We start from the raw sequence: 72,089 nt of genomic DNA, 5'->3' as shown, positions 1-72,089 counted from the left end.
TGCACAAGACAGCCAGATCGGTTTGGTGGTTGGAGTTCCCATTTGAATTTTCCTCTGCTTGATTTGACTGCATCCAGGAGCAATTTGGCCCAAGAACTGCTTCTTTTTTGTACCGGTAAGTTATCCCATATCACAGAATAGCTCCACATTTAGAACAGTGTTCATGTGTGAATCCAAATGCCTTGTTGTCATCAGATGACATGACAGTCTACCTAAACTTTATTCCTTCCATTGGTTAATTGTCCTGTATGCGGTGTATTAAATCTGTGTTAATTTCTCATGACAGGTGTAAAGTAGCAACTGCTGTTTTGTGCTGCTTAACCCTTTATCTGTGCATGCTCAGCAGCCCTTTTATAGGGAATGTAACCAACCCTTCCGTGCCAAAGACTTCTCTGTTTCCCCAGTGCCCACTCCCAATACCATTACCGTTAACTTTTAGTTATGTACTTACCATAACTTTAGATGTATGGGATCCATCTCACCTACATTCTCTACAGATGGGTTCGGAGCCGATCCTCGGCTCTGACTCGGCTGCTATAAAATAGAACGCAATCTCTTATTGGCTGAGTTACCTCGTATCCCAGGATGCACCACTACTGCTTCCCCAGATCTTGTTTGTCCGCACACATGCACACACACATAGACTGTAGTTACAACATTGCCAGGTGTTTCAAGAGAGGAAGAAGTTGAATTTGGATCGCCCGGTCTCTTCTGGCCTACAAGGCAGGGGGAAGGAGGGTGGGTTATTAGGAATGTAGGCGAGATGGATCCCATACATCTAAAGTTATGGTAAGTACATGACTAAAAGATGTAATGTGATCCTATCTCGCCTACATTCTCTACAGATGGGACAGCGTCCATAGCACCTAATTCCTGGGTGGTTCACTGGAAAACGCTCCTGAGAACTGTGGAACCGAAGGAAGCTCGACCCCTAGATGCCACATCCAATTTGTAGTGAGAAATAAAGGTGTGTAGAGAAGACCACGTAGCAGCCGCACAAATGTCACTAATAGAGAGCTTGGAATGAAAGGCTGCCGAAGTGGCCATAGCCCTGGTAGAATGAGCTTTCACTGGAACTAAAAGCTCCTTATTTAAAATGAGATAAATAGGACTGATACAGTCTCTGATCCACTTGGCAATAGTGACTTTCGTGACGGCTTTGCCCAATTTACTATCCGAAAAGGACACAAACAGTTGATCTGATTTTCGTGCTTGGTGTGTCCTATCCAAATAGAAACGTAATTGTCTGTGCACGTCTAAGCTATGAAAGGCATACTCCGCTTTGTTTGAATACTTAGGGAAAAAAAACGGTAATTCCAGTGATTGTTGCAAACAAAAGTTAGAACAAACCTTTGGTATAAAGGATGGGTTTGGTCTAAGAGATACTCTATCCTTGTGAAATACCAGGTATGGTGGTTTGACACATAGGGCTTGAAGTTCTGAAACTCGCCTGGCTGATGTAATAGCAACTAGAAGAGCAGTCTTCCAAGAAAGAAATTTTAAGTCACAGGTTGCTGCCGGCTCAAAGGGAGATGAGGTTAATGCACCTAACACCACGTTAAGGTCCCACGGTGGTGCAGGATGAGATATAGGGGGCCGTAGAAGCCAAGCTCCTTTAATAAAAACTTTGCACAACTTGTTGCTCATTAAAGGTGGTTCTACGCTCTCGTGAAAATTGGAAATAGCAGCCAATTGAACTTTGATGGTAGACACCGAACAACCTTGGTTGAACAGGGAAGCTAAAAACTTCAGAACCTCTGACACCGAGGCTGTCATAGGGTCTAATCCTCAGAGTTGGGCCCAAATAGCAAACCTCTTCCATTTATTGCTATACATCTTTTTAGTAGAAGTCTTGTGGGCCGAGGACAAATATGCATGACTTCAGGGTCGAAAGAATGGCTCCTAACTATGATCGGAAGAGGAGTAGCCAAGCTGCTAACTTCAATGAATAGAGGGACTGATGGAGCTGTCCTGACTGATGCGTCAAGAGGTCCGGAACTTAGTCCAGGAACCAGGGACCCTCCAATGCATATTTATGAAGAAAAGGGAACCAGACTTGACGAGGCCAGTATGGGGCGATTAGAATAATTTTGCTTTCCAAACAAATCACCTTCTGAATCACCTTGGGGAGAAGGGGAACCGGTGGAAAAGCGTACAGCAGACCGGGGGGGGCCAAGCTTGGACTAGAGCATCCTTGGGGATCTCCCCCGGAACTGGGGTGAGAGAGAAGAACTGCTGGCATTTCGCGTTGAGGGGAGTTGTGAAAAGATCGCAAGAAGGAGCTCCCCATCTCGTGAAAATCTGTGTTATCACTCTGTCGTTCAAAGACCACTCGTGAGGGGAGAGAATAGTTCTGCTCAGTCTGTCGGCTGTCACGTTGGATCTCCCTGGGATGTGTGTTGCCACTAGGAAATGTTTGGTAGCAATCACCCAATCCCATACCTTCATGGCCTCTCTGCAAAGGGGGTAAGACCTGGTCCCTCCTTGCTTGTTTAAGTACCAGACTACCGACATGTTGTCGGACTGAATGGCAATCATACCCTGGGGGAGGTGATCGTGCAGTGCTTGCAACGTTAAAAGCACCACACTCATTTCCAGGATATTGATGTGGAGAAGACTCTCGTCAGTGTGCCACGTGCCTTGGACCGACATGTCTAGATAATGCCCCCCCCCACCCTGTCTGGGAGGTGTCCGTAGTCAATGTGGCCGAGGGGAGTGGGGGAACGAAGGGTTGCCCTAGATTCAGGTTGGAAGAAAGAGGCCACCAACGAAGATCCTGTTTGCACGTCTCTGTGATTAATATGTGGTGACTGAGGGGAAGGTCTTGATAAGACCACTGGACTGATAGGAGCCACTGGAGTATCCTCATATGCAACCTTGCCAAGGGGACCAGAAGAATGGTGGCTGCCATGGAACCCAACAGCTTCAGGACCATTCTCGCTGGAGCGCGACGTCTGAGGAGTAATGCCCGAACCTGAGACTGCAGCGTTGCTATCCTTTCCACAGGAAGATAGACTCGCATCTGCCTTGAGTCTATTTCTGCACCAATAAACAGAATATGCTGCGATGGCAGCAATACGGATTTTGTCCAATTGAAGGTGATTCCTAAGGAGTTGCCTAGAGAGATAGTGGCTGCTAGAGTTTTCAAGAGTAGATGTCTGGAGGTGGCAGTTAGGAGCCAGTCGTCTAGGTATGGAAACACCTGGAATCCTAGACTTCTCAGGTGAGCAGTCACCACCGCCAAACATTTGGTGAACACCCTGGGGGCTGTGGTGAGACCAAAGGGCAGTGCACGGAACTAGAAATGACTGTCTCCTAGGCTGAAGCACAAGTGTCTCCTCGATGCCTGATCTATCAGAATGTGATAATAGGCGTCTTTGAGATCTAAGGAGCACATCCAAACACCTTTCTCCAAAAGTGGGAGAATGGATTGCAAGGTGACCATCCGGAATTTGGACTTTTTCACTAATCGGTTTAACTTGCTGAGATCCAAAATGGGCCTCAAGTCCCCGGTCTTTTTTGGTACCAGAAAGAATCTTGAGTAAGTCCCTGATCCGGCCTGATCTGCGGGGACAGGTTGGATGACTCCTTTTTGAAGCAGCTTCGATATTTCGCTGGCTGCAAGATCCCGTTGACTGGGTGGCGGGTTCGGGATTCTTTGGGATGGTGGGGGGTGTTGAGAGAAGGGAATGGTGTAACCTCCGGCGATGATTTGGAGCACCCATTGGTCCTGAGTGATATTTTTCCAGGCCTTTAGGTGCCTCAAAAAACGACCCCCGACTGGCTCCGGAGCTGCACAGTCGGGTACTCCTTCAGGGATGCTGGAAGGAGGAGGAGCCACAAAAGGACTCGCGGTCTCCAGTGTTGCAGGGGCCTCCGCCGCCTCTGGGACAGCATCTCCCTGAAAAATTTCCCCCTCCTCTGCCTCTAGAAGGGGAATCACTCTGCTGCCACGAGTAAGGCTTTTAAGACTTACGGAACCACATTTTCCCTCCTCTTTGAGTCTTTGGATAAGGTCTGAAGGGAGTGGAAAACCGGACCCCTACGGCAGTTAAAGTCTTACCCTCCTGTTCACAGCGAGTCAAAGTGTCCTTTACCTTGGGTCCAAACAGAGAGGACCCATCAAAGGGGGCATCGGAAAAGGAAGACTCAAAGGCCTCCGCAAAGTGACACAGGCATAGCCAGGCTTGTCTCCGTAGAGCAACACCTGTTCCCGCCGCGCTGCTCGCTCCTTCGGCTGCATAAGAAATGAGCCTCATGGGCGAGTTGGATAACGAGGACAGGGTAGCCAACTGGGAGTTAACCATCTGGGCCAACTGCTCAGGTAAGTTACCAGAGAGGGTATCCGAAAGCTCCTTGACCAGATCCCTCTGCAGTCTCGTGAAATGCATCAAGTAGTTCAGAGATCTTAATGTAAAGGTCGCTGAAGTAAGGGTATGCTTCCCGTACCGATCTATGCTCCTAGACTCCTTATTAGGAGGATGGACGGATGTTGAAGCCTCTGCCACATCTTGCTGGGTGGCAGATGCCACCACCAAGGCATCTACAGCCACACCTTTAGAAAAAAAGTCCTTATCAGGGGGAGCCGAGAGGAATTTATTGAGTCGAGCTGGCACCGGTTCAACAGAGTCCGGGTGTTCCCACGCCCTTTGAGAGATCAAATCCAGAAGCTCATTGAAAGGCGGAGACACCCAGGAGGTGGAGGGCTGAGCCCCGAAGGCCTTGAGGAAAACCGACTCCTCAGCAGAAGGGGGTTTGGACTGCCAGTCGCCTCATTGCTTAAGGATCTCCAAGATGTCCGCAAAGGATACATCATCCGAGGACGACTTGGGGACCCTTCCGCATCATCGAGGTCAGTATCCGAGGTGAGAGACTCATCAGGGGAGTCGACGTGCTTCCTCTTGCACTGTTTCGTCCTCGGAGGTTCCTCCGAAAGAGTTTCGGAGGGACCTCCAGGAAGAAGGGAACCCCCAAGGGGGGTAACCTCAGGCCCAAGGGCTCCGCTGTCGTGAGACAGGGGGATTGCAAAGGAGCCAGTCTCCGTGCCAAGGGAAGGTGGTGGTGAGATGGTAGAAGTGGCCAGAGAGGATTTGGCCAAGGCACTCCTCATGGCCTTGAAGGCGGGACCCCCAGAGTCCTGGGATGGTTCAACCCCCAAGGCCACAACAGCAGTTGGAACTCCCGCAGCCGACGCACCGAGAGGGAGGCTCGGAACCGAAAGGATCGGTCCCGAAGCGTCCCCCCCAGGGCCGACAGAGGAGGTCCGTGTACCGAACCCCAACCCGAAGGGCGGGGTTGGAGTTAGGGTCAGAACCGACCCGACAACCTCCACCGGCTCCACCAACACTGACTCCAATGACGCCGAAGCTGTTGGAGGAGGAACCGAGATAGCAGGATGGGAAATCGGCTCCGGAGCCGACTGGGCTGGAGCCGAGATCAATTTCGCAAAGACCGGAGACTGAAAAAGCCTTTGAAGCACCCTGTCTAAATCCAAATCAGACATCCTCGATGACCGAGAAGAGACCGACCGGGTCCGAGTCGACTTCTCCGCCAGCTCCGAAAGACTGGGGGACCGGCTCCGTATGAGTTTGAGAAGTATCGACGCCGAGGGAGATTCCACTACCACTGCAATTTCCCTCGGAGCTGATGGGGACTTCTGCACCGAAGGGGAAGAGTCTGAGTGGGCAACCCTCATTGGCTCTGAAGGCAGTGGAGCCGATGGAGATGACTCGCCTCTCGACGCCCGAGCTCTCCACTCCGAAGCCAGAGGAGTCGAGGTTGGAGACATCGAGCCAGACCATTCCGCCCTCGGCTCCGAAGTCTGTGGAGCCGATGGAGAAGCCTGCTGTGACTTTTTAGCTGCCGGATCCAACGGGCTGGTCGGAGCCGAAGATTTTTTCTTCCTCGAAGGGGAAGAAGAAGAAGATAGGGCTTCCTCAAAGGAAGGGGTAATGAGCCCTTTCAAAATCAACTTATTTTTCCTTTCTTGGAGCATGCGAGAGGAAAAAGCATGGCAAACGCTACAGGATTCTTGGAGGTGCTTCGGGCCCAAACAGTAGACACACAATGAATGGTCGTCCGTAATGGACATTTTATAATTACATTTGGAACATTTTTTAAAACCTGATGGTCTATGTTCCTTCGACATGACTATCTACTTCAGACACACTAAACTTCAAAAACTACACTAACGACAGCCTAGACTCTAACTGAAACACCTAGGATAGGGCAAGGCCCCTCTAACTTAAACGGGATCACTTACCACAAAAAATACAATTTTACCACAAAAAACTTCAAATACACAGTCACACAACAACAAGTAGCTGTTAAAACAGCTTTTGGGTAAGTTTTAGCACAGAACTAGACAGAAAATAATTTCACTAAGAGGCACTTAGCTCAGCCAAGTCCGAGACCACGTCTATGCTTCAGAAGCGGCAAACGAGATCTGGGGAAGCAGTAGTGATGCATCCTGGGATACGAGGTAACTCAGCCAATAAGAGACTGCGTTCTATTGTATAGCAGCCGAGTCGGAGTCGAGGATTGGCTCTGAACCCATCTGTATTGAATGTAGGCGAGATAGGATCACATTACATCAGTATTCACTGACCTGTGTAGAACTCCCTCAGTGCTCCACAGCATTCAAAACCGGGTCCCCCTGCTCCCTCCCCAGCCCGTACTGCAAGGTCTACATTGCTGAAGGCCTCTCAGGTTTAGTTTAAGATTTCACAAAATACCAAGTACTGCAGTTTACACTGGATGGAGTAGAATCTGGTGCACTCCTTCCTAATGAAAAAACTCCTAAACTAGATGGATAAGGTGGATTTGTTGAATGTAATGTGCATAAACGATATAATTTAGGATTAGCAAATATTACATACAGGTAATCACCATGGTGATACACTTTGTCTTAGATATTAGTGGAATGTTGCCATAAGGTCATCTTTTGGTAAACAAGTCTCGCAGATGTGCAGAAGCATCGTGCTTCACCATTTGTCTGTTACCTCCAGGAGTCACAGTTCAGACTACTACCAATTATAGCAAGCTGCAGCCTACTATGTTATTAATATAGTTCTGTCTTTAATAAACTAACAGCAAGTGGTCATGTGTTGTAAAATGTCAAACATTTCGCCTTTGAGTGTTCTTCTATTATAATGACAGTCTAATGTTATGTCCGGACTGGTGGTGGCAACGCTTGTTTCTCAAAAACAGTACGGCATTAACTGTCATGTCCAGTATTCATCTTTGTTGCACATAACACACCTTCTGAGTCCTTAAAATACTTATTTATACAATAAAAATATTCATACTGTCATCATAGTTCACAACGAAGTAAGTCTTTTAACTCTTAAAAGTGGCCTATTATATTATGTGTGAATATTTTATCTGGTTACTAGGGTACCGATTAAACAGTCTCCCTGCATTTAAAAGGTGAAGTCAGCAACCTTTATTTGTAAGCTACTATCAAATCACCCTAAGGCACACTTGCAACAATTCCAACACTCAGAGGAGACCAAATATTACAGTAAGCTCACCCACGGCAGGTGGTCAGTGCTGCCCCAGTATTCTAAGCTGGAATTCTGCAGCAAGAGTCAAGCATAATAGGCAGCGAACATGTTCAGCAGGCTGATGCTGTGGGTCACTTCCATCAGCTATTATGGAGCCTACGAGATAAGTTTATTGGAAACCCATAATTGTGGCCAAGATGATAGTCTCCCATAAATTTTTCAGAATTAATGGTTTGGTTAGATCATGAGAAGGCTGATAGTTATTAGTCGGGGGAAAAAAATATGTAAGTAAAAAAAAAAAACGTGTTCTTTTATAATATTAAAAAACGTAGCACAATAACAAATTTACACTTCCGAACCCAAAACCTGGAACTCGAGTTGAGCTTGTTGGTGTAAAACTCAATTAGAGCTGGCAGACGTATTAGTAAAAGAAAAATCCTTCGCAAGTTAATGCCAAATGTTTATTCCACGAAACATGTAGAATACAATACGAATCCAAAAAACAAGGACAAGGCACACAACAGATAAGCAAAGCAGTCAAACTGATGTAAATAGTAGATCGGTTAAGCGCTTTCATCTGCCGATAGCAGATTTCATCAGAAAAGTTCTGATGAAATCTGCTATCGGCAGATGAAAGCGCTTAACCGATCTACTATTTACATCAGTTTGACTGCTTTGCTTATCTGTTGTGTGCCTTGTCCTTGTTTTTTGGATTCGTATTGTATTCTACATGTTTCGTGGAATAAACATTTGGCATTAACTTGCGAAGGATCTTTTATAATATTGGTTGGTTTGGATTTAGTTTATAATCCTGCTGCAGTGAAACCGTAAAGTGTGTGGCCCATTTCTTTCAACCTTGAGCAAATAATGGCACGAGAGTTGAACCTGGTTACAGAATACCTGTGGTGGGTGCTAAGGAAGAGGTGTTTTTGCAAGCATCAGTATATGATAATTAAATCTCTACAAAACGTAGAGATCGCAACACAGATGCAGGCATTTGGGTATCGATCTTTGTAAGAGGGTTTCGGGGGATGGTAAATACATCAGTCATGCACAGTGAGTTAATAGATAAGCAGGGAGCTTGCATCAGCCATATACGTTGCTAGATAGACGGACTGCTATGTATAGGTGCTTTCATTTTTTACTTTTATACGTAGTGCAGTCTAAATATTTCTCAGTACCTCTTCAAGGCCACTACGCATCATATGCAGTCCTTATTTTCCTCTAGATATGACTAATACAGATGCTTCAAAGATTTCTGCAGAATGGATAATTTTTAGGGATGTATGCCTGTTACTCGCAGGTGACTGGAATACTATTTTATCACCAGATGAGGACCTCCAAGGTCTACCTACAAAAACACTAATCAGCAGTTGTTTATATATTGATTTAGATGTACACTATATTTAATATTACGTCCTTTACATTATTATTGCAGAATGTGGGGCATATATTTTGATGGTGGTATAATGCCTTTATGTGCGTTTTTTGCAAGCAGTCATGCATTTCAAGTGTTTCCTTGTTTCTTGTTGATAGTTACTGTAAATAAATATCCAAGGTGCAACATGTCTTTGCAGTTCATTAGCTGCAGTAATGCATTTGCTGTTTCATATACTTCAGGGTCATGGAACATTCTTCAAATATGTCCTCTAATATGATCAATACTTGGTTTTGGAGCTGTAACCATCTCTGAGCAGATATCTGTGTAACGCTGTGCACACGTTAGTGCTACGGCTGTACTGTACTGTACCCCATTTACAGGCTGCTGCTTCTTCGTAGTTTGCTTTACTTTGGAATACCTCATCCTACAATTGTTGTGGTTTATTTTTAATAGTAAATGCATTTCCATATAGATAATTCATTTTGTACTTAGTTTGCATTTAACTGGATGCATAGTTAAAATGCACGATTGTCAGAATTTTAAGTATTTACCTGATAAAATTACCTTTAGTTCTCTTCCACTATAACTGTACTTGTGCAACTGGAGTTGGCATTAGGTGGCTGAATTTTGTTTTTTTTTTTTTTTTTTTTTTTTTGGAAATGGGTTAAGTTCAGAAGTGTTTGCTATGAATGAGACAGTTATCCTTTTATACTTTGAGCTGACTTTACTATGTATGCTTAATGCCACACTCATGGAGGATAAAGGGGCAGAAGTAAAGTGGTGTGTAGGACAAGCTTTCCACTGGTAATGATGTACTGTCATTTGATAGCTATTGAACTAGATGCTCTTAGTGGTGACAAAGGCCTCCTTATATCTGAACATGACAAAGACAACATTGTTACCTTCAAGTTCCTCTGTTCAGTGTTTTATGTGAAAAGGTCTGATTTTTGGCTGACTGCAGTTTGATCTTGCAAAATTGTAAGTGAATGTGAAACATCAACATCTATAGTCACACTGCACAGAGGTATTTTTTAATGGTAATGTTGCATTTAGTTGTCTTGCAGGAGCAAATTCTGTTTACTTTTACTGATCAGGTTAACTGCACTGGGCTTGTGCACTTTTCCTAGCAGAGACTAAGGTGGCATTCCTGCTGTCTTGAGTAGCTTGGGCAGTACACCTGAGAAGCGCACCAGGGTGAATGCCATAGGTTTTTACATCCACTTAGTGTGGCGGGTGGGACATTCTGTCTCTGCTAAATGATGGCATCTCAGTGTGGTACCGTCCTTTGTATGTGCACTGTTGGTGGCTGTATTTGTTAGGAATCTTCATATTTGCTGTGAGGGTGGAACCCTTTAACTCTTTCCGCCTTGTTTTTAGGGCAAGTGTTTTTTGATTTCATGTCCATTTCTATGTTGTGGAGTTTAGTTTGTTCTCCCTATTTCCACACACTCTCATCTGTGAATGATCTGTTGTTTGGTGGCTGAGCTTTAACTCTTCTAGGTGTGTTACTCTACATATGTCAGCTGCATCTAGGTGAAATGGGCGTTCCACTATGGTCGTATTAGAGAGGAGTATTCATTTTCAGGGGTAATATGTTTTATATTAAGGTGTAGTAACTCCCTCATTAAACCTTTACCTGGATACCTGGATGGGGAACAGAAAATATACCCCTGGGATTCCACCTGTGTCCCTGCTAGACATTGGCATAGGGTGCTGAGTTGTTGTAACATGGGCTAAATTCTTGGCTAGGTTTGTAAGGGGCTCAGGGCCAATAGCCTAGTAACTTTCTATTAATTATGTTCCTATGTACCAAAGGGAGCAGTGAATTTAATAATAGGCCTGATGAGGGAATAGTACAATGGGGTTACAACCACTCTTGTGCTTGAGGTGTGATGCCTTTGCTAAGCAGGTGAACAACATAAAATCCCTTCCTCACTACAGTAGACACCTGGCGGTCAAAGTTGAGGTCACAGTCACCTTGTGTTCCCAGGTCTCTCTGTACTAAATTGGTACTTGGGGTGTTATGGGTTATTTTATAGTCAGCAAATACATTGATTTTACCAAAGGGGGGTGATGATGCCTTTAGTTTAAAACCATGGCTTTGGCACCAATCGTTGGTCTCTGTTTAATCCCATTGAAAGTACACTGCCATCGCTACAGGATTCCATGATGGCACCTAAATTGCTGTCATCTGCAAACTTGGGTAGTCACAGCCCCTCCATTTTGGCCTGCACTTACGAGAAGTATATGCCAACCAAGGGCCCACCACTGACCCTTGTGAGACCCCACCATTGACAAGCCTTCTGGTAGAGATGAAGTCGCCCACTTGGGTGTGTTGTCGATCTGTGAACTAGTTTGCTGTCCCCCTGACGACATACAGGTTGACAAACCAACCCAGTTGAGTATCAATGATGTCTGAATGTGGGATGGTATAAAAAACTATATTCCTAGCTATCATAGCTCTCTAATATTTTCCATAAGAGAATAAGTTTGCTATGCTGTTATAGAACTGCTTAGGATTGTTTTGACATACAGTTTATGGCAAATTTGAACATTTCTGGGTATTGCATATTAATGATTTTACATTGTTGTGCAGTTTGAAGAATTTTGTATACTTTTTGTAAAAGAAACATAATTTAGTTTCCTACCCTGAACTTGCATCAGACTGTGAATACTAATAACTGGCCACCAAGTTTTCTCTAGGCAGTGAAATTTTAATAAAGGCACACATGAGTATCCAGCTGCATTTTGTATATGTTGTCTATCCTTCTGGTGGAGCACATCAGTGCTGGTGTGTGTTCTGGAGGGCTATGTGTTCCATGTGGTGTGGTGCGAGTGTTGACCTTCTCCTCTTGACCAGCTATTCCCATCTTGGCTGGAGCGTGAGTAGCTTCCAATTTGGAAATATAAGTGCATCTCTCACAAGTCTATATACTGGGAGGTAAAAGGAGAGGGTTATCAGTGTACATGAGGCAGTTGCTACATTGTCTCAGGATGCCCAAATTCACCAGGTAAATAGGAGAAAGCACAGAGAACTGACCGTTAGACATGCCTGGAAGGGTGGGCATTAATAATAAGTACTGGGTTTGTTATACTGCAGAATGACTTTTATATACAAATCCATTTGTAAACAGACTCATTGATTAGTTCCTTTTAGTACAACTTAGTTTGCATGGTGGCTCCATCATAAATTAAATATAATATATATATAATAAATGTACTATAAAAATTTATTTTTTGTAAACAACTTGTACCATGATATGAATATGATATATATATATATATATATATATATATATATATATATATATATATATATTTATATGTGTGTGTGTGTGTGTGTGTGTGTGTTTCTCTTACCAAACTATCTTACATGTTTTTAAAGAATGGCTACTAGCTGTATTTCTTATTACTTACAGAAATAATATATACTAAGTTTAGAACACAAGGGTCTACATTTTTTCCTGTGTTGTGGAAAATCATATTGTTCCGTCTGCATTCCTTGGATACTGCCTTGTGTAGATTTTCATTTTGCTATATGGTTTATGTGCTTGTTCTCTATTATGTATTTCAATAAAAGACCCCAATACGTGACTTGGTGACACAATAAACTTCCATTGTGTTCATGCAGAATTTAGGTCTGACTTTTGTTTGTTTTCAGAATGTTGGCGTTGCTCAACCAGATATTTTGGACAATAAATCCGCCTTTTGAAGTTCTGTGTTGTTATAACCAGAGGGATGGTTAGGTGAGGTGAGAACATGAATTACTACTTTATGGAGTAATTCATAGACGAATCAGCCACATAAGGTTGAGATTTTGTCTAGGCTTATTGCATTTCTGATTTTACCCAGTAGTTGTCTGAATGAGATAAAGGTGATTACTTGCTGACTACTACCAGCATGGAGCTATGTTATATTTTGGGAATTTTTCTGGGCTTTGTCAATAATGTATGAGGAAGGGCTAAGTGTTATACTATTTTACTGAATTACTCAGGTCTTTTCCTTAACGATGATAATGAGTCTGTGTTACATTACAGTTGCACAAGGTAATATAATGAATGCCTACTCAACAGGTTACATGCAGCAATTATCACCTGTGTCTGAGCATGCATAACTTTGCAGTAATGAAAGACAGGTCATTATCACATTAGCAACAAGTCAGTTACAATATAGCACTGACTCATTGTCACTTTTCAGTTAAAACTCTCAACAGCTGTCACTGTTATTCACATAAGTAGAGGTCGTTATCACACTGATGAATGCACAAGCCAGATTGTGTTTTTTCTCTGCTTGGAGTCATTGCAAGCCACCCTTAAACCCTATATATATATATATATATATATATATATATATATATATATATATATATATATATATATATATATTAGTGTGTGTAACCCACAAAGCAAGAAGGTGAGCTAAAAATGCTGTAACTCATCCAGCCAAGAACTTGATGAGACACCTGCAGTATGTCTCTTTGACATGGTATGCAAAGATAAATATCCTCATGCCCAAGATGGAAATAAAGTTTCTAGTACTAGCAGAGGTCGTAGGACTGAAAAATCATAACACAGAACTTTGTTATGATCATGAACCTGTTTAATTTTGCAAACTGTAAAATAGGCCTCCAAGCTCCATCTTTCATGCATACTCGAACCCTGTCCCTCCTTCCTCTATAGGAATTTCTTTTTCAGGACAGGAGCAAGCAGCTGGCCCAGCCAAGGATACCTGGCCTGCTTGCAGGGGGAGACAACCCTATAAAGAGAGGAAAAGTCATGAACTCAGTTTTATATACTGCAGCAATTAGTTCCCTTACCCAGAGGTCCTTGGTTAGACTGAACCACTTGTACCCAAACCGGATAAGACTTTCTCTTACAGTGTACGAGGGGGAGGAATAACTTATGTCATTATGTACATACATATATTTCTGTATGCACATTATATATATATATATATATATATATATATATATATATATATATATATATATATACACACATGTATATATCTTGGCAGACTGACTACTTCACTATGATGTAAAGATTTCTGTTTTAATTGTTTTATTTAATTGGACATTTCTTAAACATTGTTCGGTGCATGTACAAACATTAGCTCATTGATGAAAGCACAGTTCCTTTCCTTCTGTTTATCTGTATTTTCACGAGTAAGATACAGATACTAGTATCCATTTTATTAATGTAGTTCATATCTTTGTGAATTAATGTAACTGAACTGCATATGATGAAATGGTTAAATGTCTCAAACAATCACTAAACAGTGCCTGTTGTGTTGCTTTGCAGCTGCCTCTGTGCAGGTGAGTAACATTATATTTCTCTATACCATTGTGTTTTTCAGCTTTGCTTTCACTTTTAAAGACATCACACCCCTCAGTGAAGATGCCATCTGCTAAGAAGTCAACCAACATTTACTTAGGCAAGGATACTGATTCTGACAGTAATACCAGTGGGTCCGAAATGGAACTTGACCTTAATTCACAATGTAAAGCAAACCAGAAGACGATTATGATGCCGATGATCATATTCCACTGGCACGTCTGCATGAGAAGGCCATTACTGCTGATAAAGATGATGCCCCTGTCCCAGCGATTCCTAACAGACCCCTACGCTTTACCCCCGACCTCACCACTGTTGATGAAACTGACCATGACAGTGAGGATGACGTGCCACTAGCCCAGCTAAGGTATGATGGCACACACAATAGTGGTCATCAGCTTGAATCCGATTTTGACACAGACGATGAATTGCCTCTATCTAAGTTACGGCAAGGACATGGCCTGACTGACAGACCTTTGCAGTCCTCCATCACCCAGACCAGGCCTAATGATGGAGAGGAAACGGATATACTTCCTACTATACATGAGTTCAGGCATAGTCCACAGCAGGTTGATTCGGATGGAGAAAGTCCACTGGATCTGAGCCGAAGTAGGTACTTATCAAGCAAGGATCTGAGTGTGCCACAGCATAGAATGTGTGCGAGTACTCCACTCAGAAGTGAATACAAACCAGTGGGTAATGTAACTGATCACAGGGTACCATCTTCGTAGTTTCCGTTCAAAACTGTGGGAGGCTAATGAAAAAGATACAGCGATCGTGTCCACCACGAAACATATCGTGGGAGGAACACCTAACACCAGTTCACATTGATGACTTTGTGTGTCCGGTCGGCCCAGTCACCAACTTGGACTCAGACAGCACAGAGATGGACTTCCTCAATTTGATGTTCCCAGAGGAACTGTACTCACTTATTGCTGATGAAACTAACTGCTATGCTACACAGAGGCAGGCTGCAGCAGGCAAGGTTGATAAGCGGTGGAGTCCTGTTTGTCCTGGAGACATACGCACATTTCTTGGTGTCAGAATATACATGTCTATTGTACATGTTCCAGAATACAGGCAGTACTGGGAAACACACCATGTGTATGGTCATTTCCCAATAGCTGAGTACATAACCTGAGAGAGGTTTGAAAAATTCAGCAATATTTTCACTGCAATGACAAAAACCTCAGACTGCCACAGGGCTCTGTGGGTCATGACAAGCTCCGTCATATACGGTCAATACTGGATGCCGTACGTCATGCATGTAGGACACAGTATAATGTGCATCGTGAGGTAGTAGTACATGAAGCCATGGTTGGCTTCCGTGGATCTCTGACATTCAGACAGTTTATGCCTGGTAAGCCGGAGAGGTATGGCATTAAGGTATGGGTGCTGGCTGTCTCACATAATGGTTATGTGCATGAATTCCAGGTATATACTGGAAAGGCAGAGCAGACCACAGAGGTTGAACTGGCACACCGAGTTGTGGTCGACCTAACACGGGGGCTGATTGGAAAGACGTATCACATTTCCTTTGACAACTTCTTCTCCTCTGTCCCTCTGGCATAGCAACTGCTGCAAGATGGTCTGTACTGCTGCGGAACCATGAGCACCAATAGGTCCGGATGGCCTGTAACGTTCAACTGACAGGCCATTGGTAAAGCACCTTGAGGGTTCTACAAGCAGTTGCAGAGTGGACCACTGCTTGCAACTGAACGGAAGGATAGCAACCCAGCATTTCTGCTTTCAACTAATAGTAACCCGACCTTGGCAGTCTCCAGCACATGCAGGAGACAACACACTGGAACAAAATCTGCAGTGCCATGTCCACCAGTTGTAAACATATACAACACATACATGAATGGAGTGGACTGAGCGGATCAGGTCAGGATGCAGTATCTAGCTGGACGAAAGGCAAGAAAATTATGGCTGTACTTGTTCTGGTTCCTATGGGATGTGCTCAAAGATCAATAAACAGTGCTGTGTAAAGCGAAATCCAAATACACAAACCACGCCAAAAATAAAATTTAATGCAAAGCTTTTGGGCTTACCACCCTTCATCAGTACATAAAATATTACATTTCCATCTTCACTTTTAAATAGAGAACAATTAAAATCACATGTTACAGCCAGCCTACCATCATTTAATAGCAACTACTACATTCAAAACAACAGTACCTAAAAATATAAAAATTATATATAGAAAATAAATTATAAAAGGCATTTAAATATTTAAGCAAATCTTCTACAGTGCAATGAAAATATTATAAGAACTATATATTTTCTCTTTGTCTTTTTACCAACACAGGTTTCAGACTAACAGCATTATATAAACCTGGTTCTACATCTGCCTGAAGTCTAATTCATATTCCTTCAACTCTAATGTGTTATTCATGTCGTCTCCTCTACTTCCCATAATCACTGTATCTATTCCTCTAAACTTAAACCTATGGGTGCTATTATTCTCAGAAATATGCTTACTAAGAGCATTAGCGGCCACATTTCTTCTAATCTCTGATTTATGCTCCACTATTCGTTCTCTCAATTTCCTAGTGGTCTTACCTACATAAAATGATGTACATGATATACATGTAGCTAGTTATACCACTTGGGTTGTGTTACAAGTTACATGAGTTGTGAAGGTATATATTTCATTGGTTATAGGACGTTTAAAAGTATCTGTTTCATCATAGATATCACTACAACAACTACAATTATAGCATTTTTTTTGCCCTTGTCTTTCGTTAGACCTTTTCCTTAATCTCTCTAAAGTCCTTATAACACAATTTTTGTTTTAGTGTTTTAGAATTTCTATAAGAAAATTGTGGTCTCTCTCCAACTATACTTTTAATCTCAGACATGGCCATTAATATTGTCCAGTTTTTCTCTATTATATAACGAACATTCTTGGTATCGACATTAAATGTGGTGACATATCTAACTGTATTTTCTTTTCTATCTGGTGAATGTGTTGCTTGTAACATATTTGCACTAAAGATTGGTTTATACCTATCTCGTCTCCCTCTAGCAACATCCTCATATATTTCATTTACAATCTGACTAGAATAACCCTTTCCTTTAAACTCCTGTACCATTTCTCTAGCCTGAATTATAAAATTACTCTCCTCAGTGTTGAGCTTACTCGCTCTTATCAATTGTGCCCTCAGTATTCCTTTAAAAGTATGTGGTGCATGCATACTATTCTATTAATATATCTACAAACATTCACGTTCTTTTTATGTATGGTAGGTTCTATCCTATCTTCTTTCTTATATATTCGGATATCTAGAAACACTATACTTTCATCTGATGCTGACATTTTAAATGTTAAGAAGTTTGTGGAGCTATTTAAATATATAATGTAGTTCTCTAATTCTTCCATATTACTTCCCCATGTCAAAAAACAATCATCCACAAATCTTCTATAAAACATAACTTTATTATTCAGCTCATTCTCCTCACTAAAAATATAGTGTTTCTCCCACTGACAAAGTATTTTTTTTGTTAATACTATTTCTAATAATGTACATATATTCTCTGTTTCCCTAGCTTGCATGTTAATTTCAGTATTTAGGAAAAGTATGTATGGCCTCCACTCCATAGTCATTTGGAATCACTGTAAAGAGGGTTGTGATATCAAGTGTCACAAACATAAAGCCTCTACCAGCATATTTATCATACCATTCATATAAATCAGACAAAAAGCTGTTAGTATCCTTCAGTATACTAGGACATTTACATAAATATTTCTCTAATTTCATTTGTAAGTACTTTGAAATTGGTTCAGTTGACCATCCACCCCCTGAGACAATAGGTCTCATTGGTGGATTGTCCAAACACATGTATCTTTGGGATCCCATATATTTGCGGGATTCTAGGACATGGAACAGAAAGATAGTTGAATAAATCAATTGTTATATCATCAGACAGTTGTAAATTGTATAGTACCATATTTACATCTGAAATACATTTCCTAACTTCATCGTAATTTATTTCTTTAAAAGTCATCACATCACTCAATATTAACTTAAAGTTTTCTATGTACCTTTTCCTATCTATTATCACCACTGCACCTCCTTTATCTGCTTGTTTGACTACTATCCTGTCATCTTTTTCCAACATTCTTAGCGCTTTATATTCATTATACGACAGGTTGTATGATTTTTTCCTATTCCCTTTAGAGTAAAGGTCTCTTAATTCTTTTTCGACAACATTCGAAAAGGCTGTTAAAATCAGACAAATCAATGGTGTAAATGTACTCAATTTTTTGCAAACTGGTGTTTCAGAAATCACATCTTTAAAAATTAGTTTTAAACTTACATTTCTCACAAATAATTTCATGTCTGTAATCGCCTCCTCTATATTGTCAATTGAATTAGGTATACATTTCAGTCCTTTACTTAAAAGTTCTATTTGAGATAGCGTTAATGCTACCGTTGAAAGATTTACAGTACCTTTTATTATTTGAATCAGCGTCGGACCACTTTGTTGAAAAGCGCAGGACTGTTGCTCTTCCTCTTCACCCCTGCCGTTGTTTGTTGTGCTTGCAGCTGTTGCGAACAGCCCCTTGGTGGTATTTTTTATTCTGAAGCTATTTTCTCCAGTAGCTTTAGCTGAAAAGGTAAAAAAGGGGTTATTTCACCATGCGAAGCTTTATCCTTATCTACTGATGGACGCTGAAAAATATAATGTTCCTTCACTTTACGACGCACCGCATTTTCTCCACAACCATTTCCTTGATTCACTAAAGGGGTTTCCTTCCTACTTGTGATGTCTATTGAAACTGTCTCTGCACGTTGATTGGATGTTGTAGACAACTGAATCTGCATATCCACATTCTGATTGGAAAATAATCCTTCTGTTGGCTATACAGTCTCAAATGTATCCAATTGATCTAAAGTATTTTTCACTTTTTCCTTTGAGTTAGTAACACCGTTCTTAAAAAGCAATTTTGATTTTCATTTCTCGGCCAAGAGAAGATATGTCCGTTCTTAAAATCATTAACATTTCGCTGTAACTTATGCTTTTTTTTAGATTCCAGTTTAGCATCAAACAAGTGCAGACGATCTAACACTATTTGATACATGCCGCTAGAGTTTGAATAGCAAGGCATATTCAAAATGTCATTCTCTAGTTTCTCTATTTCTTCCACATGTTTCTTCTCTACTGGCTCGAAGAAAGTATTCATTAGTCTCATGTAGTCTGCACTCAATTTTAAATTGAGTTGCTGCCATTGTCCAAGAAGTTCTGAGTAAGTATTCGCATACAAGGGCATTTTCAGTATTCTTAGCCCTTGCGGTACTACACCCAACTCCAAATAAGATTGAAAGCTTAACTGCTGCAACTGGAGTTGTTTGTACATTTGTGCTTTCTTCTCTAAAGTATCTAGTGTTTTCTCAAATTCTTCTACTGTTTGGTCAGCAGTTCCCAAAAAAGAAAGTGCATTAAACACTAGTTGTAGTAATGGATTATTCTCTCTTTGTAAAATTCTTCTTACTGAACCATTTGGTTCTCTCACCCCAGTACTCTGCGTACCAATTATGCTCATGATGCTGGCTGATCAACTCACCCTTAAAATTTGACCATCACAGTACTGTCCAAAATGTTCAATGCTCAAAGACCAATAAACAGTGCTGTGTAAAGCGAAATCCAAATACACAAACCACGCCAAAAATAAAATTTAATACAAAGCTTTCAGGCTAACCACCCTTCATCAGTGCACTAGTATTTTTACTACTGAGCTTCAGAGGATGATACCTATTTGCATTTCAGGGATGACCTGACTAAGAGATTTAAAGAAAGGGGCTAGAGACCAGGTCATATTATGCAGGCCAGGAATACTGTCAATGGTATGGACAGGGAAACACTTTTACAGTATCATGACAAGCAGGGTAGAACTAAGGGCCATTTAAGGCTAGTGACTACGTATGGTAGAAATGTTGGGGCACTAATCGACAGTGTGCAAACTAACTGGAACATCCTTAGGGCAGACAATAGGCTCTCTGGATTACTGGAAGCAGAGTGACATTTTTCCTTTAGGAATGGGAAAAATTTGGCATCCTTCTTTAACGACTATAAACAAGGTGATTATAAACTTAAGGAAAGGTTACAAAGAACTATTGAGGGACAAATTGTTAAAGGATGTTTTCCATGTAGTCACTGCACACAATGCAGCAGAGTATTACAATCAAATAGCTTCAGTAGTAAAAATACCAGTGCAGTATTTGATATTCCTTTTTTTGTAAACTGCAGCTCAGACTGGGTTATTTATTTGGCCATCTGCAAGTGCTCTGCTTTCTATGTAGGTCAAATGTCCAGAGCATTTAAACATAGAATTTCAGAACATTTTAGTGAGATTAAAAATAATAAAAAACACAAATGCTCTGTATAAACATACTGAAATTCACCAAACAACATCTTTTCATTTTATTATTATAGACAGAATTCTTGGTATTAAATATAACAAATCTGGATGACATGAGTTTGACATGAGAGAAAATGGATTATTAAACTGGAAGGTCTTTTTGCCCCAGAATTAAATGAGCACCTCTAATTGGTTTATGGGCTAGTGACACAGTATATAAATGTATGAGTTTTATTGTGTCTTGACACTGATGAAGGCTTAGAGAATTATAAGCCGAAACCAGTCTGTTACTATTGTATACTGATGTCTTGACTGATGTGAAACAATATATTATTTTACGGCTTCCACTATCTGCTGGTTGTTTTTTTGGAATGTGTGGGTAGTTTGAGAGACCTTGCAGACGCCTTACTTGCAGGAATCCATTTTGGGCACACTTCAGATAACCACCAGATGGAGCCCCATGCCTGGTGGAGCGGCGGTCCTTACCCTGCCTTTTCTCTTTACATGTGCCCTTTCTGTGCCCCCTTGTCAGTGTCCACCCATGCAGTATTTCAGGTAAGGTAGGACTGTATCTTCTGCTGTTCTGGGAATCACTGGAAAGGGAGCAGTCCAAACCCTAAGCTGTCCCATCTCAGAATGTTGTGTTGGTGGATGCATCACAGGGGGCATACCCAGCCGCCATGGATCTTACGATCCACCTGGATCGCAGTTGGGAAATTGGAGACTCTTCAGCTCAGTCCCATAGTGCTGCTGTCCTAGGTAAGCATGGCCTTGGGGGTGCCACTGTGATGCAATGTTTCCCTCCGGGAAAGGACACATGCAAAAAGACAAAGCCTGGGTCAGTCTTGGTCTTTTCAGATGTTGCCTTGGTGTAGCTCTCCACTCAGTCTCCCTCCCTTCAGGTGTACTAAATGTATGTAGGTGAGGGTAGTAAATGTATGAAGGTCAGGGCAGCAGTTAGTAAGTTACTTCCGTCCCTCATCCCTTAGGTCCTTTGCTGAATGGGCACATGTAAAGAGAAAAGGCAGAGGTAAGGCAGACTGCTGACACTGAAGGAGGTTGTGAGACAATAGTGGTATCTGCAGTCTGAGTGGGCAGCCAGCACAGGTATGGGACACTTCAGATAGCCACCAGCTCGAGACCCATGCCTATCCTTGGCATATTAGTGGAGCGGCGGTCCTTACCCTGCCTTTTCTCTTTACATGTGCCCTTTCTGTGCCCCCTTGTCAGTCGTGTGTAAGTTGGTGTTTTCACGGGTAGTAGGTATGTACCTCTGCAGCATCACCACTTATGTGCCTAATGCAAAGAATATTTCCCCTGTGGATAGGATGGAAGATTTGGATGGGCTAACCAGATAATGCATATGATATGCATATATATGTAGTCTTACAATACATCTGTCAAACATCAGTAGTAATCTGTTTGCTTTTTCTTTCCTCTGCAGGTTTGTCCACCTTCTGACACTGACATGGCTTCATGATCAGGAGAATGACAAGTGAGAGTGTGGGTATGTGGCCATTCCTACATTCACTGGGCTGCCAGCTATGCCTCCAAAACTGAAAACCGGTACAACTTGAGCTTTCCCACATTGAGTGTGAAGGTATACTGGATTGCAAGAAGAGGTATGCATTGGAGTGGAGTACTGCAGTTGTTGGAAGAGAAGTGTTCCATCTACCCTGAGCCCGACATTCTTGTGCTGCACATTGGAGGGACTGATGTCATCAGTCAACCACTCGGAAGGCTACAGTTTCATATCACAGCAATTTATGAACACCTGCAGTCTTGGTGGCTTATGTTGTCATTTTGTGCAGTCTGATATAATTCCTTGACAGATATGGAAAACAGCAGACAGTCAACGGGCAGCTCACAAGGACAGACATTTACAGAATGGGTTCATGACTTGATGCACAGGGTTGGTGGATCTACATTCTGCCATGACAGCATCACCATGGAAGATGTCCACCTGTTCAGAAGAGATGGCATTCTGAGGAGGGCATTGAGTTGTTCTTGACTGACCTTCACAATGGTGTGAGGAGGGCTATGCAGGATTGGTAACATGCAGCTTGTGAAAAGAATGGAAAACACCAATGCCCAAGTAGGACCAGTATAGTAAGTAAAATTCTATTATGAAATGTGTTATGTAAAATACATTTTTCTGAGTTTTGCAAATAACTGTGGTAAGGAGCTGGTGAGGATGCTGAGAAAGAACAACTGTTTCAGGAGAGTACTACCACATACATTCTAATATGTCAGTGACCATCCTGCAATACTTCTTTTTTTAGTCTGCTTTTATCAGGCATGTGTAGAGTTTAGATGACAGGAAGGGCTTACTAATACAGAACTTGATCCCTTAGGTCCATTGCTGAATGGACACATGTAAAGAGAAAAGGCACAGGTAAGGTAGACTACTGACACTGAAGGAGGTTGTGAGACTGCATTGGTATCAGTTGTTTGAGTGGGTAGCCAACACAGCTATCAGACAGATCAGATGGCTTTGCCTGCCACTGAAGTCCCATGCCTGTCCTGGGTTCATTAGTGAAGTGGCTGTCCTTACCTTGCTTTTTTCTCTTTACATGTACCTATTCAGCAGTATGTTGGCTACACCAAAAATGTGTATATTTACAATCATATGTGTCTACATGGTAAAACAACTGGTTCTGAATGCTGTACACACGTACAGACATCAGTTTTGTTAGGACTCAGGTTATGGAAATTATGATTTTTTTTCATATTTTGGTAAATAACTTTGCAATGGAGCATCTGAGTGTGCTAAGCAACACCCTATTTTGAAGACAATATTGATAGTTCCAACATGGTAAAAGAACTGTCCCTTATGTTGTATACACGTACAGATATCAAAGTTTGTTTTGGACTTAGGTTATCGAAATTATGATTTTTTTCATATTTTGATAAATAACTTTACAAGCAAGTATCTGAATGTGCTAAGTAATACCTCATTTTGAAGACAGTAGTGATACTTGGGATCAGTAGTTCAGAGTAACAGTGAGTGTGGAAGAAAGGTGAAGAAGAGAGTACAGGCAGGATGGAGTGGGTGGAGAAGAGTGTCAGGAGTGATTTGTGACAGATGAGTAACAGTAAGAGTGAAAGGGAAGGTCTACAAGAGGGTAGTGAGACCAGCTATGTTATATGGGTTGGAGACAGTGGCATTGACAAAAAGGCAGGAGTTTGAGCTTGATGTGTCAGAGTTAAAGATGCTAAGATTTGCACTGGGTGTGACGAGGGTGGACAGGATTAGGAATATGTATATTAGAGGTTCAGCCCAGGCTGGAATGTTTGGAGACAAAGCCAGAGAGGCAAGACTACATTGGTCTGGACATGTGCTGAGGAGGGATGCTGAGTATATTGGGAAAAATATGCTAAGGATGAAGCTACCAGGTAACAGAAAAAGAGGAAGGCCTAAGGTAAGGTTTATGGATGTGGTGAGAGAGGACATGCAGGTCGTTGGTGTGACAGAGCAAGATGCAGAGGACAGGAAGAAATGGAAACAGATGATCCGCTGTGGCGACCCCTAACGGGGGCAGTTGAAAGAAGATGATGATGATGATGAGTGATAGTTCCAACATGGTAAAAGAACTGTCCCTGTATGTTGTACACATGTACAGATATCAAAGTTTGTTTTGGACTTCGGATATGGTAATTATGATTGTTTCATATTTTGGTAAATAACTTTGTAAGGGAGCATCTGAATGTACTAAGTAATGCCCCATTTTGAAGATAGTATTGATAGTTCCAACATGGTAAAAGAACTGTCCCTGTATGTTGTACACATGTACAAATATCAAAGTTCGTTTTGGACTTAGGTTATGGAAATTATGATTCTGTTTATATTTTGGTAAATAACTTTGCAATGGAGCATCTGAATGTGCTAAGTAATACCTCATTTCGAAGACAGTATTGATAGTTCCAACATGGTAAAATAACTGTGCCTATATGTTGTAAACATGTATAAATATCAAATTTTATTTTGGACTTAGGTTATGGAAATTATGATTTTTTTTCATATTTTGGGAAATAACTTTGCAAGGGAGTTTGTGCTAAGTAATACCTCATTTTGAAGACAGTATTGCTGGTTCCAACATGGTAGAATAATTGTGCCTGTATGTTGTACACATGTGCAGATATCAAAGTTTGTTTTGGAATTAGGTTATGGAAATTATTTTTTTCATATTTTGGTAAATTACTTTGCGAGGGGGCATGTCAGTGTGCCAAGTAATATCTCATTTTGAAGACAGTGTTACTCCTTACAACATGGTAAAAGAACTGTGTCTGTGCACTGTACACATGTACAGATATCACAGTTTGTTTAGTCTTGTACGATTATGAAAATTATACATTTCCAATACTTCTCATTATTATGCCCACATCTTTGCAAGGGAGCATGGTGATCACACAAATGATGCATCATTTTGAAACCGACATTCAGACGCACAACTTCTACACTGATATGTAGGCTCTCTCTACTACAGATGAAGAGATATTATGCTTTATTTATCAATTATGAGAAATATATTAATCATATTTCTGTGAATATCTCCATAAAGGTGCATCACACAGTAATGGTTAAGGTATCATTTTAAAGCTGACATTCATACTAACAAATTAAATACAAATTGTATGAGTCTACATGGTACATTGACCAATATATTGTGCTTTGCTTTTCCAAAAAGGTAAAAAATATGCACAATATCAATATTCAATATTCCTTGCCAAATATTTAATAATGACTTTGATATGCACTATCAACATTTACACTGCTAAAAAGGTCAGTGTCTGCTTAACAACTTTCGCGTTTACATTTTTAGTCTAGCTCTTATAGTTAAAGAGTTATGAACATTTGTTTTCTGTATGGTATTACAAATGCATTTTCTGAAAATGAGCTCAGGCTGCACTGTTGTTCGTATGGTGGAATTAAGCAGGCAGCTTTTTCTGAGCTGCTCCGGAGTGAATGAGTTAAGTTAAATGCAAAAAAATGTATTAATATACCATTCGCCAAAAACACGGCTGCTACTGATTACTACATCAACGGCAACCGCCCTAAGCACACAACCTATGGTGAGAGACCTGGGTACACAGGTTGACAACACTCTCACATTCAGCCATCATGTAGCAGCAGCAGAAAAGCCTTTTACTTGGTTCATCTCATAAGTAAAGGGATTGCATCCAGAAAAAAGGAGGTTATTACCTCTCTGTATTCCTCCCTCATTAGGCCAATAATTGAGTACAATGCCCCATTTGGTATGTACCTCTCGAAACACCTGCACCAGCTGGAAAGGCCAAAGAAATACCTTACAAAGAGAATCCATGGCCTCCAACACCTGTTCTATGTGGACAGGCTCAAATCACTCAGTATTATATAGACTGGTTAGAGGTGATCTGTGTCTCGCCTACAAGGCAATCTCAGACCCTGCCCTACTAGAGATCCATATCCATAAGTCTAACTGCTCACACATTACCCACTTGAAAGGCCTAAATCTAATACACGACATTAGCACAACCAGTTTTCCCATTGGTGATCCAGTACAGTAGTTTCTCAAGGGAGTTTAAAAAAATAGTAGAGTCAAACTGGAAAATGTTAAGATATAATCCAGACAAGTGACAAGTGGAGTACCTCTGGGTTCAGTCCTGGGACCTCTCTTGTTTGGCATCTAATTCTCTGAAGTACAGGCCATCACTAAGGGACTCTGGCTAACAAAGTTCGCAGATGACTACAAACTGGAAGCCATTATTGAATCCCCAAATTATGTGGATACTCTACAAAAGGGCCTTACAGAAACAGATGCTTGGTGCCAGAGCAATGGGCTCAAGCTCATTGCCAAGAAATGCATAGTTATCCCCTTTGGGAAAAAAACACATACCTGTGAATTATCACATAGGTGGCAGTACACTAAACACTGTAAGTGTGATAAGAGACTTAGGGACACAGGTAGACAGTGGTCTCACCTTCAATAACCACATCACCACAACAGTCAGGAAATCCTTCTATGTGGCACACCTCATCACTAAAGGCTTTTCATCCAGAAAAAAGGAGGTCATTATCCCACTGTACTCATCCCTCATTAGACCCATTATAGAATACAATGCCCCATTTGGTATGTACCTCTCAAGACATCTGCAACAACTGGAAAGGTCACAGAAATACCTCACTAAAAGAATCACAGGCCTAAAGCAGATGCAGTATGCTGACCACCTTAAAAAATTCTAGCTATACTCTGTCGCATATCATCTACTCCGAGGCGATCTCTGCTTAACATACAAGGCCATGTCAAACCCAGAGCTGTTGGACATGCTACACTTAAAGAAATCCCAATCCCTCAGAGCCACATGCTCCAGGGATCTAAATCTTTTCATCACAATAAACAAAACATGCTGGAGGGATAGGTTCCTGACCCAAAGACTCCCCAGACTCTGGAACAGACAACCCATACATGTTAAGCAGAGTGCCTCTTCAAAAGGAACCTTGACGATTGGATGGGCGGAAGGAAATTCATCCTGGGGATCACGTCAGTCACCCTGCTAGACAGGGGTCCAGGGAAGTAAATAGTGTGGGAAGAAATAGCCAGGGAATTGTTATGGCTAGGCTTGTATAGGCCCTAGGGCCAATAACCTAGTACCAACCTATGAACCTATGATAGGATAGGTAAAGTACCCCGATATGTATACAAAACAGGGACTCATTTAAAGGAAATATTTGATAGGAATAATAAAAAGGTTGTGGAAAAACAGATCATAATTGGGACAAATAAATGTGATAGGTGTGCATATTTTAGGTATATTATAGATAAGGAACAAGTAGTGTTGGAAAACAATATGAATAGTCAGGTCACATTCAGAAAGGGTAATTGTCAAACCAGGGGCATAGTCTATCTAGCTATATGTAGGGGCTGCCCTTGTTTTTATGTAGGAAAATCTGAAAGGACCTTAAACAAAAAAATATGCAAACATACCTACAATATAAAAAAGAAAAACATGAACAATGCACTATACAAACACCTACACACAGAAACTACCCACAGAGGGTTTATGTTTGGAATTTTGGAACAAGTGCTGGTTGATCCTGGGGGGGGGGGGGACTGGGAAAACTGGTTGTGTTGCAGAGAAACATACTGCCAAATTAAATTGAATGCAACTAACCCCCAGGACTTAATGACCATATATCAATTGAACCATATTTAATCAAAAAAGAAAAAAAAAAATTAGGAGTGTAAGTATAGAGAACATAAAAATAATAAGATTTAGATGTGTTCATATATTTCCTCTGGTATAATAATAAAGAATTTTAGTGATGGCTTTACATCTTCTATCAATGTACAATAGGATTATGTATGTAATGTTATGTGTTCATTAACTATATTACACAAACTTTTTAACTTATGGATTTTAACTAAAGGAAGTTGTGTGAAGGAAGAAGGCATATTTCTTTAAGAAAATTTGGCGCCTTTTTTAAAGGAAAGAGTTTATATACTGATGTAATGTTTTTTTTATTTACTTGAAAAATCCCAGCACTACAGCAGGGTAAAAGCGCTTGCATTTTGTTTTGTTTTAAGAATTAAATAGTTTATAGCCTGTTCCAGTGTGCCCAGACCATCTATTTTTTTCTGAGTTTCTTGGTTTTATATGGTCGGAGTGTTTCGCTAATTTTTTCATTCATAAAAAATAAAGTTTGAAATTACTGGAAGTGAATAAGGGATAGCAGCTTCTCTTGTAACATTAATACTTCAGTGTATTTAATAGAACATACATAATTTAGTTTTATTTAGAGATAGCCAGTGCATTTTTTCTTAAGGCTAAAAGTTAATGTTTTCTGAAAGCATACATGCTGTTTTTCACATCTACAAGGGAATTATAGAAATAAAAAGAACAGACAGCAACCAGTGTAAGTGTTTAATGTGTACTTTAGCATGGCTAACCTTAATTTTAGGTTAGGTAATGCCTGTAAGTGCAGCTATGGATTTGGGTCAATTGCTTCTATCAGGAAGGTTAAAGTTCATTTTTTTAAGATGTATATAGTTTTGTGTGTTTGTACTAAGTTAATGGGTTATGGGGGTGTTCTGAAAATGTATTAAGTTTTTTGTTTGAGGGTTTTCATTAAAACAAAAAGTCTTGAAAAATGTGACATAGGTTTAAATGAAGATGTCAAGAAACTGTACAAAGGATCAACCAGTCAAACGTTAGTGTGTGAATGTAACACAAGTTGGAAATACACATTTAAAAAAGCTGCCATATATAGTAGGTGGGAGCAATAACTTCTTGTCATAATGGCTACACTATCCATATTACTTTGGAATGCAAATAGCATTACAGGTATAGACAAAAAGGTAAGAGTATTGAATTATATTTAAAATGCAGAATGCAAATTGCAATGTTACAGGATAATTTGGAAATAAATGAGCATGTGAATTTGATAAAGAAACTTCATGATGGATATTCAACAGAATATCAAGGAGAAAGGAAAATGGGGAGTAATTATACTAATTCCTAGAGGAGCTCTAATAGTGATAGAAGAGAGAAAAGGATAATAAGGGTAGATCTGTGGTAGTAAGGGGCTGCTGATACGGGAGAAAGATTATGCTGGCATGTATTTATATTCCACCAAAACTGCTTTTATGGAACTTAAGAAAATTTGGGGAGAAATAAGCGGCTTTTGACAGGTAATATTACTTTTAGGTGTGGACTAGAATTTGATTTGCAATAGTGAGGATGTATCTGGGGTACCTACAGGGGAAAATACAACAAAAGACAGTAGATTTCTAAAGAAAATATGAAAATATTTGTTTATGGAAGATGTGACTTCAGTATTAGGAACTTGGTGAGAATTTACTTATTATTCCTCAAGTACAATAACTGAGCTAGACTAGATAGAAATTATATTTCATGAGAATGTGCATTTAATTAAAAGCTTTAACACATATCCAATAACTATTTCGCATCTAGTGAAGATAAAAACTAAGATAAAATTACAGGGTAATGAAGTCAAAATGAGACACTGGCACTTTCACACTTATCTGTTAAAAGAGATGGATTTAATGAACAGGTAGTGGAAAATTTTCAAGAGTTATTAGAGAAGACAGAAATTTCTTCAGAAGTTATAGATAGTGAGTGGGATAAAATGAAAATGGAATTTCAAAATAGGATAGCAATAAAAGGAAAGGAGATATGGTTAAGAAATAATAGAAATTATTTGGAGAGGCTGATAAAGGTTAAAGTTTTACAGAATAAGAGGAATCTCAGAGAACAAGAAGAGGAGTAACTACAGAGTACTAAAGAGAAAGTAAGACAGGTGCTAGACAATATGCATAAATTAAAAAGATTGCTGTTAAGTAACTGTTTTTGATAACTCCAGAGCTCAAAAAGTTTTAGCACAGTTTAGGCAACATTAAGTAGAAAAGATTATTGCCAAACTTAGGGAGCTTAGGACAAGAAAAATAATAAGAGATCCTGTAGGAGTATTAGAGATATTTCAGAAATTGTATGAAAATCTGTGTAAAGCAGGGAAATGTGGAAATCAAGAAAGAGCACAAATGGAAATATTTATGGAAGACTTAAGGATGCTATGGTTAGGGGTAGTTGGGGTTCAACAATTAACAGTTAAGACAGGCAGAGATGAGATAAAATGGTGATAATTAATCTGCAGGAAAATCTCAAGGAACAAATGGTATTCCTGTGGAAGTTTGGAAGTTAGGTGGGAAGAACGTGATAAAGATTCAGAAGGTTCTGTTTAGCAGGAACAGTACAGGTTGCACCAATATGTTGGAAGAAAGTCATTGGTGATTTAATACCTAAAGAGAGTAAACTCCATCACACTCAGCTTCATACTGGCTCATTTCAATTTTAAACCATGATTATAAAGTGCATATGTCTATGCTAGCTAAAAAATGGCAAAGCTATTGTCAAAATTGATAGATATGGATCAATGTGCTTTTATGGTGGGGAAGCAAACATTTGATAACATTAATAGAGCAATGATGAGCTGAAGGGAAGCAAAATGTAAGAAAATACTGTTGTTGGTAGGTCTTGATGCAGAGAAAGTATTCAATAAAGTAAGCTGGGGTTTTATGAGTAGGGCAATGGAAACATTTGCATTCCTTGATACAATAATAAGATTAATTATGAGGATATATGAGGGATCAGAGACAAGAATTAAAGTGGGAGGGGTCCTCTCTAAAACATTGTGTCTAAATAGAGAAACTAGGCAGGGATGTCCCCTTTCCCATTTGTTATCTGATTTATATGTTTTGCCATTGACAAAGAAAATAAGATATGGTAATTAAAAAAAATGGCTTTATTTGCAGACACTATTATTTTGCACCTGATAAATCCAGCAAAGGACATCTCAGTGTTGTGGAAAATTCTGAGATAGTTTTGGGATATAAAATTAATGAAGATAAAACAAAGACTATAGCTGTAAATTTCGTACACCACATGAACTGGTTCAACAGTACACATACATATATAGGGACATATTAATATGAAGTATTTAGGAGTATGAATTAAAAAGGCTTCTGTTATGGTAGCTAAGGATATGTGGGAAGAGACTAAACAACAAATAATCCAAAAACTGAGAAACTTGAAACTCTTGTTTATGGATATGGATGTTTTTAGTCTCTTTAGTTTTATATACAGGACAGGCATATATTTCCTCAACCAGAGGAGAGGTTGTGGACAATAATTAATAAAGAGTTGAAGAAATTTATCTGGAAAGGGAAGATGACAAGGTTTAAGTGGGATAAACTGATCCTTCCAAAAGAAAAAGGTGGTTTAAGATATTTTATAGCAACACAACTAAGGCTTATATACACAACACAAACAGACAGTTATAATTCAAAGTGGAAAACGGGTGATGATGAAACAGTGGGAAAATTCAAAGGAAGAGAGTAGGACTGTGGACACAGATCTTTAAGGAGAGCAATAGCTATACGGGATATTATACTCATAAGTAACAGAAAGTATTCTAAGAACTAAGCCAAAATGAGACTGGAAGAAGGATATTTTGCTGATAGGGATGACTACAAGTAGGGGTATAGAAAATAAGCAAGAGGGCAGCTGGAATTTACTGGAGAAACTGGTAAAGGAACCCAGGTATTGGGAACAAATAACTAGAGAGGAAAAGATGATAGAATGGGATGAGGCCAAGAAGACACTTGGACTGCAGGCAGAAACTGCCTTCCGTACCAGGGATTGATAGAGAGTATAGGCAAAGAGACGGATAGGAGACTCCTAAGTGAAAGACCTGCAGTTGTAGAGTTTTTAGTTGAATCTGGAACAGAATCTGCTGTTAAAAAAAGATAAAACTAAAAAAACACAATCCCAGGAAGTGTCTGTCCGCTCACCTTGAATAAAAGCACCATACAATATTCCAAGCACAAGGATGTAATGCAAACATAAAAAAGTTTACTCCACCATTCTTTAACTGAATTCCACAGCAAATATAATGACCTCCAAAAATCAACAGTGAAGTAAGCGCTTTCGTCTGTAACCATAACAGACTTTATCAAACTGTTGTGTTTCCCTCCTTTTTACACTTATATACAAATGTGTACTTAATTAGTATCCAATTAACATTTAAAAATACAGTTCACTAAAATATATTAAAAATATACATACTCAAGAAGTGTATTAGCAGGACAACAATACATCTAAGGTTAATACCCAGAAAAATACTGAGTGTGTAAACTGAAAACATAGGAATTAATGTAACAATTCTCATTTTAAATTACAATTTCCTAGCTTTCTGTTTTAACACTTGCCGTAGGGATAAATGTTCGTTAATACCAGGGGACTCTGTTGCGTTTAATGTTAACTGCCAATGCAGTTCCCTAGTTTCTAACTCATTCCCCCAATCACCTCCTCTAATATTCCTTTTAACTATCTCCAATATACCAAACTTGAATCTGGTAAAATTAGGACATGTTTCTGAATGTTTAAAAAGAGCATTATTTTTATTCTTTGTTTCCATAGCATATGTATGTTCATAAATTCTTTGGCTTAATGGTCTTTCTGTTTTCCCCACATAGAAATTTAAACAGCTTTGACAAATGGCAATGTATACGACACCTCTTGTTTGACAATTACCACCAACCATCCTAATAGTGGGTGTCTTGTCTCGTACCTTGTATTCATTAAGGAAGCACAAATTAACCAGACTGATAGATACACACATTTTATGGTTATAGAATTTAGTTTGTTTGGCAGGGAGGTACAAAAGATTCTCACCAAAAACTGGGTGATTTTGGAAGGAAATGAAGAGTACACCCATTGGTTAGGTACGGGCCCACTCTTTACTAATAGAGTGGGGAAAAATATGAAATGTTTATTAGAACACACAAAACAGTTAAGTACAGTTAGATCTACTAATAAATGTGGTAGGTGTAACCAATGTTCACTGATTTTGGAAAGCAGTGAATACAAGGTAGGAGACAAAACACCCACTATTAGGATGGTTGGTGGCAATTGTCAAACAAGAGGGGTCGTATACATTGCCATTTGTCAAAGCTGTTTAAATTTCTATGTGGGGAAAACAGAAAGACCATTAAGGCAAAGAATTTATGAACATACATATGCTATGGAAACAAAGAATAAAATAATGCTTTTTTAAACATTCAGAAACATGTCCTAATTTTACCAGATTCAAGTTTGGTATATTGGAGATAGTTAAAAGGAATATTAGAGGAGGTGATTGGGGGAATGAGTTAGAAACTAGGGAACTGCATTGGCAGTTAACATTAAACGCAACAGAGTCCCCTGGTATTAACGAACATTTATCCCTACGGCAAGTGTTAAAACAGAAAGCTAGGAAATTGTAATTTAAAATGAGAATTGTTACATTAATTCCTATGTTTTCAGTTTACACACTGAGTATTTTTCTGGGTATTAACCTTAGATGTATTGTTGTCCTGCTAATACACTTCTTGAGTATGTATATTTTTAATATATTTTAGTGAACTGTATTTTTAAATGTTAATTGGATACTAATTAAGTACACATTTGTATATAAGTGTAAAAAGGAGGGAAACACAACAGTTTGATAAAGTCCGTTATGGTTACAGACGAAAGTGCTTACTTCACTGTTGATTTTTGAAGGTTATTATATTTGCTGTGGAATTCAGTTAAAGAACGGTGGAATAAACTTTTTTATGTTTGGATTACATCCTTGTGCTTGGAATATTGTATGGTGCTTTTATTCAAGGTGAGCGGACAGACACTTCCTGGGATTATGTTTTTTTAGTTTGGTTTTTATCTACAATCCTGGTGCTAGAGTTTCTTGCAGTGTTAAAAAAGATAATTAGAAGGGCATATAAAATATTGCATGATAAGTATAAGAATCGATCAGAGGAGGTTAGCAAAGATTGGGAAGAGATTTTGGACAAGCAATTTACAAGGGAACAATGGGAGGTCATGTGTATGGCTCTCAAGTATGTAAAAAAGTCTAGAAGGTTTAGGCTTTTTGCTTGGAAGTAGGTATTTTATACCTCAAGCAGAGTCCAAAGAATTTTTCCTCAGGTAGACGGCAATTGTTGGAGGTGTGATGGGGAAGACAGAGGCAACTGGGAACATATATTTGGTAATATAATGAGTTGGCAGATTTATTAAAAAAATACTACTGAAAACTCTCTCAGAAATATTGGGTGAGCAAATAAGTGTAACTCAGAAATGATTCTTCTGAGCTGGGACACAGGATCCGAATTGCCTAGACATAATAAGGCCTTGTTAAGTTTAATTCTGGTGGCTGCCAAAAAGCAGTTACTAGAAAATAGAAATCAAAGTCTAAACCAACTCTGTTTGAAGTATTGCATACTGTAACAGAGATAAAACAACTGGAAATGGGATCTTTAGAAAAGGGAAGGAGCAAATTACACATAAATAAATGGAAATTGTGGAATAATACATGTAGAATAATGTTCTGGAGAAGAGGTAGTCAAGTTTAAGAGAAGACAAGAAATTAACAATTTAAGTAGCATTGTACTAATGATAATTATAAAGAAGAATATGGTTTACTATTGAAATGTCGAACGGCACTACATCGACTGTACTATAGTCGAACACGGAAGTTCGAAAATAGTAATGTCGACGACAAAAAAACAAAATCTAGGACTGTGTTTTAACATGGGTCAAGGTAGGGGAGATGTTTGTAGTTCTGAATAATACTGAACACCTACCTCGACCCATGTTAAAACCATTCCTAGATTGTTTTTTTGACGTCGACATTACTATTTTCAAACTTCCGTGTTCGACTATAGTACAGTCAACGTAGTGCCGTTCGACATTTTAATAGTAAACCGAAGAATATACATGATGTATGTAACTGGAAGCATGCTAACATAATATGGTTTGTTTCTTTAATATAAATGTTTGTTTGCCTATGTCATTAGTGATAATCTAATTAAGGTGTTAAAAAACAGAAATTGATACAGTCAACCATTTAACTAGAATAATTTTGGACATTTTACAATCATGGTTTTGTTAGAAAAAGATTATGTACAACTGACAGTCTTTCCTAAAAAAATTGTTGTGCCCACTTTGAAATGGAGTTGTTTATACACATCCATGCAAAGTAATAACTATGCTCCTACATTTAAATAATTAGCACCAAAGAATGAAAAGGTCACACAGACAATTCGTAAAAACTACAAGAAAAACCTAGCCAAGCTAGAGTTTTCTCTGTGTGATACCTTAAACCTCTTGTAATAGAGACATGTGGGATATATGCAAATGAACCATTAAGGACATCAAATGTTTCAGCTATAGGGCTTCTGGATACCCATGACTTTTTACTTTTTCTTTTTATGTCTTTATGGATACATTCAGGTTAATAAAGCCAAATGCCAGGAGGTTGAGAAATGTACTCCCTAGAAACGTCTTAAAACACTTTTGGAGAGGCTAAATATAAAGAATTAGAGCTTTGAAGGAAATTAAAAAGAGCAGCAATGTATACCTTAACAGAAGAATACCTCAGGCCTGCAAAACATTTTAGATAAGTAGTCTAAGAATTTCATTGTCGCCTCACAGTAAGACGTTGTCCTGTTCAATTTTCAGTGAGAGCGTCTTCTGTGTGGAAACATGTGTGAATGGGCGTACCTTCATTGAAGGTTGTGCATCAGGGCTGGTAACTCGGCACGTAAAAGTCTACTGCCAATCATTAGCGGACCGGAGTTCCGCTGTGGCGACCCCTAACCGGGAAAAGCCGAAAGACACAACAACAGTCTAAGAATTTACATTTACACACACACACACACACACACACACAAATATATATATATATATATATATATATATATATATATATATATATATTTTTTTTTTTATATGTTTATTACCTTCTTCAAATCAGCCACAGAGATGGCTCATACAGAACCCCTTTGTACTTTCATCATGGTGATGCATGGCAATGAATTAATAAAACATGACTGCTGACAAGTTATCTTTTAAACAGTCTAGCAAAGGTGCCAATGCCACTATTGACACTTAAGCTGTTATGCCTACTTTTATCTCCAGTGCAGTAACTATTAAGTAACAGTGAAACTGTTATGAGGAGGAGTTGGTCTGCAAGTGCAGCAGGTTTAAAAAGAACAAATATGAATGGGATGGCTAGATTTTGCATTATAAATAAGACCTCTTCTGGCCTTAGCTGCTGCGGTGAACTTACTCAATTGGTTAGTGCTTTGACAATACTCCCCCATTTCCCAAAGGCAGTGATATCTATACTGACAACTACTAGTGTGGTAGGGAAAAGAAAAAGGGTTACCTACAGTCTGTTTCAGGGTGTGAAACCAACACATGATGTGAGCTTTGCATGATACAGAAATTGTTACCTGCAAAGTTATTGGTTATGTGACTTTAGGTGATTATATCATTGTACTCCTAAAGTCTGTTGAAGTATTTTTTATAAAAAATCTCTAAAAAGTACCATCAAAATTGTCTCTGCCAACAGCCTTAGGTTCTGAAACAAAGCACGGTTGCGACACATTGTGAATGAATAATCTGGTAAACTGTTTTCTGAAGAAGAAGGATCCCATCTGTACACTGTGTTGAGACTGCAGCCTGTAAATGTGAATACCCAAGATGAATCCAAATGTCACTTGCAGTATTCACAGTTATACATAAAGGTTGAAACAGTGATATCAAGGCTTCTTTGGAAGAAGTAAACCTGCACAAAGAGGGTATGGAAAGAAGCCATCCCTTGTGACTTTTAATTCTCAGAAACAATGCATGGACTTCATGAACACCCTGGGGCTGAGCTAAGACCAAATGGAAGAGTCCTGATTTGACAGTGATTGTCTTCTACCTAGAAGAATAGATGTTTCCTTGGCTCCTTGGCAGTCTTTATGTGTAGGTAGGTGGCCTGAAGACCCAAAAAACACATTAATTCTCCTTCTGATAAATATAGAAGGATAGAGTGCACCATAACCATCCAAAAGGTCTTTTTTGAAATCAGCTGGTTTACAACAGTGAAGTCTAAGATGAACCAGATATTCTTTGTTTTCATTCAAACCAAAAAGAGCCTGAAGTAGTAGCCTAACCATTTCAGGCTGGTAGAACCTTTTAAATAGCTCTTTTTTTGTAGAAAAATCAAGGCTTCTGTTTATGATGTATTCTTTTGATGAGGTGGGACATCTGACAGGGGAGAGAATGAGACTCATAAGGGGTATGAATGGGACTGTATATCCCCTAGCAATTACTGACTGTTATTACTTGTGCTGTATGATAGCCAGTCACATGATGAGTTAGAAAGATAGACAGCAGACAGCTACTGACTATCTCCAAGGTGATGCAGTTAGATAAAGCCTCAGGGATTGGACTTCTTTCCCCCAAATGTAGGACTGAGGCTCCCCTACTGTTGCCAATTATACCTGCTTCTACAGAGGCAACCTCTTGGTCATGAATTTACTGGTTCCTCCCACATTTTGTATTTTGGTACTGTTGACCATGCGTGAACTAAAGCTGACGAACCAAGTCATCCCTGAAAAGGGTATTATGGAGTATAAATCTTGACTCCTACACCTGTAAAAAGTTCCCTCTTTCTTCTTCAGGTTCTCTAGGTGTGTGTGTATGTATATATATATATATATATATATATATATATATATATATATATAGATATATTAGGTCCCAAAATGTTAAACCATTAAAGGATGAGCTGGAAAAGGTCATCTTGGTGTCTTTGGCACTTGCAGCCGAAGTTGAACCCTGAGGTATAGGCAAATCTCATCATAAAGTTTGAAAGATATAGTCGCTAACTATGACTGGAACTTTTGTTTCAGCTGCCCATCTGGCAAATGGCCTAGTGACTGTTGCATCACCTCTGACAGCTCTCACTGGAACCTGATCACTTAGGACAAACAGTTCAAAAGTTCACAGACCTCAATGAAAAGTTGGATCACATACAAAGTCACTTCTCAAACATGACCTTGGACTCCTTATCAAAAAATGGACAGCTAGACTCTGAGCCATAGGAACTTTTTAGTGGCGAAGCATGGGGAGGATCTCTGCCTAAAAATCTGGGATGGAAGCTACAAAGTCAAGACTCTATCATGTAATAGCTGAATGCTCATAAGAAAGTAATAGGCGATGCAACAGTCACTAGGCCAGTTGAAACAAAAGTTATAGTCATATTTAGTAACTATATCTTTCAAACCTTGGCTAGCTGTTTTCATGCCTAGCCAACTTACATTGATGAGAATTGAACCCTGTACCTCTTGTCTGGAAAGTAAACACCTTAACCATTATGCAAGCCTGCAACCAGTTTAATTAGCTTATCTATTGCTAAGACAGTACAAGAGATTTGCTGGAGGGTCTGAAATACTGCTCTTAGTATCTTTTGTAAAGAGGATGCTGTGTTGGTGGGTCTTCCTCTTCACTACCTTATCATTGTTAAGATTTCCCTATAGTCGGGGTCATCCTGTGTGGATGGTAGGTAATCTTCACTCTTTGTCATTAACATTTGCAGTAGAAAACTTCAAAGCTGAGTCAAAGCACTTTCCCTTGCATGTACACATCCTGCCTATATTTGTAGGCGATGGTTCTGAGAAGGATGAGGAGACATGGTGATATCCAGAAGCCACTAAGAAATTGCACATTATACTTTTTGATCACCTGTCATGCCAATCAGATAATGGGGGAGCCAGCAAATTGAACAAATGAGTGCTTTTACCTTGACTAGAGATCAGCACTAGGGCTGCAGCAGGTACTGAAGGAAGCACATGCAGAACAGTTTACAATAATGTCACTGACATTATGCTCAGTACTGAGGGCATTGACTCCATTCTGAATATGTATTGTTACCAGAAAATGTTGTGAGGAAATTGCCCATTACCACACCCTTGTGATTTCCTGGCACAGAGGGCAAGACCTGGTTCCTCCTTACTTGCTGATCATATCACTGACATGTTCTTCAAATGGATTGAAGTCACTCCCGGGGGAAAGAAGTTTTGTAAATACTAGTAGGACTGCCCCCATCTTTAAAATACTGATATGAAGATTGGCCTCCAGTTGGATCCATATACCTTTGGACTGTTAACTTTTGGAAATGTCTCCCACCCCAGAGAGGAGGTGTCCCTAGACACCGTGGCCCTTGGAAGAAAGTATAATTGTATAAATCCTACTTACCTGTAACATAGATGTTCAAATTTCACACTGCCTCAGTGGTATATGATTTCTCTGCCTGCACAAACTCACACTGGCAGATTTCCAGAGCTCAGAATTCTCTTCTATGACTCCCTGTGTCAAGGGGTTCAGCTAAGCCCCTCCCATCAAGGGAACCCTAAACTCTATCACAGGAAGCCAGTTGTTCAGGATTTTACTGCTAGCAGGAAGAACCAAGAAAGACCAGAAGCAAGAATTGCCTGACACCAACTAATTCATAGTTTAAAAACACCAACACAAATAACTAAAGGCAGCCAATGATACAACAAGGTTCGATGCCATCAAATTATATATAAAATAAGGGGGAAGATGGGTGGGTTCTGCCAAGGAGGCAGTGTGAAATTTGAACATCTACAGTTACAGATAAGTAGGACTTATGCAACTGTAATATGTTCATCATTCACACTGTCTCAGTGGCATATGGCTAGATTCCCAAAACTTACCCTAACTGGGAGGAGGCAGGATAAGGATCCAGGAGACTCTGGAGAATGGTCCTCACAATGCATATTCTGGAAATTGATAAAGATTCCAGTTTGTAGAGCTTTGCAAAGGTATGAACAGAGGACCAGGTAAGCGTCCAGTTTGTAGAGCTTTATAAAGGTATGAACAGAGGACCAGAGAACAGAGAGATTTCTTCTAGAGTCCACTCCTTTCCAGTATGCCACCAAAGAGGATAAGGCTCTGGTGGAATGTGCTTTAACCTTGCCTGGAATAGATTTACCTTAGTTGGAGTTACAAAAAAAAACAATAGAAGACAACCAATGAGCAACTGTTTGTTTACAGATAGACTGGGTCTTAGTAGCCCCAGATTACGAAACAGTCAGCTGTTCAGCTTTCCTGAATGGCTTAGTTCTGTCAAGGTAGAACGTGAGCTGCTTCTGCATAACCAAGATATACAGAATCCTCTCTTTCTTGTTTTTAGGTTCCAGAAAGAGAACTGGAAGATTAACGGTTTGATCCAGGATAAACTCAGAAACAACTTTCGGCATGAAAGATGGATTAGTGTGTAAAAAATCCTGTCCTTGAGGAAAATTAGATAAGGTTGGCCCACTGTGACAGCTTGCAGCTCAGAAACTCATCTTACAGATGCCAGAGCAATAAGCAAAACAGTTTTATGAGTAATGAGCTTTAAATTAGCCTGAAAGGCTGCTTTAAAAAAATAAGGTCAATTTTTAAGAACAAAGTTGAGATCCCAAGGAGGAGGAATTTGCTTTTGCAGGGGTCTCAACTGCAATACTCCTTTCATAAACCGTTTGACCATAAAAAGAGATGAAAGGGGGGCTTTATGGGTGGATTAGCTCAGATGGCTGCAAGATGCACCTTGATAGATGCATAAGATAAGCAAACAAATCTCATACAAATATTTTAAAACCAGAGGGGTAAACACCATAACAGGCCCTCTCATATCGGTTATACACCACAGAGAAACAAACCTATTCCACCTGTAAATATAATATTTTCTAGTTACAGGTTTTCCTGTCTCCTGCAATACCTGCTATGCATCATTTATGGAATAAATGCCTAAAAGGTAACAAACTAGAATCATCCAGGTTGTCAGTTGCAATTGCTCTAAGATGGAGTGCACCAGTGACCCCTGACACAGTGTGAGCAGATTCATATAGTGAGAAAGCTTGTGGTAAGTTGCCCTTGGCCAATTTGATTAAAAGGGAGAACCAACTTTGCATGGGCCAAAATGGGGTCACCACAAATATCTCTGGTAATTCTTTCTGTATCTTCAGAATTACTTTTGGTAATCAGTGGAAAGAGTGGAAATGCATAAAGGTATATTCTTGCTCATGCGAATGAGAATGCATCTGCCTTTCAAGTATGGCTGCAAGGATGTCTCAAACAGAATTTTTCCAACTTTCTGTTTGGAAAGAAGGTGAACAGATCTATTTGAGAAATTCCCCACATCTGAACCAAATCTTGTAAGACCTCTATCCTGAGTTTCCACTCGTGAAGGTCTGTCCGGGATTTGCTTAGTCTGTCTGCCACTATGTTTTGCTCTGACAGGATGTATGAGGCCTGAAGCATCAGAGAGTGCAGTAAGGTTAGCTCCCAGGTCATCATTGCTAACTAGCAAAGAGGATGTGATCTTGTATCTCTCTTGTCTATTCAAGTACCAAATGACTGTGGTGCTGTTGTGACCACTAAAAGGGGACCTGGAGACCATAAGTGGTGAAGAACTTTCAAGGCTTGAATTACTGCTATCATTTCTTTGACATTAATGTTCTTTGTAGTGTCTAAAGGGCCCCATTCACCTTGCACTTGAACTCTCCTGGACACTCTTTTCCCTGTAAAATCATATGAGTTTGTCTGGACTGATTAAACTGGGGTCAGGGGAGAGAGAAGGGTGAGCTTGGATTGAGAGACATGTGATTCCTCCACCACTGTCACTCTCATTTCACAAATTCCAGAATTAGCACCTGAAACTTTAAGGGATGCAAGTGTTGGGACCAATGATTTTTTAAGTACCACTGAATCTTTCTCATATGGAGTCTGGCCAGTGGTGCAGTGGTAGCATTGTCGCCTCACAGCAAGAGGTTCTCCGGTTCAATTCTCTGTTGGAGTGCCTTCTGTGCGGAGTCTGCATGTCCTCCCTGCATTTCTGTGGGTTTTTTCAGGGTACTCCGATTTCCTCCTACTTTACAAAGACGTATGTCTGGAGGATTTCTCCCTGGGCCTCCACTGAAAATCGTCTTCATTCCAAGTTGAACTTTCCCAGTAAACAAATGTTAAATAAATAAATAAATGTTTCATTGCTGTCATGAGGCCTAGAATTTTGAGAAACTCTCATAAGGAAACCACTTCATAAAAAGAGAAATTCACAAAAATGTTCTAAGTCAGGATTTTGTTTACTAGTAGAAAGACCATTGTTTTTTCCTCTGTCTGTCATTCTCCCCAGGAAGACAATTCTTTGTGAGGATGTCAGACAGGACTTTTGTAAGTCCAGCTTAAAGCCCAGATGAGCGACAAGGATTGAGACCTTGTATAATGATTCTAAACCCCTGGAAATTGAATATGCACAAATCAGCAACTCATCTAAAAAAGGGAAAGTGTGGATGCCCTGGGTCTTCCCATAAGCAACCACTGGAGCCAGACACTTCATATATACTTGAGGCACAGTACACACTCCAAAGGGTAATGCAAAAAACTGATAATATGAGCCAGACACCAGCAAATCTCAGATATTTCCTGAAATTGGGAGCAATTGGAATGTGATGATAAGCATCTTTCATATTTAAAGTCACCATGAAACAGTGGTCCAGAAGAAGAGGTAGAGCCATCTGCATGGTGAGTATTTTGGATTTGGGTACTTTTTAGAAAGGTGTTTAGCTATGGCAAATCTAACATCAGTCTCCACAATTTCTCCTTTTTGGGTACCAAAAAGTTTTGGAGTAAAATCCTTTTCATTTTTGTGTTGCAGAAACTATGCCTTCAACCCTTGCTTGCAACATGTGAAGGAGTACTGAAGAGAATATATGTGTCTGGACTGAAGGATGTGGGGGGAATCCCCATAAAGGGAAGAGGTTTTTCTGTATATTGCCAAAAGTATCCTCTCTGAATTATTCTCTTGTTAGGATAGAAATTCTGTTTGTTCTGCGCTCTGAAGTTGGATACCTTGTTAGGGGAAAACCAGGGAATGTGAAACCTTCCAGATATCCCATTCATCAGTTTATCTCTTATCATCCCATTGTTTGCGAATCTGGGTAGCAGCAAGACCAAACACAAATTTAGAACTTAAATAATAATTTAAAATCTCATTTTTTAAATCCTCAGAAATATTCTGGTTATGTAATCAAGCATGCCTTCTCAATACAACAGAAGTGGCTGCATTTCTATAAATTTTGTCCTCACCTTCCAAGACACTTCTTAAAGCATGTTTTGAAACTAGAGTCACAACAGATATCACTTCTGTTCAGCAAACAAGGATGCAGTAAAGTCATTAAAACTATATAAGTACATTGCAAAATAAACTTCCACCTAAAACCTAAGTTACTAGACTGATATGACTTTTTCCTTGAGATTCTAACCACTTGCCAATGTTATCCAGAGTGCAGGGTTAGAAGAAATCAAGGACATTTTTTTAGAATTGGGAACTTGAAAAACCACAGCTGGGTCAGCTGACAAAGGTGCAAAGAGAGCTGCAAGATCAGATTACACCTTGTATTTCCTCATAGACTTTTTAGGAACTGGTTTTCTAGTCAAAAGGGGTTTTACATGCAGTTTTATAGACATTTTCTAAGGCTGTAATAGAGTAGGAACAGCCAAAACATTTGACATTCCATCCTCAATAAGATCATAAACTTCGACTTTCCAAGATGGCTACACACTGATTAACGGTTTAACTTCAGCCCTTGTATTATGAAAAAAAGGAAACTGAAAGACAAGAGCTAGGAACTCTGTCACATTTAGTAAATTTGATTACTGACTAGTAAGTACACTGCCTGGATGCCAGCAAAGAAGAAACTAACACAGTCTGAAAGAAAATCAACTAGTAAAGGTAAAGAGAAAACACTGGACATAATCCTACAACTATTCAACAAAAAGCAGTTCAATCTCCAGCTCTGGTGCAAGACAAGACTTCCAGTAATCTAGGGTTGCCACCTTTTCAAATGGCCAAACTGAGACATTTTCGAGACACACCAGATTTTACAGGCCAACACATACCCACGGTCAGTACAAAGGATAGAACTTTACTTTTTTTGCCTAAATAAAAGCTTATTTTTGTAGCAGTTTAGTTGCTTATTCTGTTTCTTGTAACATTTAGGTATTTTAGATATAGAAATAACTATTTTATGCAACTATTACATAAAATATGGGACATAATTATGTCCTACAATCTCAGGACATTTGCTATTTTTAATATTTTTGGTCAGGCTACAATTGCCCAAAGAGGGACTGTCCCTCGCAAAGTGGGATAGGTGGTAACCCTACAGTAATCTAGAGGAAAAAATAAGTCAAATGTGCTCAGAGCTGATTAAAATAAACAATGCACTGAAGGAGTATATCAACTGAAATAACAAAAAGCTATAAAAAATGGATGAAGCTTTAAACAGATATTCAGACAAGCTGATAAAACTACAAAAATCAAGTCAAAATAAAGAAAAGGCTGACTGAGTATGACACTATTCAAGAAGAGAAGTTTTACAAAATGGTAGAATTAGAAGGCAGAGCAGCTAGGGAATATCTGAAAATTTCTGTTGTACAAGAGAAACTAGAAGGAGCAGACTGTATTAATTTTATGAAGGCTTGAATAAGCAACTGGACTGGTATTCCACAGCAGGAACTGCTCATTGAAAGGGCACATGCATACATCCCAGACCAGGCTGTGAGAAAACAGCCAAATACCTGTATTAGTAAACATGCAAACCCACCAGTAGAAAGAGTTGATACTGGCAAAATTGTGGCAGAAGGACAAAGTATTAAAGGTTTGAGACAGTAGAGTGTTTATGGAAAATGATTATTTACTGTACACTAAGTAGAAGAGAAGTAAATTTATCCTGGCAATCAGGGAATGCTGAGATGCAAGTATGAAATTCAAGCTGCATTATCCAGCTGTCTTCAGAATATTTTTCCTGCAGGGTCAAAGTCACTTTTTGATGCAGAACAAGCTAAGCAGGAAATACAAATGTTTGTCCAACAAAAAGTGAGCCATCAAGCAGAGGGGGACTCTGCTTCTCATTCTTCTGATAATAAGGCACATGGAAAGACTTTGCCAGTGAAACCTTTCCCACTGTCCCAAAGGAAGATGCTTGAGAGACAGAGAAGAGCACAGGAATTGACTAGAAGAATCTGGAGTGATTTGGAATTGAATTGGAATCTGAAGATGAAAGATGGAGGTGAACAGGAAGAAAACCATCAACATGGCCATTAGTGAATAAATGTGAGATCTCAAAGCATCAATCACATTAGTGAGATACAACTGTATAAGAAAAAGTGGAAAGAGTGGACTTTTATTGACTTAAACTTGAGGGAAATGAATGGCATTTGCCTGACTTTGTATCATTAATGTTTGGAAAGACACTGAGGGAAGGGGAAGAGGAAGGAAAAGGGAACTGTAAAAGAATTTCTGTTCTTAGCAGTATTTCTATGAAACTTTTCACAATATATATTGGATGTTTTATAGTAAAGTATTTTCGTTGATCTTGCATGTGATAAAGATACTAAAGTAAACAGATGCCCTTTTTCTTTTTTTCTTTTTTTAGAGTATTAAGAAATGTACACATTGCAATGTAAAAAGAGAGAGAGAAAAAGCAAGACAAAAGCATGTTTAAGTTAATATGCTATAATCTTGTGTTGTTGAGGTAGGGGTTGGGATGCAAAGTACACAGATTATATCTACAGTTGATATGTTTTCTCTTATTTTTGCATAAGTGAATGCCTGCATTATGACCCTTGGCTTATCTAAACAGGTTTTAAGTGGAAACAGGTAAATAAGAGTACATGAAAACTGCCAAACAAACTATTGAAATAGAAAACCCCGAAGGAAGCTAGTGCAGATGTGATGAAATAATCCAATAACCAAGCGATAGCTGTAAGAACCGTAATGTTAGCACTTTTATTAAACAAGATCTTTCGGTAGGTTTAATAACCAACCTTCCTCAGACAAAACAATTACTGACAAGGAGAAGGAAGTTTAAATACCTGTAATCCCTCCCAATTAATAAACTTTTAATTGATATCCGCCTTCAATTAAAGAACTCCTTGTCCCTATTAATGTGCATTACAAATAAAAACATTTTTTATATATATATAAAAACACCATTATTAAAAACACCATTGTTTAAAAACAAGCTCTTTAAAATTTCATCATTACATACAAATATGTAAGCTGTTTTAATTGTTAATTAAATAATATACAGTTAATACAACCGCTTTTAAAAGATCAAAAAGCCATTTCTGCTTAATTTAGGTTATATAAACGTATATAAGTGCACTAGAGTGGTGCCAAACTCCAATCACCATGCAAAGCAAAACTAGCCCCCCACCCCAACTAACTCATATTTGGGGCGTGTGTACCTAAACACGGTGTCAGTGTGGCACCAAAGCCTACGGATAGCTTAACCAAAACGCCATCTCACTAAAAGTAAGAACTGTGGCTTTGCTGTGTAACAAATGAATAAATAAAATTTACTGAAGATATCTAAAAATGTCCAAAGGCACATAAAAAGAAATTGATTAGGCCCGGAGGTGAACTAATCTGGACAAAATGAGTACCTATGTTATCTCCTCATAGCTAAAGTTTTGAGGATACAGGATAGAGAAATAGCGTAATTTAATCCAGGATATATGTACGCTCCCGTTCTCACCTGCCAGAACAATTCTTCCTTTTCCTGGTTTACCTGCCAAGGGCCACTATTTGGGTCTGTTGCTACTTGTTTTACCACGGCAAAATGAAAAGTGTGGCTAGGGTAATCGATAACATGACGGGCCAATGCATTCTTTATATCAACCTTTGAAATAGCATAAAGATGTTCATATATGCGTTTTTTAAGTGCCCTTTCGGTCTTTCCTATATAGAAAGCCGAACACAGATTGCATAAGGCCACGTAAACCACGGCTTTAGTCCCACAATTAAAGTTGCCCATGACCTTATATGCCTTTTTGTTGATGTTAAGTTGTGACCCTTCTTGAATATTTTTACACTGACGGCATGTCCCACATTGGGTCATGCCCTTAACCCTATTGGTAAATGTTCTTTTGTTTCTCTCCAAGAGGGATTTCAGTGAGCAACCTTTTCTAAATGTGAATCCTGGAGTTGAGCCTAGCAGGTCTATTAACTGTTTGTCCTCCTTAATAATTGACCAATTCTTTTGTAGGATATCTCTAATGTAAAGATGGTCTACTGAAAACGTGCACAAGAATTTTATTCCTAAATCGACCTTAACGCTATTGATTGTTGCTATTTCCATGTTATCTTGATTTATGTGATTCTCAAAGAGCCCTGGATTTAAAATAGGCTTAAAATGTCCAACGAGCCTTTTACTTTCTACTTCCTTTTTGATTTCAATAAGAAGGACTTGGGGGTAACCTCTATTTAAGAACATAATATTCAATTTATCGCACTCCTTGTTAAAATCTACATCCCTAGTGGTCATGCGTGCCGCCCTTACCATCTGTCCTTTCACCACCGCCTTCTTTTGATGGTAAGGGTGGCAACTACTGAAATGTAGAAACCCATTGGAATAAGTGGGTTTACGATAAATCCTACTGATGAACCTTGATTCTTCGTAATCCTTGATCAGCAATATGTCCAGATAATTAATTTCATTGGCATTCACTTCGAATGTAAAATCCAGAAAGCTTGTGAATGTCTTCATGATTTGTATAAAGGCTTTTATTTCCTCTACAGGGCCCTTCCACAGGAAAAACATGTCGTCCTGGTATCTGGTGTACCAGGCGACATGTTTTTTGAAAACTTCATTGGTAAATAGAAAAGTGTTTTCCCATTGTGCAATAACGCAATTTGCAAATGCTCCACCACACGGGGAGCCCATGGCCACCCCTGTAGTTTGCTTGTAAGTGAACCCATTAAAATTAAAAAAACTATATTTCAGGATCAGCTCCAGTAATGTTTCAGTAATGTAGACTATGTTCTGGGGTACTTTTTTATTTTCCATAAATAGTCTTAACCATTCTAAACCCAAATGTTGTGGAATCACTGTATATAAATCTTTTATGTCCACTGTCAAAAAGATGAATTGTGGGTCAAAAACTATTTCGTTGATGTTTTCTAGAAAGTGCCACGAGTCCCTACAAATATGTTTCTCTGTTTTAATGAGTGGTTTAAGGATTGTGTCAACATATTTGGCGCATCCAACCAAAATAGACCCCCTACTGTCGACAATTGGTCTAAATGGGGGTTTAATAATAGACTTATGAATTTTTGGAACTCCGAAGAATTTCGGCATTTTTGGTGCCAACATAGATAAGTAAGAATGTATGTCCTGGTCTATAAATTCTTCCAAAAATAAGTCCTCAATTATATTTCTTATGTGGCTATGCGCTTTATTTACTTCATTCAGGCTAATGCTCTCATATGGACCATTGTCTAAATGTGTAGATAGTTCATCCAAATAGTGATTGTTATTCATAAAAATAAGCCCATTGCCCTTATCGGGTTTCATAACCCGTATGTTGCAATCCTGAATTAAAGTCAAAAAATCGCGCTGTTCACTGGAAATGTTGAGTATGTTTTTCTTCCTATTACCCTTGTTTGCCGCTAGATGCCTTAAGTCCAGCTCACAAACTTTCTCAAATGATCTCAAATTGTTAACCAAGGGTGGGTTGAATAAGCTAGCTATTCTAAAAGGGTTGATCAAAGAAGAACCTTTACCCAAAACAGTTGTTAAATTCAATTTACGTACAAATAATTTGAGGTCTATTATGGTTTTAACTAGATCCATGTGGGAGTCGGGGACAAAGCCTAGACCCTTAGAGAAAAAATCCACCATATCTTTAGTAATATTCAAAGAGGTGTAATTGAAAATCTTAAAATCCCCTTCTGAGCTGTGTACTATTGTGGGATGTTTCTCCCCAGATGTCATAGCCTCCCCTGATTCTGCCTGCTCTTTGGATTTGTTACTGATGTCGCAATCCTCTTCGACCTCAAATTCATCTGGTGTGTGTTCTGGCCTTACCAAAAACCCTGGTCGTGATCCTCGCTTATGTCAACCACTCTATGGTTAGGAGCTCCCAACTGTAATGGAGGTATCCGATCAACTTCTTCGGGTGTTACTATGACTTCTAGCTCATCTACGAAGTCATCCCCCCGAAAGTTGTTACCTTGGTTAGAGGTACCTTCGTCATTTAGAAAATCGTCTAGACACTGTACCTCTTGTCCTACTCTGGGGTAAACGTGCCCATCTTTTATCGAAGTGACTACATTTCCTTTATGATTATTCCTGTGTTTTGTGTTCTTTAATTTACTAGCCTGTGAGGGTACAGGGTAAGCTATCTTGGCCGTATACTGTTGTATGTCCCTCCTAATTTTCTTCTTCTTGTTTTCACATAATTTGTTGGTGGTGGCCTCTATGCTTGTAAAAATACGAGCATAGTCGTATTTATACCTTAAGAAGTCCTGGTGTTCCTTAATATTTTGTTCCAAGTCCGCTAGTTCCCCTCTTAGAACATTTATTTGTTGATCATAGTACTGAATGAGCAGTCTCATAAACTCAAAACCCTGCCTATCAAATAAATCAAGCAATTGGCTATGAAATGGGGATCCTTGAACTAATCCTACTGGAAAACGCCATTGCCTAAGCCCCTTTGGAACAATTTTCCTCTCTATGCACTCTTCAAGGTAGGCGTTCTCTAATTGTAATTTCTTACATTTGAATAACTTAGCGTCAAACTCACTGATAAGTGTGTTGATGTTATCAAACACAGAGCCGATGGCTCCTACATCAAGTTCGCCTTCGTTTGTATTATTATAACTATCATTAAAAAAACTTTTCTTGTTGAGGTACAAATCGACATTAGGTGCTGTGTCATGCAGCCTATTTTGTGTTACAGTACCTTGTGTATGCCCAGTGTTATGCGTGGGCAAATGTCCTTGTCCTGGCGGAATATGACCCTCGCTGTTTGAGGTAATATTCAGATTGTTCGTCTCCGCATTCCCTGCTATGTTACCACTTCTAGTAAGTCCTGCAGGTCTCATTCCGGTTGCGTTATGACTAGTATTATCCCAAGCCTCGGCGTCTTCTTTACGCCCATCCAGTACTTTAGGCCCTCCGGTCTTGTTGTCCCATCGATCCATACGCTGTGTTAAGGTGTCCATCCTGCCTAATAGCAGCTGGATCAATGTAGTTAGGTTGCCGTCAGCGTTCGCCTCCTCGGCCTCTCCGGTTACGCTTATACTGTTGTTTCCTCCCACATGGTCTTGGGAGAATAATGGATCCTGCGTAGAACTGCTTCCAACGTTGGCCATACCAAACGCTACACGAAAACTGCCAAACAAACTATTGAAATAGAAAACCCCGAAGGAAGCTAGTGCAGATGTGATGAAATAATCCAATAACCAAGCGATAGCTGTAAGAACCGTAATGTTAGCACTTTTATTAAACAAGAACTTTCGGTAGGTTTAATAACCAACCTTCCTCAGACAAAACAATTACTGACAAGGAGAAGGAAGTTTAAATACTTGTAATCCCTCCCAATTAATAAACTTTTAATTGATATCCGCCTTCAATTAAAGAACTCCTTGTCCCTATTAATGTGCATTACAAATAAAAACATTTTTTATATATATATAAAAACACCATTATTAAAAACACCATTGTTTAAAAACAAGCTCTTTAAAATTTCATCATTACATACAAATATGTAAGCTGTTTTAATTGTTAATTAAATAATATACAGTTAATACAACCGCTTTTAAAAGATCAAAAAGCCATTTCTGCTTAATTTAGGTTATATAAACTTATATATGTGCACTAGAGTGGTGCCAAACTCCAATCACCATGCAAAGCAAAACTAGCCCCCCACCCCAACTAACTCATATTTGGGGCGTGTGTACCTAAACACGGTGTCAGTGTGGCACCAAAGCCTACGGATAGCTTAACCAAAACGCCATCTCACTAAAAGTAAGAACTGTGGCTTTGCTGTGTAACAAATGAATAAATAAAATTTACTGAAGATATCTAAAAATGTCCAAAGGCGCATAAAAATAAATTGATTAGGCCCGGAGGTGAACTAATCTGGACAAAATGAGTACCTATGTTATCTCCTCATAGCTAAAGTTTTGAGGATACAGGATAGAGAAATAGCGTCATTTAATCCAGGATATATGTACGCTCCCGTTCTCACCTGCCAGAACAATTCTTCCTTTTCTAGGTTTACCTGCCAAGGGCCACTATTTGGGTCTGTTGCTACTTGTTTTACCACGGCAAAATGAAAAGTGTGGCTAGGATAATCGATAACATGACAGGCCAATGCATTCTTTATATCAACCTTTGAAATAGCATAAAGATGTTCATATATGCGTTTTTTAAGTGCCCTTTCGGTCTTTCCTATATAGAAAGCCGAACACAGATTGCATAAGGCCACGTAAACCACGGCTTTAGTCCCACAATTAAAGTTGCCCATGACCGTATATGCCTTTTTGTTGATGTTAAGTTGTGACCCTTCTTGAATATTTTTACACTGACGGCATGTCCCACATTGGGTCATGCCCTTAACCCTATTGGTAAATGTTCTTTTGTTTCTCTCCAAGAGGGATTTCAGTGAGCAACCTTTTCTAAATGTGAATCCTGGAGTTGAGCCTAGCAGGTCTATTAACTGTTTGTCCTCCTTAATAATTGACCAATTCTTTTGTAGGATATCTCTAATGTAAAGATGGTCTACTGAAAACGTGCACAAGAATTTTATTCCTAAATCGACCTTAACGCTATTGATTGTTGCTATTTCCATGTTATCTTGATTTATGTGATTCTCAAAGAGCCCTGGATTTAAAATAGGCTTAAAATGTCCGACGAGCCTTTTACTTTCTACTTCCTTTTTGATTTCAATAAGAAGGACTTGGGGGTAACCTCTAATTAAGAACATAATATTCAATTTATTGCACTCCTTGTTAAAATCTACATCCCTAGTGGTCATGCGTGCCGCCCTTACCATCTGTCCTTTCACCACCGCCTTCTTTTGATGGTAAGGGTGGCAACTACTGAAATGTAGAAACCCATTGGAATAAGTGGGTTTACGATAAATCCTACTGATGAACCTTGATTCTTCGTAATCCTTGATCAGCAATATGTCCAGATAATTAATTTCATTGGCATTCACTTCGAATGTAAAATCCAGAAAGCTTGTGAATGTCTTCATGATTTGTATAAAGGCTTTTATTTCCTCTACAGGGCCCTTCCACAGGAAAAACATGTCGTCCTGGTATCTGGTGTACCAGGCGACATGTTTTTTGAAAACTTCATTGGTAAATAGAAAAGTGTTTTCCCATTGTGCAATTACGCAATTTGCAAATGCTCCACCACACGGGGAGCCCATGGCCACCCCTGTAGTTTGCTTGTAAGTGAACCCATTAAAATTAAAAAAACTATATTTCAGGATCAGCTCCAGTAATGTTTCAGTAATGTAGACTATGTTCTGGGGTACTTTTTTATTTTCCATAAATAGTCTTAACCATTCTAAACCCAAATGTTGTGGAATCACTGTATATAAATCTTTTATGTCCACTGTCAAAAAGATGAATTTTGGGTCAAAAACTATTTCGTTGATGTTTTCTAGAAAGTGCCACGAGTCCCTACAAATATGTTTCTCTGTTTTAATGAGTGGTTTAAGGATTGTGTCAACATATTTGGCGCATCCAACCAAAATAGACCCCCTACTGTCGACAATTGGTCTAAATGGGGGTTTAATAATAGACTTATGAATTTTTGGAACTCCGAAGAATTTCGGCATTTTTGGTGCCAACATAGATAAGTAAGAATGTATGTCCTGGTCTATAAATTCTTCCAAAAATAAGTTAGGTACACACGCCCCAAATATGAGTTAGTTGGGGTGGGGGGCTAGTTTTGCTTTGCATGGTGATTGGAGTTTGGCACCACTCTAGTGCACATATATAAGTTTATATAACCTAAATTAAGCAGAAATGGCTTTTTGATCTTTTAAAAGCGGTTGTATTAACTGTATATTATTTAATTAACAATTAAAACAGCTTACATATTTGTATGTAATGATGAAATTTTAAAGAGCTTGTTTTTAAACAATGGTGTTTTTAATAATGGTGTTTTTATATATATATAAAAAATGTTTTTATTTGTAATGCACATTAATAGGGACAAGGAGTTCTTTAATTGAAGGCGGATATCAATTAAAAGTTTATTAATTGGGAGGGATTACAAGTATTTAAACTTCCTTCTCCTTGTCAGTAATTGTTTTGTCTGAGGAAGGTTGGTTATTAAACCTACCGAAAGTTCTTGTTTAATAAAAGTGCTAACATTACGGTTCTTACAGCTATCGCTTGGTTATTGGATTATTTCATCACATCTGCACTAGCTTCCTTCGGGGTTTTCTAGGTAAATAAGAGTACACTGAATATAATGAAAAGTTTTCCTTTAGCAATAAATGTTTCAGCTTGCCCTTAGAAGCCTGCAGCTGAGGTCTACATTTTTTTCTCTTACATTCCCAAGGAGACAAGTTGGTAATATGTCAATAAAAAGCCATAAGACCAGTTTCTTCAAGGCTAAAAGTTAATGTTTTCTAAAAGCATGCAAGTTGTTTTTCAAATCTGGGAGGGGGATAAAGATACAAAAGACACTGACTGGTGTAAGTAGAAGCGCAAGAAATAACATGCTTCATAACATGGACAACCTAAATGTTAAATTAATTAAGGCCTGTGTTTGCAGCTGTCTATTTCAGACACTTGTTCCTATTAGGACGGCTAAACTTCATTATTTGAAGATGTACATAGGTTTGTGTGTTTGTATTAAGTTAAGTTATTAGGGCTGTTCTGGATGTGTGTTGCATTTTTTGTTTGATGGATTTTGTTAAAACAAAGTCTTGTAAAATGTGACATAGTTTCCAATGTTGATGACAACAAAAAACTGTATAAATGATTAACTTGCCAAATATTAGTGGATGCATGTATCACAAAATCTGGAAATAGACATTTTAAAAAGCTGTCATATATAATAAATGGGAATAATGACTTGTTATCATAACAGAGGCACTTTCCATATTATCTTGGAGTGTGAAGGAGGTTTAGTAGTGTATGATTTGAATGGATATTTAGAGCTATACATTAATGGCTCTTTACATAACACAAGCAGACAGCTACAATTCAAATTGGAATGGGGTGAAGATGAAGAGGGGGGGATTCAAGAAATAAGGAAAGTGTGTGATTTTGGAAGCAGGTTCTTAAACAATGACGGGTCTACAGGATAATAAATTAGCAAAAAGTATAGTAAGAACTAAGCCAACATGGGAATGAAAAAAGGAGATTCTTCTGATAGGGATGACTGCAATTAGGTTCTTAGGTTCATAAGTGTTTACTAGGCTAAGAAACACAAGGGCCTTTTAAAGCCTAGCTATACATCCCAAATCTCTGACAAGTTCTGATACCTTGGTAAGTGCATGCAGGGGCTTGGGAGATGAAACATTTACAAGCAGAAGCCTGGGAGAGGAACCATTTACAGGCTGCCTGTGTCCATTAGAGACTTAAGTGACACACCAGGGATGAATTTCCTTTTCCATAAGCAATTGTCCAAGTTACATCTGAACTGGGTGTGGGAGGAATTCTGCTTCACATGGATGGGCAGCCTGTTCCAGAGATGGGGTAGTATCTGGGATACAAACCTGTCTCTCCTGCAGGCCCTATTTATATCATAAGCAAGGTTTAAGTCTTTAGAATGGGTAATTCTGGTGCTGTTTGTTTTGTGGATATGTAGGATGTCCATCAGAGTGGGGTATGACAATGCCCTGTATGCCAGGCATATATCTCCCCTTAACAGCCTGTAGGAGACAGAATACAGGGCTAGGGCCTTGAGACAGTCTGCACAGGACATTTTACTTATGCTCTGTATTCATTTAGTGAAGAACCTCTGTACTTTCCATTTGTTGGATATGCCTGGTTAGGTACTGTAGAACAGAACGTGTGTTGTAACTTTAAGAAGCGTTTCAAAGTGAAGGCACGTACATATAGATAGTTAACAGGTATGAGTGCAGTAGTCTGTTTATAAGTTAATTTAAGTTTAAGTTATTAAGCATCAATCCTGATGTGTTTGTATATAATAAAGCTGCTTGAAATGAACCCACAACTGTTCGTCTGTTTTATCCTGACCAGACAAGTGACATGGTGCCAAAATGGGATCAAAAGTTAAACTTCTATAAGCCATGAGGTGCAGAGCTAACTGTCAAGGTATATTCAGTAGGTTGAGCGATACAGTGCTCAAATGATCAAGAAAGGCCAGAAACAAATTCAGGTAATGAAAAACTTGCATAAATGATTTATTTCATAAAGAAAATTATACAAATCATTCCCAAAGCCCAAAATGCATTAATAATCAAATGCAAAGCACAAGGCATGTTATTAATCAAACTAAAAGCACAAAATGCATTATTAATTAAGTGAAATGTTCAAAACCATGATATCTGATAAAAGTTATTCAAAATATTTATGAGTGCATTCAGAACCACTTCTGATTTGCATAATGAGTATGTTAAAAGTAAAATGGGCACAAGAAAAGTATAATGAGCATGTTAAAAGTCAAATGAGCATGATGAATACAGTAAAATGATAAAGTAAGCATGGAAAAGCTGCATTTTTCTAATAAATGACTATGTCTTTTGATATGTGCTACTTTTACACATTGACTAAAGCTATTCAGAGCATAACTAGCGCTATTCGAAGTATCTCAGCATGTGCAAAGTGTTTGCAGTGTGTGCTTTATTACATTACAGTTATTTCAAAGAGTTTACTGTGTGCAAAGTACAGTTATTTCGCAAAGTGCAGCCAGAATACGGGCACTTCAAAAAGTTTCTTGTGCTACGTACATTTTTTTTGCAGAGTGCAGTCATTTTGAAGTGTTTCTTACACTGTATAGAGTTATTTCACAAAGTACAGCCATTTCAAAAAGTTTCTTGTGCTATACACAGTTTATTTGCAAAGAGCAGTCAATTTGAAGTGTTTCTTAGACTGATAAGGGGTGGTTTCGAAAAGTACAGTGATTTCAAAGTGCTCTTGGGCTACGGAAACTTATTTTGCAAAGTGCAGTTATTTTGAAGAGTCTAGTGTGTTGTTGAGCATAGTTACAAGTTCTGGCATAAATTTCTGTCGTATATGTGTGTGTGTTCAATACATAATTCCAAGGATGTTTATTACTGTGTGTTGGCATGGCAGAGGCATTTCCCGGACCCGGTCCACTTGTGTTTGATCATAATATTGCAGAGAACTGGAGAGTATTTGAGCAGGAGTATGATATTTTCATGCAAGCAGCTTTTTCTGACAAAAATGCATGTACGAGGGCATTTATTCTGCTTAATCTAGTGGGGTCAGAAGCCATTTAAAGAGAGTGTTCATTTGTGTATGCACCAGCTGTATATGTAGGAGAAGGAGAAAACCACCATATTGTTATACAGGCTGAATCAAGGGAGGACCCTGAGTGCCTGAAACATAAATTTAGAGAAATGTGCAACCCCCCAGATAAATGTTACATTGGGGAGGCACTTATTTTATACAAGAGACCAAAAGCCAGGATAAATGTTTGCAGCTTATATTACTGAATTGAGAAACAAAGCTAAAACGTGCAGGTTTGGTGATTTGAAAGATGAGTTGATAAAGGACAGGCTTGTGTGTGGTGGTAATAATGCTGCAGTGAGAAAGATTTTGCTTTGAGACAGTGATTTAACATTGAGCAAAGCCATAGACATTTGTCAAATACACAAGCTTACAGAAAGGCACACAAGTATGCTTGCAAGTGATAACAGCATGGTTTCATAGCCTCTAAGCAAACATAGATAGCATGCAGCACGTAGCTAACAAAAACAGTCCCCAAGCACATGGCAGCTGTAGCCTCTGCAGGATTTCCAGGGAGAGCCCGTACCTTTCCAGCAAGTTCTAAGACTAGCTCAGTAAAACGGACATGCTCAGTGTAGCATAAGGGTAAATCAGCAAAACCCAAGTTAAGTCTCATTATTAACTGTTGTAATTGTGACAGAAAAGTGCTTAGCATTTGGTCAGCAATACCACAAGTATAAAAAATGGAGCCACTTTCAAAAGCTTTATAAATCAAGTAAGTCTCATTCATTTATTAAGAAAGGTCACTCAAAAAAGCAAGTTGATCATATAGAAAGCTGCACCTCTACTTTCTATGTAGATGGTGCATCAGTGGTTGGTGAAAAGGTTAATGTAGTAGATCCCGGGCCTCTACTGAAAATGGACATATATCCAGTTGGACTAGCCCGGTCAACAAATGTAAAATAAATAAAATAAAAATTTGTTGGCAAAAAAACAAAATGTTTTGTACTGTCCTGATCAATGGTAAACCAACCCACAGAGCTCAAGGTGGACACTGGTTCAAAGTGCAATGTTATGTTAGCAGAAACATTTGCTAGAGTAAGAGCTGATGAACAACTTAATTTGGCCAACTGTGCGAAGATTGTTGCTTAGGTAGGTAAAGAGACTCAAACTGAATGCTCTGTAGTACTTTCATGCTATTCAGCTGGGAACAGTTACAGCTTACAATTTATGTAGTCAGAAGACCTCTGCAGTCATTGTTAGATCTCAAAGATAGTTTAAGAATGAAACTAATTTCTTTTACCAAAGAAGTCCATCGTGTATGCACATGTCCTAGTTCCACTTTCACAGAAGCTATTTTCTCAGAGTATGCTGATGTTTTTGAAGACAAGCTAGGTAAACCTTGAGTTGTGTACTCCATGAAATTAGACCTAGAGTTCAGTCTAGTGGTCAGAGCAGTGAAAAGAGTTCCGATAGCTATGCAGGACAGGGTCAAAGTCCAGTTAGAAAAGATGGTGCAGCAAGGTGTGATTTGTCCAGTTACAGAACCAAATGAATGGGTGTCTTCCATGGCAGTCTATCATAAGAAAAGCTTGGATGAAATCAGAATATGTATTAAAACAAGAGACTTAAACAAAGCATTAAAGAGCTCCAAGAAACTCAAACTAGCACCCAGCAAATAAACTTTAAACCTAGACAGTCAGGTACCACAGAAAAGGAACTCGGTACAGCCTTGCAATTACACCAGCTTAGTTTTTGAACTGCAAGGCTGTACCGAGTTCCTTTTCTGTGGTACCTGACTTTGTGTTGGTTTAAAGCATTAAAGAGACCCCACCATCCTATGGGGGGTTTATATTAGATAATCAAATGTTTGAAAGTTCGACTACCATATGGTCGACACCATTTGATCAAACTTTCAAATCTTTGAATAGCTAATAAAAAAAAAATAAGCTACACAAAACACCTACCTAAACACTCTAAGCAGGGGGTCAAGCCCCCCTGCACCCCCCACAACCCCGCTCTTTAAATATACCAACTCCGAGATCGCACTACAGTGCAGAAAAGGGAAATCTTCCCTTTCCGCACTATACAGAGATCTCCATTACAACGTTCGAACATTCAAAAATCCGATCATATGGTGTCAATCATATGAGATTCAGAATTTTGAATGTTCGAACATTCAGTATAGACCCCCTATGTGTACAGTTGAGGAAGTTGCTACTCTCATGCCAAATGCCACTGTTTTTACTGTCTTAGATGCAAAAAGTTCATTTTGACAAGTGATGCTTGATCGCAAATCTTCACTACTGACTACATTCAACACACCATTTGGTAGATACAGATTTCTCAGAATGCCTTTTGGAATAAATTCTCCCAGTGAAGTCTTTCAGCATGCAATGGAGCTCATTTTTTCTGGTTATCCGTTTGCTATAATAGTGGATGATTTACTTGTTGGAGGCAATGGTGAAGCAGAGCATGATAGAAACCTCAGGAAAATTCTGGAAAGAGCACGTGAAGTGAATCTAAAGCTCAGTCCTCTGAAATGTAAATTCAGGCTACCAGAAGTTACTTATGTAGGTCATTTATTTACCAGTTCAGGCTTATGACCAGATCCTTCCTAACAAAACAGCTATTCTTGAGATGCCAACTCCAGACAATGTCCAAGCCTCACAGTGTTTTCTTGGTATGGTTAATTATTTGGGCAAGTTTATACCAGACCAGTGAATTATCAGAACCCTTAAGAGAGCTGATGAGCAAAAATGTTACCTGGTCATAGTTGGAACAACACCAGATATCATTTGATGACCTTAAAAAGAAAAATTGCCAGTCCACCTACATTAAGATACTATGATGTCCACAAACCAGTGATTCTTTCCTGAGATACTTCAATGGCTAACCAGTAGCCTATGCATCTAGAACTCTTCCCCAAACTGAGATGCAGTATGCTCAAATTGTGAAGGAACTTTTGGCAATTGTGTTTGCATGTTCAAAGTTCCATGATTATATTTATGGCCGAGCTATCCAGATTGAGACTGAGCACCAGCCCCTAGTCACTATTTTAAAGAAGCCTATGCATACAGCTCCAGCAAGACTACAAAGAATGATGCTCAGATTACAAAAGTACAACTTTCAAATGGTGTATACAAAAGGCAAACTTCTTTATATGGCTAATACCTTATTCAGATTGCCCAGAAATACCACAGAAAAGCTTGATGCAGAGAATTTCGGCTTTGACGTCATGGAAGTCCATCATTTTTCTACCACAAGACTTGATGAGCCTAGAGACCATACAAAGACTAATCCAATTTTGCAAAAGCTCAACCACTTCACCAATGTTGGATGGCTGTCAAAACAATCTTGTATACCAACAGAAGCACAACCTTAGTTTCCTTACAGAGATGAGATGTTGATGGAAGATGGTATCATTTTCAAAGGTCCTAAAGTTGTCTTTCCTACTTCCTTACAACATGAGTATATCCAGATTTTGCATCATGGCCACCCAGGTTCTGAAGATACCAAAAGAAGAGTGAGAGGACTAATATTTTGGCTTTCTCTGTCAAAATATATCGATAAAGTACTTTCATCTTGTTCAGTCTGCAATAGTACTAAACTGCATTTGCAAAAAGAGCCATTTCAGTTAAGCCAGATTTCTGAACTACCTTGGTCAACAGGAGCTACTAACATATTCAAGTGGAACAGTCAACATTACTTAGTATTGGTAGACTCTTATTCGAATTGGTTCGAGATTGATCTACTACCTAACCTAACATCCAGTACCATCATTACCAAGTTGAAACACCATTTCTCAGTCCATGGTAGTCCACACCAAGTTATTTCTGACAACAGTGCCTAGTTTACCAGTCAGTTATTTCAGAAATTTGCAAAAGAGTGGGACTTTATCCATGTTACCAGTAATCCCGAGTACACACAATTAAATAGCCTAGCTGAACGTGCAGTACAAAGTGCAAAGCAATTACTAGAGAGGTCAAAGCATGACAATGCCGATGTTTTCTTGAATTTGCTCTCAGAAATATACCTTGTGACAATTTATTTGGCTCACTTAGTCACAGACTTCTGTCTAGGCAAACCAGAACAACCTTGCCTATCAGTTCCAGTTTGTTGGTGCCTGATGCTAAAAACACCAGAGCAATCAAAGCCCAACTATTCAAAAAGCTTTCATTTCAGAGGTCCAGCTATGATAAAATGAGCAGATTTCTTCGTCTATTGAAAGAAGGAGATATAGTGAGGATGTAAACGGAGAAATGTTTTGATTGAATTGGTCAAGTGACAGGTATATTTCCCGAGCAAGATCTTACTTAGTGGAATCTGAGGGTGTAGAATACAGAAGAAATCGCAGGCATCTTCTTCCGGTGTCTGAATCGATATTGCAGCATTGTACCTGTGATACAGACTCTAGATCTCAGAGCAATCCAGATGATATTCCTGTTGAAGGACATGTCTCAGTACCTATTCCCATTCCTGATGATGTCTCAGATGTCCCTGAAGTTAAACATTCATTAAAAACAATCCATGTTGCTAAACCCAGTCCTAGTTTTTATGTCACACAATCAGGTCATATTTCCAGACCTAGTGTAAAATACACAGCAAACTGGACATGATTGTTTGATTTGTAATTAGATATATATAATTGTATGTCAATGATTGTTGTCATTATTACTGTGCACGTGCAGGCAGCAGGACCATTTTCACAGAACAGCCAGAGTGTTAGTATGTATAAGTGGAAGTGCAGTAGTCTATCTGTTTATAAGTTCATTTAAGTTTAATTACTAAGCCTCAATCCTGATGTGTTTATGTATAATAAAGCTGTTGAACTGAACCTACAACTGTTCGTCTGTTTTATCCTGACCGGAGGAGTGATAGGTACATACTGTCGATCGTCCCTTTCTAACATAGATGTCAAGCAGGCAGGGTATTTCATTTAGATGCTTTAATACATAGAAACACATCAGGATGGATAGCAGCATCATAAAATACAAACGAACTGGATAACAGAGAGACCTTACATACATACATGCTGACATCTCAAAAGCTTACTAGAAAATGGCAGTCAGGCTCACAAGTGCTCAGTATTTATGCACTTGTGCAAGCCCTTGGATGACTTCTTAAAGATATATACACACACATTAATCTATACATTCCAAAGCAGGCATTGTACTTAAAGGAGAACCGCACCCACAGACTCAAAAAACATGTTTATTTCATCATGGTTTGGTGTTTCCTACATTTTAATACCACTCTGGGACTATTTACAGGTTTTTAAATATATTATATGCAATTTCTGAGTCTGACCACATGGGGTCTGGCATCTTGAAATAATTCTGATTGTTGAGCCTGTTCCATCATGCAGTGCTCATCTGAAAAAGATCATGTCATGTATGCCAATTTCTTCCTGAAGCTCCTGTCACTGCAATGATTTTACATGCATACACTGCTGTCTTTCAGTTAGTTAGTTTTAAGTAACATTTCATGCCGTTCAATGACTACTTAAAACACAAACAGTGCAAATGCCACAAAACAGACTATCAAAGTGCTTTTTACTGCTGCTTCTTTTTAGAATGGCTAAACTGCAGTGTTTTGTGTAGCCTGAATTATACTACTTTGACTCATCTCCCATCCCCCTTCACACCAAACTTCCCTAGCTGTCAAAGTGCTAAGGGTAATTTGAGTGGTTACCACCTGTGACCGACATCCCACAGCAGGAGACTTGACTCATGTAGTGTTTCTTTGTTCTAGCCTTTACTTTCTGTATGAGTAGGGAAAGGACCAGGTACCTGTGACATCACAGCATGGGTGGGTATTTAGGAAGGTCATGGAAATGTCAGTTTGAAGAAAGAATTGGCCAGAAAACTACCTGTATCCATAGGTGTTGATGACATTAATGAAATGGAGACTGCAGCAAGTTTTACCAGGGTGGGACAAAAGTTTTTTGAAAGTGAAACCACCACAGTACAGTAAGGTACTGTTCTAGTGGAGAAAAACAGTTGATTTAAAATATTTTACATGCTGTATTGTTGTTTATTCATAGCAGGGAAAGTAAATAGGGAGAAAAAGGACAGAGAAGTTGAGCATTTAATAACAGAATCCCATTGTTGTCCTTTAATGATAGGTCTGATGAATGCAGAATACAGTGGAACAATGACATCCTTGGACCTAGCTGCCGTACCTTTGTTTATAAGTTGTACAACATACGCAAAAATGCAAAATAAATGCTGCAAGGGTAAATCCAAACCTTTTTAATGTCTTAAAACCAGAAGACTTAGCACTTTCGTTCACCACCATTGAACTTCATCAGAAAATGGTTAAAAATAAAGCCCCTTTATATAACCTTTTGAATATTGTGCCAAAAATTTTAAAGTGGCATAAATCAAATAAACATACACAAACCCATCACTTTAAAACACAAACCATGCAGTGATGTAAAAATACAGCTATGAATTGAAATATATCTTATTTAAAATTAAGATTAAAAAGTTGTAAAAACAATCACAATACATTTATGAAATACAAGATGCTCTGATCTTTAGAGCAAGTTTCAGAGAAGCAAACACAAAAGGACTCTGCAAGTATGGAGGCTGCAAGGACTCAAACCAAGGCAATGTGCAAAAACAGAAAAGAGAGACCAGCAGCTGTAGCATCAGTATCCTTTATTAGGCTGGTAGTAAAAACTTTTAGTTATGTACTCACCATAACTTCAGATGTTTGGGATCCATCTCGCCTACATTCTGAATGATGGGTTCGGAGCCGATCCCTCGGCTCCGACTCGGCACGCTTATGCCAAAGAGCGAAGTCTCTTATTGGCTGAGCTTACTATATCCCAGGATGCACCACTACCAGTCCCCCAGATCTAGTTTGTCCGCATACATGCACACACGCATACCCTGCTTATATAACATCGTCAGATGAAAACAAGATAAAACAGTTGAACTCAAAACCGTTCAATCTCTTCTGATCTGCAAGGCAGGGGGAAGGAGGGTGGGTATTAGGAATGTAGGTGAGATGGATCCCAAACATCTGAAGTTATGGTGAGTACATAACTAAAAGATGTTATGTGATCCTATCTCGCCTACATTCTGAATGATGGGACAGCGTCCCTAGCACCTAAATCCTGGGTGGCTCACTGGAAAACACTCCTGAGTACCGTGGAACCAAATGATGCTCGTCCTTTAGATGCCACATCCAATTTGTAGTGGGAAATGAAAGTGTGCGGGTTGGACCAAGTAGCCGCAGCACAAATTTCCGATATAGCGAGCTTGGAATGAAAGGCTATAGAAGTAGCCATAGCTCTGGTAGAATGAGCCTTGATAGATGATGTAAGTTGCTTATTCGAAGAAGAATAGGCCTGAGTTATGCAATCTCTGATCCATTTTGAGATAGTAGCTTTTGTGATGGTTTGGCCCAATTTATTATCTGAGAAGGATACAAACAACTGGTCTGACTTACGAAGTTGCTGAGTCCTGTCTAAATAGAAGCGTAATTGCCTGTGAACATCCAATTTATGGAGAGTGTATTCTGCTTCATTAGAGAATTTTGGAAAGAAAACTGGTAGCTCTAGAGATTGTTGAAGACAGAAACTAGAACAGACCTTTGGGACAAAGGATGGATTAGGCCTAAGTGATACTCTATCCTTGTGGAAAATTAAGTACGGTGGCTTAATAGACAGGGCTTGAAGCTCTGAGACTCTTCTTGCAGAAGTAATAGCCACTAAGAATGCCGTTTTCCAAGACAGATATTTTAACTCGCATGTAGCAGCCGGTTCGAAAGGGGGAGATGTTAATGCGCGAAGCACCAAATCAAGATCCCACGGAGGTGCAGGATGAAAAATTGGGGGTCTTAATAGACTCGCACCTTTAATGAAAGTTTTGCATAGTCTGCTGCTCATCAAAGGAGGATCCATGGATTCGTGGAATTTAGAGATAGCCGCAAGTTGGACTTTAATAGTTGAGACAGAAGATCCCTGATTAAACAGGGATGTTAAGAATTTCAAGACCTCTGGGACAGGAGCAGTGATAGGGTCTAAGCCCTTGAGTTGAGCCCAGATAGCAAACCTCTTCCACTTACTGAGGTACAATTTGTTAGTGGTGGGTTTGTGGGCCGAAGATAGAATGCGAACAACTTCCGGGTCTAGTGTGTGCCTTCTAACTAAAGTCGGAAGTGGAGGAGCCAAGCTGTCAATTTCAAAGATTGAAGGGACTGATGCCAATGTCCCGACTGATGGATTAGCAAGTCCGGAATCAGGTCTAAGGTCCACGGATCGTCCACTGCATGCTTCTTGAGGTAAGGAAACCATATCTGACGAGGCCAGTATGGGGCAATCAGAATCATTGAAGACCGCAGTTGAGAAGCTTTTTGAATAACTTTGGGAAGAAGTGGTATTGGAGGAAAGGCATAAAGTAGCCCTGTTGGCCAAGGTTGTACTAGAGCATCCATGGCTGGTACTTCCTGATGTGGGATCAAGGAGAAGAACCTTTGGCACTTGGTGTTTTGTGGAGTTGCAAATAGGTCGCAGCACGGCGTCCCCCATCTCTTGAAAACCTGGGCTGCTACTGTGCGGTTTAGAGACCATTCGTGAGGAGAGAGAATTGACCTGCTTAATTTGTCCGCCAATACATTCGACTTTCCCGGGATGTGGGTCGCAACCAAGAAGCGGTTGGTAGCTACAGCCCATTCCCACACTCTCATGGCCTCTCTGCAAAGGGGATACGATCTGGTCCCTCCTTGTTTGTTCAGATACCAGACCACCGACATGTTGTCTGTGTGGATGGCGATGATGCCCTGAGGAAGAAACTTGTGTAAGGCCTGTAGGGATAGAAGTACAGCCCTCATCTCCAACACGTTGATGTGGAGAAGAGCTTCGTCTGGAAGCCAGGAGCCCTGAACTAGCCTGCCCAGACAATGCCCCCCCCACCCTATCTGGGAGGCATCTGTCGTCAGGGTAACCACTGGAGGGGGGAGAACAAAGGGTTTTCCTTGATCCAAGTTGGATGTCTGAAGCCACCAGCGAAGGTCCCTTTTGCATATTTCCGTAATCATGATGTGATGATTGAGGGAAGATCCTGAAAGGACCATTGAGTTGACAAGAGCCACTGAAGAATCCTCATGTGTAATCTTGCTAGAGGAACTAAAAGAACCGTGGCAGACATTGAGCCTAAAACCTGTAGAACCATCCTGGCTGGGGCTTTGGATCTCGAGATCAGAGCTTGAACTTGGCCCTGTAAAGTTCGGATCCTTTCGGCAGGAAGAAAGACGCCAAGATCAATCTTGAGTCTATCTCTGCTCCTATAAACTTTATGCGTTGAGAGGGCAGCAAGACAGACTTTGACCAATTGAATGTAATCCCCAGGAAACACCCAGGGAGATGGTGGCTTTGAGGTTGTCCATTAGTAGATGCCTGGTGGTGGCAGTCAGGAGCCAGTCGTCGAGATAGGGAAACACTTGGAATCCAAGACTTCTCAGGTGAGCCGTCACTACTGCCAAACACTTGGTGAACACCCTGGGGCTGTGGTGAGACCAAAGGGCAGAGCGCAAAATTGGTAATGACTGACTCCCAGGCTGAAGCGCAGATACCTTCTGGACGCCTGATGTATCGGTATGTGATAATAGGCGTCCTTGAGGTCTATGGAGCACATCCAAACATCCTTCTCCAATAATGGGAGAATGGATTGTAACGTGACCATTCGGAATTTGGATTTCGTGACGGATTGGTTCAGTTTGCTGAGATCCAATATTGGCCTCAGGTCCCCTGTCTTTTTTGGCACTAAAAAGAACCTGGAGTAATTTCCTGGTCCGATCTGGTCTGTGGGGACCGGTTGGATGGCTCCTTTTTCTAGCAGCTTTAAAGCTTCTGCGGCTGCTATTTCCCTTTGACTGGGTGGTGGGTCCGGGATTCTCTTGGACGGTGGGGGTGAGTATGTGAATGGAATGGTGTAACCTCCGGCAATGATCCGAAGCACCCATCTGTCCTGAGTGATTGACTCCCAGGCTTTTAGGTGCTTGGCAAAACGACACCCGACTGGCTCCGGAGCAGCACAGCCGGGCAATCCCTCATGACGTGTGGGAGGCTGAAGAGCCACGAAAGGACTCGCGGTCTCCAGAATTGCGGGGCTCTCTGCCGCCTCTGGGACGGCGTCTCCCTGAAAAATTTCCCCGTCCTCTGCCTCTGGACGGGGAATCTTCCTGCTGTTGGGAGAAAAACTTGCGAGATTTGCGGAACCACATTTTCCCCCTCCTTTAGCCTTGGGGTAAGGCCGAAAGGGAGTGGAATAACGGGCACCTACGGCAGATAAAGTTTTTCCCTCTTGCTCACAGCGGGTAAGGGTGTCTTTCACCTTGGGTCCAAACAATGAGGACCCATCAAAGGGAGCGTCGGCGAAGGAAGTCTTGAAGGCCTCCGCAAACTGACACAAGCGGAGCCAGGCTTGTCTACGTAGAGCCACGCCTGTGCCTGCCGCTCTACCCGCCTTGGCCGCATAGGAAATGAGCCTCATGGACGAGTTAGAAATTGACGTAAGGATAGCCAACTGAGAGCTAACCGACTGGGCTAGCTGCTCAGGTAGGTTACCGAGAGGAATCTGACAACTCCTTGACCAGATCCCTCTGAAGCCTGGTAAAATGTGCCAAATAATTCAGAGACCTTAAGGTAAAGGCCGCTGAAGTCAGGGTGCGCTGCCCGTACCTGTCCATACTCCTAGACTCCTTATTAGGAGGATGGACAGACGTTGAAGCCTCTGCCACGTCCTGTTGTGTAGCAGATGCCACCACCATGGCATCTACAGCCACGCCTTTAGTAAGGAACTCCTTCTCGGGGGGAGCAGACAAAAATTTATTTGGACGAGAAGGGACTGGTTCCACAGTATCTGGATGTTCCCACGCCCTTCGACAAACTAAATCCAGAAGCTCGTCGAAGGGCGGAGACACCCAGGAGGCGGAGGGCTGAGCTCCAAAGGCCTTGAGGAGCACTGACTCATCCGCAGAGGGGGGTTTGGATATCCAGCCGCCTCGTTGTTTGAGGATCTCTAAGATGTCTGCAAATGAGACATCATCCGAGGACGACTTCAGGGACCCCTCTGCATCATCCATATCAGTGTCCGATGTAATAGACTCGGGGGAGTCCACGTGCTTCCTCTTGCACGATCTCTTCCTTGGGGGTTCCTCTGAAGACAACTCCGAAGAACCCTCAGGAGGAGGAACCCCACTGGGGTAACCTCAGGCCTCGGGGCTCCGCTGGCTACGGACAGGGGAACTGCCAAAGACCCAGTCTCCACGCCCAGGAAGGTGCCGGTAAAGCCGGAGAGATGGCGAAGAGGACTTGGCCAAGGCACTCCTCATGGCCCTGAAAGCCGGACCCCCAGAATCCTGGGAGTGTCCGGTCTCGAGCCGTGATAGCCGACGGAAGTCCCGCAGCCGGCACCGAGGGGAGGCTCGGAACCGAAAGCATAGGTCCCAAAACATCACCCCCGGGTCCAGCCGAAGAAGTCCGCGTACCAAACTCGGACCCGAAGGCCCGGGTTGGAGTAAGGGTCGGAGCCGACCCTGAGATCTCCACCGGCTCCAACAGCACCTGCTCCGACGGAGCCAAAGCAGTCGGAGGAGGAATGGCAATGGGGTGGGCCAAGGTCATCGGCTCCGAAGCCAACTGGGTCGGAACCGAAACAAATTTTTGGAAGACTGGGGACTGGAACAGTCTTTGGAGCACCCTGTCTATATCAGAATCCGACATTCTCGAAGACCGAGAGGAAACAGAACGGGTTCGAGAAGGCCTCTCCATCGGCCCCAAAGGGCTAGGGGACCGGCTCCGAGGCGACTCGATGAGTATCGGCGCCGAGGGAATACTCACAGCAGATTCCATCGGTGCCGAGGTAGACTTCGGCGCCGAGGAGGAAGTGTCTGAGCGGGCGACCCTTGTCGGCTCCGAGAGCAGCGGAGCCGACGAAGGTGACCCGCCTCTCGATGCCCCAGCCATCGGCTCCGAAGCCAGAGGAGTCGATACTGGTGGCATCGAGGCAGACCGTTCGACCTCGGCTCCGAAGTCTTTGGAGCCGAAGGAGAGGCCTGCCTAAGTCTCTTGGCAGTCGGATCCGACGGACTGGTCGGAACCGAAGCCCTTTTCTTTTTGGCCGGAGCAGGAGAGGATGCCAAGGCTTCTTCAAAGGAAGGTTTAATTAACCCCTTAAGAATCAATTTATTTTTCCTCTCCTGGAGGACCCTAGAGGAAAAAGCGTGACATACGCTGCATGACTCCTGCAAGTGTTTTGCCCCTAGACAATATACACAGAGCGAATGATCGTCTGTGATAGACATTTTAAAACCACATTTCGAACATTTTTTAAAGCCCGAAGGCCTAGGGGTTTGAGACATGATATTAAACAATACTAGTAACTTTGACAGGAAAGTAAACAACTAAAGATTTACTAATGATAAACCTTACAGTTATAGCTTAACGCTAACACTTCCTGTAAATGAGAGGGAACTCTAAACAACTATAGATTACTTGAGACCCTGTAAAGTTTAAAAGGTTGACAGTCCGGGAAGGCCCTGGATGGAGGGGGGCCGAAAACAAACTCAACCCAATCACACACAACAATTTTTACAATCCAAACGTACACAATGAAGCGATAGCCGTTAAAACAGCTTTTGTGAGCAAAAACAGCAAAAAACTGACAGAAAAGTTAGTTAATAAAAACTACTCAGCCCAGCCAGCTCGAGACCACGTCTTCGCAGGGAAGCGGCAAACGAGATCTGGGGGACTGGTAGTGGTGCATCCTGGGATATAGTAAGCTCAGCCAATAAGAGACTTCGCTCTTTGGCATAAGCGTGCCAGTCGAGCCGAGGATCGGCTCCGAACCCATCATTCAGAATGTAGGCGAGATAGGATCACATAACATCTGCATAACCATGTAACACAGACCGGTTTCGGCTAAAAAACTTCTAAGCCTTCCTCAGTGTAAAAGTGTTAACATCAAGCACTTCCAATATATATCTTAATCCATATCACATGATCCAATTAGAGATGCTCGTTCAATCCTGGGTGGAACAATCAACCTAATTTAATAATCTACTTTTTCTCTTTCTGGTTCAAAATATAATGCCAGCCCACCTTTTTGCATCTGTGTGCTGTAATTCTGTCAATATTAATGAAGTTAAAAGAGGCAGATGGATGTGTTAATGTATGTTTATATAGGGCATTCATGTTCCTAATGTGTTTAATATCACAAAAATATCCCCCATCCGGAACTTCAGAGGACGTGAAGTTTGCCCTACATAGAATGCCGAATAATGGCATGTAGCTAAATAAATTACCCAGTCTGACTGACAGCTGGCAAAAAAAAGTAATGTCAAAAACATGACCAGTGTTGCTACTGCTAAAAGTTTTGGATTTAGTGATTTTGGAACAATAGGAACAGTGGCCACAGGGAAAACATCCTATCAACCGATCCCCCACTAGGGTAGTTTGTGTTAGGGATGTGTCAGATGATGTATGGTGTTTGTAATGATTAAAATAATATCCCAGATTCTTGCCTTTTCTAAAAGAAAAAGAACATGTGGCAGGTACAATGTCAGACAATGTATGGTCAGCCAGCAACATAATCCAGTGACGTTGAACACTTTGCATGAGTGAACTGGTATTCCTGCCGTATGTGGTTACAAATCTAATGGTGGAATTATCATGATCAATTTTGGCTTTGTATTGAAAGAGATCAGCCCTGGCCAAGTGGTCAACTGTGTTGGAAGCCCGTATATATAACTAGCTTAATAGCCCCTGTCTTTAAATCTAGAAATAAGATCTTGTTTATAGTGCTCATATGAATGTTCATCAGAGCAGATGCGTTTCCCTCATATAAATTGAGACTTAGGAATATTATTGCAGACATGGGGAGGATGATAGCTGGTTGTGTGGAAGAAATAATCATATTGGGGGAATTTACGGTGTACTCAAGTGGAAAGTGTGTTGTCTGGATTTCTCACAACCATAACATCCAAAAAGATAATGTTATTTGGATCATAACTGACCATAAATTCAATTCCCCATTTATTTTCATTTAAGTATTCTACAAACTCATGTAGATAATCAACATCCGACCTCCACACCAACCAGCAATCATCCAAATACCTCCTCCAAATGTCCATTTCGTCAAGATATAGATTGTGAGATTGATCATAAACAATTTGTTCTTCAACAAAGGCCATAAATAAATCAGAGTAAATAGGGGCAAAAGATGCCCCTATAGCAGTTCCTTTAGTTTGAAGATAACATTCACCTTGATGAAAAAAGGCATTCTTGGTGAGAACATGTTCGGTAAGAATAATGAGGAAGGTGTTAAAACCAGGCTGGTATAGCTCAGATTTGTACAACCAGTATTTCAATGCATCAATGCCAGCTCTGTGAGGAATATTAGTATAAAGTGCTTTAACATCAAGAGTACAGAGCAACCAGCCTGGTTCCAGCTGCATGTCTGCAATAACCCTAAGGAATTCCATGGTATCTTGTAACCTCTCACATACCCATTTAAGAAGAGGCTTCAAGTATCTGCTTAAGAATAAAGAGAGTGGTTCAGTTAAGGAATTCCTGCCAGAAACAATAGGTCTGCCAGGGGGATTGGTGGCATGTTTATGTATTTTGGGCAGGAAATAAATATATTGGTGTGCAGGTTCATCCACCATGAGATGTTGTAAAGTATTTAATGTAATAATCCCTTCATCCTTTGCTGACACTAAGAATTCATCAATTTGTCTCTTAAAGAATGGAGTAGAGTCAGTAACTAAATGTGAATAATACCTGCCATCCATGAGTTGCCTTTTGACCTCAGCATCATATTGAGTCCAATCTTGGACTACAACAGCGCCACCCTTATCTGCCATCAGTATGACCAATTGATGATTCTTGGCCAAATTCGAAATGACCTCCATATCAGCCCTAGAAATGTTGCTGGGTTTCACCCTGGTTGGTGAAACAATGACATCATTGGACTTAGCTGCCATACCTTTGTTTATAAGTTGTACAACATACGCAAAAATGCAAAATAAAGGCTGCAAGGGTAAATCCAAACTTTTTTAATGTCTTAAAACCAGAAGACTTAGCACTTTCGTTCACCACCATTGAACTTCATCAGAAACTGGTTAAAAATAAAGTCCCCTTATATAACCTTTTGAAAATTGTGCCAACAATTTTAAAGTGACATAAATCAAATAAGCATACACAAACCCATCACTTTAAAACACAGACCATGCAGTGATGTAAACATACAGCTATGAATTGAAATATATCTTATTTAAAATTAAGCTTAAAAAGTTGTAAAAACAATCGCAATACATTTATGAAATACAAGATGCTCTGATCTTTAGAGCAAGTTTCAGAGAAACCACATCATTGATGCCAGGCAAGCTAGTGGCATTCAACAAAATTTCCCATAAAAACTCACTTTTTTCTAGGAGAATTTCTCAGACACCACCCCTAGGTTGCAATTCCACCCTTTCAAGTATGGAGAAGGTTCCTTGTTGCAAATAGGTTTTAAATTTGTGCCTTCTAGGCAACCTAGTGTGGTGGATATTATTACAGAACTCAAACTTTTCACTAGGAAGCTTAACCTCAAGTGTATCCTTCCACCTTTTATTGATAATACTTCATTGAACCTAAAAAGGGCTAGTACTTATCACCCTCCTTTGCTTCCTAGTATTAACTTATTTGAGCAGTTTTGTGAGCGCAGTATAAGGGAATGGAGGCAAAAGAACAATAAATCCAGATTCCACAATTTAACTTTGGCTGAGAGGAATACCTTGGTGGCCCTTGTCAAGGATAAAAATATTTGTATCATGAATCTGAACAAGGGCGGTGGTGTGGTTACAAGTGTCTTTACACTTT

This window comes from Protopterus annectens, chromosome 9.part0, assembly GCF_019279795.1.
Source record: "Protopterus annectens isolate FY-2018-M chromosome 9.part0, PAN1.0, whole genome shotgun sequence".
NCBI lineage: Eukaryota > Metazoa > Chordata > Ceratodontiformes > Protopteridae > Protopterus > Protopterus annectens.
Note: the sequence above shows the minus strand (reverse complement) of the source record.